The sequence below is a fragment of the Ornithorhynchus anatinus genome, chromosome 15, assembly GCF_004115215.2.
Source record: "Ornithorhynchus anatinus isolate Pmale09 chromosome 15, mOrnAna1.pri.v4, whole genome shotgun sequence".
NCBI classification, from domain to species: Eukaryota; Metazoa; Chordata; class Mammalia; order Monotremata; family Ornithorhynchidae; genus Ornithorhynchus; species Ornithorhynchus anatinus.
In genome coordinates, this window is record NC_041742.1 from 2,516,341 (window position 1) to 2,587,419 (window position 71,079).

Consider the following 71,079-nt stretch of genomic DNA (forward strand, 5'->3'; position numbering starts at 1 on the left):
GGATCAGTACCCAGGTCCTCTGACTCCCAGACCAATGTTCTCTCCACTGAGCCACGCTGCTTCAGTGCTTGGCAACAGGCCGCTCAGCCACTTCACGCAACGGGCAGCTCCAGAGCAAAGAGACTGAGAGGTTTCTGACCTGTTCTTAGTGGGTTCTTTGTCTTTCAATCGTTCATCCATTCCGTCGCTTATTTATTGAGCACATACTGTGTTCAGACCACTGTACTGGACGCTCGGGAGAATACAACACAACAGGAAGCAGACACATTCCCTGGCCTAAAAACGAGTTAATGGCCCCGCTGTGTGCCCCGTAGGAAGAGCATCGTTCCGGGAATCAGTACTCCGGTCTTAATCCTGGTTTTGCCAGTGGCTGGCTTGACCCCCTCCGGCCACCTCGCTTATCCCGCTGGCGGGATCACAACCGGCAGGGATGAGAGAGCAAGCCGCTGGCGCTGGGCCCAACTCCTCCGGGCGGCTTCTCGGTCTCGTAGTCTCGGGCCCAAGGCCCGACTTTCGTTCCCGACGGGAGATGCCGTCACCGCCTTGACCGAAGAAATCCTTCTGGGAAATCCCAGACCGGGTGTAGGGGTCCCGACCGCCCTATCTAAGGGGTCGGAAAGAGATCGGGGACTCTCTCCTTGGTGCTGAGAGAAATCTCCTGGCTTGCAACTACTTGATCACATGGTCTTTGCGCTGGATGGATCTACCATGGGAGCAACTCTCAGATGACGGACTTTCGCTCAAGTGGCCAGGCCTTCCCCAAGCTATTCTGACCTGAGATGTGGCCTGGCCTGTGGACGGGGAGTGGATTTCAAAACTAAATCCCGCAGAGGAAGAACTTAGAGATGTGTAAATTCCTCCCATCTACCGTAAGCTCCTTGCAGCCACCATCCATTCTTTCGGTCATATTTATCGAGCGCTTACTGTGTGAGAGAACTGTACTGCGCGCTTGGGTGAGTCCAATATATAACAATAAATAGACACATTCCCTGTCATGACAAATTTACAGTCTAGCTGCTGGTGGGCCGGGATTATCTATATTCTTATAGACAGGCTAGTCTACACGAATGCTATCTACCCACTCTACGATTCTTTTCCGCGCACTCAGCATAGTGCTCTGCACCCAGTAAGTGCTCAGTAAATACCACGGGACTGATTGATTAAGTGACAGAAGGAAGATCGCGCAGCTTTTCTCGGTAGGCTGATTCTGTGTTTCATCCCCCGGAAGGTTAAGTAACAGAAGACGCTCCTACCTATCTGCGCACCATTAGAAATACATAGTAGGGACCAGAGGAGACAAAACTCTTTATTTCGGTCCACAATTAAGCTACAAAAGAGTTTTATATCCCTAGGGGGTCATTTTCCCGTAACGGAGGTGAGGCTCTGAAGCCCAGTCGATCTTTCTTGCTGCAAGGTGCTCGCGTTGGCCGAGCGACCTATCCGGGAGACGTTTTCCATCCCTGTCTCTCCGCCCCACAGGAGAGCGACCTGAGGACTCGGTTCAGTTCATATTGGCAGGGCTGGTCCCGAAAGAGGCAGGGCGAGAGCAAGGCAGAGTGAGGGGGATGGACAGTTATTGGGTCTGGAAAAGAGCAAGCCCTCTAGGCTGTTTAAATACCCTCCAGGAGCCCCACCTCGGCGAGGCCGTGGCCACGGCTCTCCGATGCGATTGGACGCCGGCGATCTCCCGTCCAACCGGCGTGGGGTCCTCGGGGCGCCCCCCGCCCCGTTGCTGTTGACAACCTCATTATTTCCGGGAGAGTCGGCAGGGTAATTGGTTTCGGGAGAGCGGCAATCGTGTTCTGATGGGTCTAATGGGGTCAGGGTAATTTTGCGAGCTTTTGAAGATGACTACGTCCCCTCATCGGGCCCTCCGCTCTTCCCTCTCTGGAGGAACAATGATCGCTCCGTTAGGAAGCAACTCTAGAACTCTGGACCCTCAGCGGGAGGCCGGGCTCCCCAGGTACAAAAGCAGGAAGCATTAGCGCAGGGCTTGATAAACGGGGTCACCGGTAGCCTTGGCGACTGCTTTTCGATTCTGCAATTAACCTCTGAAAGACCACAAGCACGCCCAGCTTCAAGAAGGCAGCGAGACCTTCGGGAAAAAGCACAGCCTTGGAAGGTAGGAAACCTGGGTACAGACCCCAGCGCTGCTCCTACCCACCTGGGCAAGGAACCTGATGATGATATTAGTAATGATAATAACTGTAGCATTTGTCAAACACTTACTATAGGCCACGCACTGTACTAGTCACATTACACGTGATCGACCGGGGTAGGTACCTGTCAACCCGGCCCCATATTGGAGTTCGCATTCTAAATAAGAGGGAGAACGGGTATCGAATCCCCATTTTACAGATGAGGTAACTGAGGCGCAGACAAGTTCAGTCACTTGCCCAGCGTCACGCAGCAGGTAAGTGGCGGAACCAGGGTTAGAATCCAGGCCCTCTGATTCCCAAGCCCTATCTGAGCCTCAGCTTCCTCCTCTGCCAAATGATGATGATATCTGTTATCCCTCTTAAACTGTGAGTCCCTGGCTGTGTCCACTCTGACGCTCTTATATCCGACCCAGAGCTCAGTACGATGCCTGGCACATGGAAAGCACCGAACCAGTTCTACAGTTATTATGATCGTCGTCATCATCATCATGATTGATATCATCCCGCTTCTACCCCTGCCCTGAACACAGTGCTTGCCACCTAGTCAGTGCTGGGTAGATATCTTTATTTAGGAAGCATGGCGATGGCGGGGAGGTTCGCTCGCTCCCGGATGGCCGTGGCCGGTCTGTGAACTGGAAGGCCAAGATCGGATCGTAGGAGCATTGGCGGGATCCCCACGTGTCGCCCGGCCCCAAGATTAAACCTTTCTGAAGAGGCCAAGGAGAGGGGCGAAGAGAACCGGACCCTTCTCCATCTCGTCTTGCACATCCCCATCCCTCGAAGTCCTGGCGCCCGACTTACAGAGGGAGAAGCGAAGATCAGCGGGAGCGCTGATCCAACACCTACTGGGAGCAGAGGAGCACACGGGCGCTCGGGAGAGGACCGCAGGATGAGAGATCAGGATCCCCGCCTTCGAGGAGCTTACGGTCCGAGTGGGGAGGCCGACGCTAAAACAGCGCAGGGACGGGAGGAAGGAGAGAGTGGGAAGGTGGATGGCCGAGAGCAGGTGGGGAGGGAGGGAGGGGGGCCCAGCCTGCGGAGAGCTGAGCGGATGCTGCCACCTATTGCTTGACGGTTGGCATCGATCGGAGCACGGACCATCGACTCCGAGGAATAGAGAGCGGGGAGCTCCAACGAGGCCCAGCCCAACGCCACGCGCCCCTCGCCGCCCCTTGTCTCTGTACGGAAAAGAATCCTCCCAGGGAGCTGCCGCCCCAGGCCCCGCCACCTGTCCGCAGAGGCGACGAGGGAAATCGGAACGGCGCAAGCGAGACGTACGACCTCGTCCGGCGGCCCGTCTGATTGGAAATCGTGACCAAGATAATGATGACAATTACGACATTTAGTAGGTTTTTACTCCGTGCCAAGAGGGCTGGGGGAGGTGACACGGTCCCTGCCCCGACAGGAGATTTACAATCCATCTTATCTCCATTTTACAGATGAGGAGACAAAGCCTGGGGACGGTGAGGGTCTTGACCGAGGTCACCCAAAAAGCCTTTGGTGGAGCTGAGGCTCAAACCCCGGCCTCCTAGCCCCGGGCTCTTTCCTCGTGGGGAATGAGGGTAACTCCCTGTCAAACTGCCCCGACCTTCTTAAGGGGGAGAGCAAGTCGAGGCAGGTACCGAGCTGCGATCCCACCTCGGACCTGGCTTGAATCCAAGGAACGGGATAAAGTGGATGTTCCTATGGGGCCGACTCTGTGGGGGGCTGAAGAGGCGAGGGCAGACTCCGAGGTGGGCGGGGAGAGAAGGCACGGCTGCTTAAGTTGGTCTCTGAAGAAGGTCTCTGAGAACCTCCCATGATAACGATAATCCTAATGGCATTTACTGAGCACCCACCGGCTGCAACGTCCTGCACTAAACGCCCGGGAGAGTAGAGACTGTAAGCCCATTACGGGCAGGGAACGTGTCCACTAATTCTGTTGTATTCTCCTGATCTCTTAGTACAGTGTCCTGCACATAGTAAGCGCTCAATAGATACCCGACTGGTTGAGACGACAGGCCTGGGTGTCGAAAGGACCTGGGTTCTAATCCTGACTCTCCCAATCGCTTGCTGTGTGACCTTGGGCAGGTCATTTAACTTGTTTCTGACCCAGTTTCCTCTACTGTAAAATGGGGACACTCCCCATTTCCCCTCCTACTTATTCATTCATTCACTAGTATTTATTGAGCTCTTACTATGTGCAGAGCACTGTACTAAGCGCTTGGAATGTATAATTCAGCAACAGATAGAGACAATCCCTGCCCAATGACGGGCTCGCGGCCTAATCAGGGGAGACGGACAGACAAAAACAAGACGACATACGACGAATAGAATCGAGGGGTTACTACGAGCCCCATTCAGGACAGGGACTGGGTCGACCTAATTAACTTGGACCTACCCCGGCATTTAGAGCAGCGTTTGACACATAGGAAGCGCTTAACGGATGCCATTTTGAAAAAATACCAGTAGGAGTAATGGTATTTATTAAGCACCCACCGAATGTACTGTACTGTACTAAGCATTCGGGAGTGAACCGTTAACCGAAGGAGTGGAACCGTTTTCCAGTGTGCGTTGGGCACCTTGAGACAAGGTCCTAGCTGGGCCACAGAGTCTTTGTTTGGGTTATATTTTGGGTGGGGGAAGAGGAGGGAGAGAGAGGGAGCTATTGGGCACTGCTCACAATTTCACCCAGAGTTAATAAACAGGGCGGCATTCCCGGTTCCACCCTGGGGTGGGGGCCTTCTTTTCCGACTCTTGTTATCCCTCCGTACCAGGGTTCAACAGCTAGCACATTTTATCTGAAAAAGGAACCGGAGGGTGAGGGCAGTGGGGGTGGAAGGGAGGGTTGGCGGCCTGCCTCTCCGGGCTAAGGAAGGGCGGGGAGAATGGGGGCCAGCGACTCTCAGACGGAGAAGGACCACAGTTCCGAGCCTCTCCTGCCTCCCTGCCCCCCACCACTGATTTCTGATGGAAAGCGCCCGGGAAAAAAAAAAATCCCCGCTGAAAAGAAACAGAAAAATTGTTAGAAAATAACCATAAAATGGTGATAAATTCAAATTTACTTCTTGCGAAACCGCACGAGACTGACCGCAATCAGAGGCATTCCTCCTGATGTATGGATTCGTGGGAAAACGTGGGGCGGACGTTCCAGGGGGGAATGTCCCACCGGACGATGCTCTGCTCCCTGCTGTTTCAGTTCGAACCTGACAGGCCCCCCCCCGGAAGTCTGACCGAACCCCCAGCTGCCAGGGTGAACCCCCTTGCCGCAGGAGGGATTTCAGTCAATCAATCAGTTGTATTTATTGAGCACTTACTATGTGCAGAACACTGTTCTAAGTGCTTGGGAGAGTCCAGGGCGGGAGAATAAGCAGGCACGTTCCCCGCCCATAATGAGTTTACAGTCCTGGCCATCCCGCTCTCCCTCGCAATGCCCAGTACCGTTAATCCCAGGGGAGACAGCCAAGCCTTCCCGTATCGGGGCCAGTCAACCGCCCGGAACTGGGGTCAGTAGCGGTAATCATATAAACTGCCCTTCCGGTGTGCCCAGCACTGCACTAAACGCTGGGGCGGGTGAGAGATGATCAGATCAGACATGAGCTCGTTCCACGGGGGCCCACGGTCTAGGTGAGGCAGAGATGGACACAGAGAAAGCAGGAATAAGTCACAGACAAGAAAATAAGTCACAGAGGAAGAAAAATACCGGAGAAGCCGCTTATCTTACTGACAGGAACCCAGAGGACCTGGGTTCTAATTCCGGCCCCGTCACTCGCCTGCCGTGTGACCTTGAGCAAGTCGCTTCTCTTCTCTGGGCCTCTTTTACTCTGTAAAATGGGGATTCAATACCTGCTCTCTCCCACACCTCAGAATGCGAGACCCAGGTGGGACACGGAGCCGTGTCCACCCTCATTATCGTGTAGTTAGTCCGGCGCTTGACAATCATAAGCACCTGACAAATACCACAATTACTACGACTATTGTCATTTGCATTAAAAGAAAAACTTCCGGGCAAAATATGGGTGGCTACACAGAAGAAGAGGGAGGTGAGGTGAGTGGTAAAGCGAGGAAGAAACGAGGGGAAGAGAGTAACAGGAAATGACGCCTCCCCACGCTGGAGTTCCTCTGCCCTTTCACCGCCCCTCCGGCCAAAGTCCGGCGGGTGTCCTCGGGAGTGGGGTATTTTAGCTTGGGGATTCTCTGCCAGCCAAACTGAAGCACCTCCCGTGGAACCGGCTTGGCCAGACCCGTCCCACTCAACCCGGCGGCCCAAGCCCGGAAGCCCGGGCCCAAGACTCCCGTCGACCCGAGACCGTTAGCTCGACGCGGGCAGGGACGTGCCCAGTAAAATGCCCCTGATGATCATGATTAGCAGCTCGGCCCAGGGGATAGTTCACGGCCTGGGAGGAGGCAGGAGGACCTGGGTTCTGACCCCGGCTCGGTCACTTGTCACCTGTATGACCTCGGGCAAATCACTTCACTTCTCTGGGCCTCGGTTACCTCTTCTGTAAAATGCGGACGAAGACTGCGAGCCCCGTGTAGGACAGGGACGGTTTCTGACCCGATTATCGTGTGTCTATCCCAGCACTTAGTAACAGTGCCTGGCACACCGGAAGGGCTTAACAGATTCCACAGTTATTATTATGATGATGATCGCCCGTTCTGTGGGCAGCTGGGCGATCTGGTTGGCTGTGAGGCAAACGGACCCGGGAGAAGCTCTGATAAAGGCGAGTCGAGGGAGCCCAGACCCCATCAGCCCGACCCTCCATAGCCCACCCCTGACCACCCTGCAATCTGCAGAACTTGCCTCTAGACTGTAAGATCCTTCTGGGGAGGGAACACGTTTAACACATCTTGTACTCTCCCAAGTGCTTCGTCCAGCGCTCAGCACGCAGTAAGGGCTCAATGAATACCATTGATTAATTGAGTCAGAGACAGCATGCCTCATTCTGCACCCGGCCCGCCTCGGCCCCCCCCCAGAAGGCATGTGATGAGCTCTCCACCCGCCCGGGCTGAGCATATGGGGGGTCTCCGCCTCCCCCACAGAATAGGCAGGACGTTCACCTGCTTCGCCCGGAGGCTGAACAAGAAGAGCAAGCCGAGCGGAGGCGGCCTGCCGGATGAAGACGCCGGATTTGAACCCACCACCTGCGCCTGCTCCACCTCATATCCCCTCAACTGGTGAGTCCCCTTTTGCGGCCCCCGCCTCTGATCCAACGTGGGGCCGACAGCGCGGCGATGCCCGTCGTGTGGCGGTGGGAAAGTGGGCATGTTCCCCAGTCAGCCTCCCAGGCTGACACTCATACCCTCACATCCGTTTCGGGGGGGTGACGGGGTAGGACGTGGATCCCTGCTTTTTGTGCTTCTTCAGATCTTGCCCCGCGGATGGCCAGGGGAGTCGGTCGATCGGTGGTATTTACTGAGCACTGCCGGTGTGCGGAGCACTGGTCTGGTATGACGCGCGCCCTGGGCTAACGGATAGAACGGGGCAGTGATGCTTTTCCCCGCAGGCTCCCTCCCTCCCAGCCATCGGCCCCTCGGGGGGTTTCTTGGGGGCTCCTGAGGGATGGTCTGTCGGGGTTCTGGGCTCCCCCCGGGATGGGAGGGCTGGTCCCGGGGCCAGGAGCACAGAGGAGATTCACCCAGGCCTGGGCGGGGCCGGCTTCCCAGCCCATCTGCCCCCGGTGTAGTTTGGAGGGTGGATTTCCTCTGGGGCCTTTCGTGGCCCTCCCTGCATCTGGGCATGGGATGGGCAGCGTGGGATGGCGGGACAAAGCATGACTTCACGTGGTCACCCCCACCAGGAACCACCCCGAGACCATGAGCCATCAGACCCAGGGACTGCTGCCATCCCAGGCGCGGAGAAACCACACCCCGTCTTCACCCAACGCCGCCAAGAGACTCTATCGGAACCTCTCCGAGAAGCTCAAGGGAAGCCACGCCTCCTTCGACGAGACCTACTTCCGGGCCAGGACGGAGCGGCTCAGTCTCAGAAAGACCTCCGTGGTGGGTACCGCTCTCCTGGGGCCGTGACCGTGGAGGGCGGCGGGGGCGCCGGGCCATCTCAGTAGAGGGGTGGGCGTCGTGTTCATCGGTGAGCTGACACTCAGGACAGGATCGGTTCCTTCAAGCGGCGTCTCAAGTCAGAGCATCGCAAATCGGAAACCCTCTTCCCAGAGGAGCGACGCGGTCGATGCGGACGTAGGGATGGATGCCCGGTTCCTTCCCATTTTGCCGAGGATCGTTTACCCCATCAGTGACAGATAAATAAGAGACCTATATGAATAGATGTATCCCGAATCAGAGCATTTCCACCCTGGGGTAGCCAGCTCTTCCTCCTTCGGAAATAAAATGGACACACCACCCTAACGATTGTAGGAATATGGTATTCGTTTAGCGCGCACTCTATGCCACGCACTGTACTAAGTGCTGGGGTAGATATAAGATAATCAGATCGGATAGAGTCCTTGGGCCACGTGGAGTTCACGGTCTAAGGGAGCGGGAGAGCAGGTGTCTTATCCCCTTTTTGCAGATGAAGAAACCAAAGCCAAGAGAAATGAAATGACTTGCCCACTGTCACACAGTACTTATGTGGTCGAGCCAGGATTAGAAGTCAGGTCTTTCCGCTAGGCCTGGCTGCTCCCCCAAGTTGAAACTCCATTCCGCTTCCCTCGGGCAGGAGCAAAATTCGCCTTGAGTTTTCTTCCTTGGCAGAACCCAAAAAATAGGACTCAAAAACTGCTTTGGGTTTTGTAAACAGACTCCCTGGACTAGCCCATTCTCCCTCATTAGAAACAGCTCGACCTTAAAACAAAGTGACGGCACTTCGGGAGATTCCTCTTCCATCTTTCCATTGTCCTCTTCCTCGAACCTGGAATTACCTAGTGTCTGCCCCCTGCTCTGGACTGTAAGCTCCTTGAGGACAGACAGTGATCGTGTCTCCTAATTCTACTGTACTCTCCCAACCCCGTAGCACAAGGCTCTGCACACAGTGGGCACCCAGGACATAACTATCGATTCACCGAGATGGTTAGAGTGAGATTTTCCTTCTACGGTCGAGATGGGGATAGCGTGGGATTTGTCGACTCACTTTGTTTCGAACGGCAGAGTCGCCTCGCTCAGAAAACCTTCACCGCGGCTCATCTGTGACAGAACCTTCGGTGAATTTCCAGTTTGGCGTCGGCCACCGAGTTTCCGGTTTGGCGTCGGCCACCCGGGCCCTATCGTTCCATCCGGCAGACTGTCCCGGGGCGAGAGCGTCTGCGTCCCCGGGCGCTTCCTTCCCGAGATCCTGGCTGTCAAAACGAGCATTCGCATAATCGTTTTGTGTTTCCAAGCCCAGGTTGGGCCAACTGGAGCCGATTACGGGAGAGGGAGGAGGGCCGAGTTTGAAACGAAGCTGCAAATGGGAGCTTCCTGTCGGTTCTTCATCTGGGTCCTACGGCCTGTTATTGCCAAATCTGAGCATGGCCCGGAGCCCGCGGAACGACTCGGCTGGAGTTCCTTGGGGAGCAGTCGATGTTTCCCTCCAATCAGCCGAAAGAATCTGTTGAGCACTGTAATGAGTGCCCATTTTGTGTAAGGCACTGAACTGAGTGACTATTATATGGAGACCGCTGAACCGGGCACCTACTTTGTGCAGAGCTCTGTAGTCGGCTCCTAATAATAACTGTGGTGTTTGTTAAGCGCTAAGCACTGGGGTAGAGACAAAGTAATGGCGTTGGACACAGTCCCTGTCCCGCATAGGGCTCTCCGTCTTAATCCCCATTTTACAGGCGAGGGAACTGAGGCCCAGAGAAGTGAAGTGACTTGCCCAAGGTCACACAGCAGACAAGTGGCAGGTCGGTGATTAGAACCCAGGTCCTTCTGAGTCCCAGGCCTTTGCTCTCTCCACTAGGCCACACTGGTTCCTCCTGCGTGCGGTGTAGCGTACTGGACACCGACTGTGTTCAGAGAGCTGAACTGAGCTCCTGTCGTGTGCAGAGCACTGTGCTAAGTGCCTGGGAGAGCGGAGTAGGGGCAAGCGACACGACCCCCGCTCACAACCGATCACGGAGTCAATCAAGGGTATTTACTGAATGCTTTCTACGTGCAGAGCATTGCACTAACTGGGAGAGTAAAATAGGTGCAGCTGACACAATCTCTGTCCACAACCAATCATTCAATCAATCAAGGCTATTTACTGAACGCTTTCTGTATTCAGAGAGAAGTTTTCATTTTTTCTGGTGTTTTTTTTTTTTTTTTAATGCTATCTGTCACGAGCTTACTACTAGAGAAAGAGCGTGGCTTAGCGGATAAGAGCCCGGGCCTGGGAGTCAGAAGGACCTGGGTTCTAATCCCGGTTCTATCACCCGCCCGTTGTGTGACCTTGGGCAAGTTATTTCACTTCCTTGGGCCTCAGTTTCAGCTCCGAATGGGACAGGGACCGTGTCCCACCCAATTGCTAGTATCCACCCCAGTGCTTAGTACAGTGCCTGGCACACAGTAAGCGCTTAAAAAATACCATAATAATAATAATGAAAGTAATATTTTGAGCCCCATGTGGGGCGGGGACCGTGTCCAACCCAATTAACTCGTATCTTCCCCGGGGTTTTGAACAGGGTTTGGCACCTAGTAAGGGCTTAACATGTACCATCATTATTATTACGTGCCAGATACTGTACTAAGCACTGGGGTAGATACAAGCTCATCGGGCTGTGGGGCTCTCAGTCTTGATCCACATTTTACAGACGAGGTAGCTAAGGCACCAAGAAGTTAACTAACTTGCCCAAGGTCACTGAGCAGGCAAGCGGCGGAGCCGGGATTAGAACCCAGGTCCCTCTGACCCCCAGCTCCGTGCTTTCTCCACTAGGCCTCGCTGCCTCTCCGTGATCCGATTAAAATAGGGCTCTGAAGATGGGGAGAGTGGTGGTCTGTTGGCTGTGAATGGGAAGGAGTTCCAAGCCAGCTCCCTCGAAGTCTCGGTTCACCGGTTTGTCTCTCTTCCCCGTTCAGAACCTCCAGGGCAACGAAGCGATGTTCGAGGCTGTGGAGCGGCAGGATTTGGATGCAGTGCAGGGCCTCCTGGACCACTACACGGTGGAAGAGCTGGACCTGAATACGCCGAACAGCGAGGGCCTGACCCCCCTGGACATTGCTGTCATGACCAACAACGTGCCCATCGCCAAGACGCTGCTGCGGAGCCAGGCCAGGGAGAGTCCTCACTGTGAGCAAAGCGGGATCCGGAAAGGGAGAGGGGAGAGAGAGAAAAAGAGAGAGAGAGAGAGAGAGAGAGGCAGAGTGCTTGCCTGCCCACGAGCATTCACGCGTACCTATTCCCGCGAGTGCTAGTGTTTGCGTACCTGGAATCCAAACTCTCCCACCCGTGCCGCGGTCACCAAAACGGCCACCGCCTCGGTGGGCCGTACCAGCGTTCTATCGGTCTGGAGACGGGGAAAGGTCGTGCCGAGATAACACCGCCAAGGAGGGCCCGGCCGCCCGAAGAGGGAAGGATGACCTGATTTGGGGAGGGGAGCAGTGGAGGATGACTGATGGGAGAGAGGGAGAGAGGGCGGGGAGGGGAAGAGAGAGAAAGAGAGAGGGAGAGTGATGTCTTTTGGATTTGGAGGTGTTGAAGTGTACCGACGGGCGCGTGCGTGACGCGAGAGGCCCCTGCCAGACCCGCAGCCCCGGCGGCAGGGGGCAACCACAGAGACCGCCCCCCGCCGGCCGGCCGGGTTTGCCCTCCCCTGGGTTGGGACAGTCGGTGGCCACAAAGACTGCCATCCACCTTTCTTCCAAAAGGGCGGGAGCGGGGTAGGGGAATCTCCTACGCACAGGCCGCCGCTCTCCCAATCCGAAACGCCCCTCCCCAAGAAGGCCGGGAGTGAGAATCCCAAACGAGGTCGGCGTCTGGAAGAAAACAATCTCCCTCTCTGGCTCTCTCCGTCTGCCCCGCTCCGCGGCAGACGTCCACCCTCAGACGAGAGCGTCTCGGGGAGAGGGAGGCCGCTGGGGCTGACGAGGGTCTGTAGAGAGACGGGTTTACAAGGGAGAAATAAAACCAAAAGGGCATTTTGCTGCTCTGAGATTTATTCAGCAATAATGTCGGGCCCGGCGAGGCAGCGAGGGAGGGAAGCCGTGGGTCTGAATTCTCTAAGTGCAGACTGAGTGGCATTCTGTGAGCAGAAACAAGGGTGCCATTCATCTGGGCCGGCCCCTGCCTCCCCGCCTCCCCGCAGCGGCCTGGAAGAAGCATTGGTTGTGTTTCACCTGGACGCCGTAAAGAGTTGTGCACTTCTCATGAAAAGAGCGAGAGCCCGCCCGCCCGCTCTCCCTCCCCACCGGTGGACACTGAAACCGCCTGGGCCACCCGAGTCCTAGAAACGCCAATTAAACCAGAGCTGACGCTCGGGGGAGACGGGCCCCCGGCGCGTAATAATAACAATGATAATAATAATTGCGGTGTGTGTGTGTTAAGCACTTACTGTGTGCCAGACGCCGTACTAAGTGCTGGGGGGGATACGAGCAAATAGTATCACAGTCCCTGTCCCACACGGGGCTCGGAGTCTCAATCCCCATTTTACAGATGAAACAACTGAGGCAGAGATTAGGAAAGCGGCGTGCACGAGGTTGCACAGCGGACAAGTAGTGGAGCCGGGAATAGAACCCATAATAATGATAATAATAACGTTGGTATCTGTTAAGCGCTTACTATGCGCAGAGCTCTGTTCTAAGCGCTGGGGGAGACACAGGGGAATCAGGTCGTCCCACGTGGGGCTCACAGTCTTAATCCCCATTTTACAGATGAGGTAACTGAGGCACAGAGAAGCGAAGTGACTTGCCCACAGTCACCCAGCTGCCAAGTGGCCGAGCCGGGATTCGAACTCATGACCTCTGACTCCAAAGCCCATGCTCTTTCCACTGAGCCACGCTGTTGATCTTCTGACTCCCAGACCCATGCTCTATCCACCATAAGCGCTTAACAAATGCCATCATCATTATGATTATTATTACTATTAACTACCCCCGATCCTCCCCCAACCCTCCCCGGGCCCAGTAGCACCATCCCTTCCGCAAAGACATCAGAGCGCCGCGGGAGAATCCGCGAATGCCAACCGACAGTTTACCTCCAAGAGGATGGGGCACTGAGGGGACGGAGCCCGAGCCCTGATGGGCAGGGATTGTCTCTGTTGCCCAACTGTACATTCCAAGCGCTTAGCACAGTGCTCTGGGCACAGTAAGTGCTCAATAAATACGACGATGAATGAATGCTCACCCCTTCAATCCATCAGGACCCCTTAGGCAATACTTCCAGAGCAAATGGAAAACTACAGGAGTTTGGAGACGCGATTCCTACCCTCAGGCACCGTACTGAGCACTTGAGAAAAGGCAGTAGAGGGGGTGGACACAACCCCTGCCCTCAGGGAACTGACAGTCTGTTACGTCTGCAGTCTGACGGTATAATCCCTTTTTTTTTTTCTTCGAACGGTATTTATAAAGCGCTTACTTCGCGTCAGGGGCTGCACCGAGGGCTGGAATAGACGTGAGCTAATCAGGTCGGACACGGTTCATGTCCCACGTGGGGCTCGAGGTCTTGATTCGCATTTTACACTTGAGGTAACAGACACAGAGAAATTAAATGCTCAGCCAAGGCCACTCCACAGACATGGCGGAGCCAGGATTAGAACCCACGTCCTTCTGACTCCCAGGCCCACGCTCTATCCGGTAGGCCCCGCCGAAGTTTGCGGGCCTATGCCGCCATCTGCTTTAATAAGAATGACATTTGTTAAGCGCTTACTATGTGCCAGGCACTGTACTAAGTGCGGGGGTGGATGCAAGCAAATTGGATGGGACAGGTCGCCGCCCCACGTGGGGCTCACAGTCTCCATCCCCATTTTACAGATGAGGTAACAGAGGCACAGAGAAGTTAAGCGACTTGCCCAAGGTCACACAGCAGAGACGTGGTGGGGTCCACGACCAATCCAAAGTGCCCTGGACGCCGGTCATAACCCACGGTTGGTTGAGAGCTACCGACCTCCCGCCTGACCAAGGGAGGGACGACTGGCGAAGGAGGTCCAGCCTCCAGAGCAGGCAGATCTCCTTCCTCGCGCAGTGGGGACAAGAGGAGGGAGAAAGGAGCAGCACTGGGAGGCCGGGGGCGGGCAGGGGTCCCAGGAGCACGGGATCCACCCCCCAAGGGCAGGGCAGAAGAGACAGCCAGGGGGTGAGGATGATAATAATAATAATAATAATGTTGGTATTTGTTAAGCGCCTACTATGTGTCGAGCACTGTTCTAAGCGCTGGGGGAGATACAGGGTCATGAGGCCGTCCCGCGGATGGGAAGCGTCTAATTATGGCGTGTTACTCCTCGGGCTTCAACCTCATTGTCCACGGAGAGGGAGTCAGACCACTGACACCCACGTAAACAACTGGGCCACCAAAGCACAGCCGTCGTCTAGAGCTATTTAGAATTCATGCTGTTAACAGTAATTAATACTCATAACGATAACGGTAACACTCATGAAGAGCTTCCTAGGAGCCAAGCACGGTGCTAAGTGGCGCGGCTGACGCCATCGGTCGGAACAGAGTCCCTGTCCCACAGGGCACATTCCGCCAACATCATCTTCGTCCCGCCCTCCTCCTGACTCCCCTGCGCCGAGAGAAAACGTGCGTCTGCCAGGCGAAAGGCGTTTTGCCTTTCGCTCTCCGAGACTTTCCGGGCTTTTCCCAAGTGACATCCGGGGCCCGATCCCGACTGATCGAGAACAAGGCAACCGGAGCTGGTGAGCCGCCCCCTCCCCAACTCCCCCCTCCCCGGAACCGGGCCCGGGTCCTCAAGAAATCCATTCATTCATCGCCGCTTCTTTATCTCCACTCACACGGTAACCGTGCGTCCTCTAAAGCCGACGTCTCCCCGGCAGTTAATTAGCCGGTCGCGTATCTTACATCCAGTGCCGGCAAGCTGACCCGGGGTGGCAGGAATTCTGGCGATAATTAAGCACCACAATAGCGCTAATTCTAGTCTAGGAACAGGAGAGAGTGAGAAAGTCCGCACACGCGCACACACATACGCACACACACTCTCCTTTCTCTCTCTCTCACAGACCCTCCATTGTGTGGCTGCAGGCGACACAAGGACGGTACCCCTGAAGCGAGAGCCCAGCAGGAATGAGGCGGAGACCCCCAGATGAGAATTCCCAATCCTACTGGAGAAGGAAAGACACCCAGGGGCGCAGAGGTGTGAGAGGGGACAGGAGAAGGCGGAAAGGAGAGAGCGGAAGAGTCAGTGGAAGCAAAGGCGGTCACAACTTCCCTACAATTTCAAGGGCCACGAGGCCTAGCGGAGAAAGCACAGGTCGGGGAGTCAGGAGAGCCGGCTCGGAGTCCCGGCTGCACCGGCGGACTGCTGCGAGTGACCCTGGCCAAGTCATTGAATCACAACTGTATAATGGGGATGAGATAGATTATAGACCCTTGCGGGACAGAGACTTTGTCCGATCACGCAGTGCTTCGCACGCAGGAGATGCTCCATCGATGCCATACCGTTAAAGCTGGTACGAATGACTGCTCGGTTCCCTACCATCTGCGTTAAAGCTCGTGGGTCTTTTTCCCCCTCCAATTTCTCCCGGGATGAGTCTCTTCTCCCCGGAGTCAAGGGCGGTTTTTAAGGAGGAGGCAAAGCTGACTTTGGGGACTTCGAATAGACCATCGGAAGTCAAGGGGAAAACGCCAATTTAATTCTAGTTCCATTGGAAAGACTTCACGGCCTCCCTCTAGACCGTAAGCTAGTCTCTCTAGACGGTAAGCTCGTTGTGGGCAGGGAACGTGTCTACCGACTCTGTTATATTGCGCTTTCCCAAGCTCTAGGGACAGTGGGACATCGAGCCCTCAGTCCATTTCACACCCATTTCAAGGGGATAGAGTGTTTCCCCGTCCATCTGCCCTAGAACCCGCGACTGAGGAGGAGCACGAGATAGCATTTTCCGTAGGAAAATGCAGGCGACCTTCGAACCCGTAACAGTGACCCGAATGGACGCGGGTGTGACAAACCGGGGTGGCCAAATGGAAAGAGCCTGAGCCTGGAGACCTGGGTTCTAATTCTGACCCCACCGCTTACCCGCTGGGCGACGTAGGACAACTCACTCAGCTTCTCTGGGCCTCAGTCTCCTCTTCTGTAAAATGGGGACTCAATCTCCTCCTTGCCCTCCTACTTAGACCGTCAGCCCCTGCGTGGTTCGGGGACCGTGTCCGACCTGGCCGTCTCCGTATAACCCAGCGCTCAGCGTGACTACTTGGCCCAGAGTAAGAATTTAACAAAATTCCGCGATGATTATTATTAGGGTGAAAAGTTTCTGGGACTTTGGAGAGTGAGACCCCGAGAGACTGAAACCGTGCCAACGAAAAACAAACTTGGAATAAAGCCCTAGCCCAGCCGGGGGAATAGAATAACCCAGGTCCCGGGGGTGGGGCAGATAGGTGTGGGCGAGGTTACTTTCAGAGTCTCCATATCAGAACTTTTATCGATGGTCCCGTCACCGAGCTGTCAGGTGCAAACACGCAATGCGTAATAATAAGCCCACGCGGAAAATGGTCGATAACAATGACGATTCCTCCTCACCCCACGCCAATTCCTACATAATCTGGGGAGGAAGGGGAGAATGAAGGGGGCAGTTACTGGGTCGATTAATCAACTTGAAAACCCTGACACCTAGTCTGACGCCCAGCCCGAGTCTAAAAATATGCGAATGGATACGAATTTGTTTTAAACTGTCAATGGCTATATTTAGTCCATTCCCAGCAAGGCTATAATGAGACTGTGTTTGAGGGCGTCAGTCCTAGCAGACGATGCCATTAATTTGAAGTTAGTTAAATTAACAACATTTAGGACTGACTTGTCGATCTCACCGAGCCAGGAAATTGCACCTTGAGGCAACTAATATTGCCAATTTTTCCACTGGCGTGCGCGTGTGTATGTGTGCGTGCAGGCGAGCGAGCGTGCGTGTGTGAGGGCGAGGGAGAGAGTGGGTCTGTGTGCACGCGGCTGGGGTTTTTTTCCTTCTCTGCAGAACCACACATTTGTCCACCTTTATTGCTTTTCTATGTCCACAGCACTTATATTATCATTTATTCTGCCTCCGTTAGCCTCCCCAGGAGACTTAGCGCAGTGGGGCTGCCCAGTGAAAGAGTTTTTTAGCCTGGTATTTATTTGTTTATTTTTCTGTCATGGCTCATGAGTGAGGCTTTTAAAAAAAAGTTTGACAGTGTTTCGAGGGCATGATTGACTGCTGCAGCAACATTCGTTAACTGTGACAAATCTTCGGGAAAACACAGTTCGGAGTGTTCTAAACAGCAGTTAAAAAAAAATAAAAAGACTCAGCTAATTTTTCATTGACCTCATCTGTAAATAAATCCAGTCTGATGGTGAGCAGGGGCAATCATAAATTAGTATTCATTTCCTGTAATTAATGCAAACATGCCTATGAACACAGGGAATATGAATATATAACCACCTCATTTCCATTTCAAAATACACCTAGCCAATTTCCACTTGGGTCGTCTTCATCATTTTTCCTCCCCGCCGCCGCCGAAATAATGGGATGGCCCTTTTTTCAGCCGACGGGGTGGTCGTTTTAGAACCGGAGGGTCCGAGTGGCCGCTCGGGGAAGGCGCAGACTGCCCCCGAGACCAAGTTTCCGTAGGAATGACTCGCTTTCGTCGCTATCCGAACGAGCCTTTCCTTAATCTCCCTCCAAATACTTCGCGTCCTCACCCCTGCCTTCCCCCTCCTTGCCCAAGTGGTCACCGCGTCCTTCTTCCCACAGTTGTGAGCCTGGAGAGCAGGTCGCTGCTCCTCAACACGCTGGTGCAAGAAACCCAGCAGAGAGTGGCCGAGCTGGCCTCGCAGGTGGAGCACAAGGGCTCGGGCCCGGACGGGGCTGGGAAGGAGAAGCAGCTGAAAGCCTGGGAGTGGAGATACCGACTGTACAAGCGCATGAAAGCGGGCTATGAGCACGCCAGTAAGTGTCATAGTAATAATAATTACGGTATCCGTTAAATGCTTACTGTTTGCCGGGCACTGTACTAAGTGCTGGGGTGGATTCATTCATTCATTCAATAGTATTTATTGAGCGCTTACTATGTGCAGAGCACTGTACTAAGCGTTTGGAATGTACAGATCGATAACAGATAGAGACAGTCCCTGCCCTGTGACGGGCTCACAGTCTAATCGGGGCAGACCGACAAAAACAATAGCAATAAAGAGAATCAAGGGGGATGGATGAACATCTCATTAAAACAACAGCGCAAATCGGGTTCATTCAATAGTATTTCAATAGTATTTATTGAGCGCTTACTATGTGCAGAGCACTGTACTAAGCGCTTGGGATGAACAAGTCGGCAACAGATAGAGACAGTCCCTGCCGTTTGACGGGCTTACAGTCTAATCGGGGTTGGACCAAGTCCCTGTCCCATGCGAGGCTCCCTATTTTACAGATGAGATAACTGAGGCCCAGTGAAGTAAAGTGACCCGTCCCGGTTCACACAGCAGATAAGTGGCGGAGCCGGGATTAGAACCCATGTCCTACTGACTCCCAGGCCCGTGCTCTATCCGCTACGCCATGCTGCTTCTCCACGCTGTATCGCACCGGCACTGGAGTCTGCCTCTACACAAAGCCTTTAGGTCCAAAGCTACCGGGGAGAAATATCTGTGAGGGGGACGGATCGTGTGCCCGGGGGGTTGCCTGAGGAGGCTTCTAAGAGGCCTCCGTTCCGGGAAGTCCCCCATCGCGGGCTCCTCTGCCCAGCTCCCTTTCCGGTCTTCCGCCCTAGACTGCCAGCTCCTCGAGGGCAGGGAAGCTTGCCTATCAACTCTACTGTACTCTCCCGAAGGTTTAGTACAGTGCCCTCCCACAGTTCTGTTGTCTTGAAACCGATTAAGGGCATCAACCAGGGTAGAGCAGGAAGCCCTGAAGGATCAAGTCAGAATCTGCTTCAAAATACTGGACTCAGTTTCGCCTTCCAGCAAGGGCGAGTCCGCACAGTTCCGATCAGCGTTTTCAATCCTGAAACCCTACGCGAAAGCATTAGATCTAGGTCGGAAAAGAGGCTCAGCCAACGGGCTGGGCCCCTTCCCTCGAGCCAAATGTGCGTGGAAACACTACTCTCTATTCCCGAAACGATACTAAAAATAATTGTGGTATTTATTAATCCTTTACTACGTGCCAAGCCCTGTGTTAAATACTGGGACAGATACAAGATAGGTCAGAATCCAGTCCCTCTCCCACACGGGACTCACACGGGAGGGAGAAGAGGCATTAAGTCCCCATTTTACAGATTAAAAAAAACGAAGCACAGATTAGGCAGGTGACTTGGCCAAAGTCACACAGCAGGAGCGTGGCAGAGCCGGGATGAGAATCCAAGTCCTCTGACTCCCGAACTCAGGCTATTTCTACTAGGCCATGTAGTGTCTCTAAGAGAGTCTAAGAGGGAGAGACAGCAGGTATTGAATCCCCACCTTACAGATGAGGACACTGAGGCCCAGGGAGGTCAAAAGACTTGTCCAAGGTCACACAGCAGGCCAGTGACAGAGTCAGGCCTGTGGCTCTAAAAGCAAAGGGATATTTTAGATTGCGCTCCCCACGCCAAGAATGTGTCACCCAAGCTTCAGGGACGATCTGAAGTGGCCCCTTGTCCCTCAGAGACAGGTCCCCGTCTCTGTTGCCGACTTGTTCATTCCAAGCGCTTAGTACAGTGCTCTGCACATAGTAAGCGCTCAATAAATACTATTGAATGAATGTCCCAAGAGGATCAACACACACCCCATTTCCCGCATCCGCGCCTCTCCCCAGTTCCTCCTCCTCCAGCCATCCGGGAAGACCCCAATCCTCATCATCGATTGAGTCTTCAAATCAAACTTCTGGCGTGGCGGCCAATGGGGAGGATCGGCGGGGGTTGGGGGGGGTTCTGAAGAGTCGGACGCGTCACGTCCGCGAGGGTGAGCCTGGCTGAAGTCCTCTCGTTTCCTCTCCCGCCCCAGGAGCCCCTGAGGCCCCGACCTGCGTCTGCCTCACGGTGACCGGAAGCACATCGCTCACCGTCACCTTCCAGGAGCCGCTTAGCGTCAACGCAGCCGTGGTGACCAAGTACAGAGGTACCAATCGCCGACAGTCTTCTTCAGCCACGCTTAAGGAGGCTGGGGCTTTGGGGGAGGGCGGGGGCCAGAAGACCGTCTATTCTGTCCTGTGGCTTTTTTCCGGCCGATAGGCTCTTTTTTCGTGTGTGATATTCTTTTAGCCCTTTTTATGTGCCCGGCGCTGTACTAAGTGCTCGGGTAGATACAAGGTTGTCAGGTTGGAGACAATCCTAATTGTAATTACAGATGAAGTAACTGAGGCACAGAGAAGGGAAACAACTCGCCCGAGGTCACATAGTAGATAAGTGGCAGAGCCGGGATTAGAACTCAGGTCCTTCTGAGTCCCGGGCCCATGCTTTATCCATGGGGCCATGCTCTTTCCCTAACACTTTCACCCTTCCACTACTAAGGGTTCTTCAGCTTCGAAATATTTCCAGCCAGCCCCGGTGGTAGAATGAGCCGCTTCACCAGCGTCACGGGGGCTGGGGAGGGAGAGTCGAACAAGTCTCCTCAGTTTCTTTTTCCACTGGTATTTGTTAAGCGCTCTCGGTGTGCCAGGCACTGTTCTAAGCAGCGTGGTAGATACAAGGTAATCAGATCGGCTACAGTCCACGTCCCTCACGGTCTTAATCCTGATTTTACAGACGAGGCGACGGAGGTCCAGAGAAGCCAAGTGACTTGCTCAAGCTCACACAACAAACTAGGATTAGAACCCAGGTCCTTCTGACTCCCAGGCCCATGCTCTAACAACTAGGCCACACTACTTCCCATCAGGTCTCGACTCCGCCGAGGAAAATAGGCCACGTATTCCCCTGCCCAAAAAACCAGTTGGCCCAACTCTCCCAGCCCACAGGCCCATCCAGAAAGATTCAGTCAGGAGTACGGGATGAAGGGATTCTCACCTCCATTTTGCAGATGGAAAAACTGAGGCTAGTAACTGAAATGGTATTTACTGAGCATCCACGAAGGGCAATGTCCTGAACAACGGAGAAAGTACAGCAGAAGCACAAGATATCCCCTGCCCTCAGGGGGCTTCCGGTCTAGAATGTTGTTTTGGGGCGATTTTTTTTTTAATGGTATCTGTTAAGTACTTTACTATATGCCAGGCACTGCACTGGGATTGATACCAACTAATCAGGTTGGACACAATCCACGCCCCATATGGGGTTCACAGTCTTAATCCCCATTTTTGCGGATGAGTAACAGAGGCAAGAGAAGTGAAATGACTTTCCCGAGGTCACAGCACACAAGTGACAGAGTCAGGATTACAGCCTAGGTCGTTCTGATTCCCAGGCCGCTTCGCTACCCATCTGTCCACGCTGCTTCTCTTTTCCCGGACGACACGTCAAGGTTCAGTTAATCCGACTGTTTCTTAGCGTCCTCCATTACTGGAAGTTTCCTAGCAGTAATAGTTTTAGTTTTGGTAGTAATAGCGACATTTATTGAGCACCCACTTGGGACGGTTCACTGTTCTAGACACTTGGGAAGTACGGAATAACAAAGTGACACATTCCCGGTTCACAGGGAGCTTATACTCTAACAGGAGAGCCAAACGTCAGCTATTTACGATACGGTCCAAAGAAATAAATTGAATGGTCACCATATAAATGAGGGGAGTAGAGCTTTCTCCTGCTCCTCCTTCTCCCTCTGGAATTTCCTGGGAGTTGGGGGGCAGGGGGCTGGGGACTAGTTCGTTCACATATAATCCCCCCGCCATCCACCTCCGCCCACCCTTCTCCTCTTCACGTTTTCCCACGACCGCTACCGCCCCTCTCGCTGCCGCTTCCCGTGGGGGGACCCCCAGCCTGGCGGGCGGCTCCCGTTTCCATTCCTGACCACGAGGCCAGCCTGCCGCCTCGGCGCTGACCTCTGACCCGGGCTCCACGGGGGAGACCCAGGCCTGAGGCAAGGGGTTGGAAGGAGAGGACCCGGTCTGGCCCGTGAGGGGCTTGCGGGGATTAATTAGGCATTAGGAATAGAATTGTCTCTTGCATTATGGAGTGCGTTTCCTTGCATTAATTTACAAGGCCATAAATCGGGCCCTTACCCTGGCCACTCACGGGGCTATTAAAAACAGATGACAGGAGGCACCGGACCTCCGAGGAGCCCCCTCGGCTCTGAGATGGAGGCACGATTTGCTCCCGGTCTGAGGAAGGCAGCGACCGTGGCACCAGAATTAGACGAGTTCTTTTCTCTATTTCCTAAAAACAGCGGCCCACCGGTCCTCAGGGGGAGGCAGCGGGTCCCCAGGCAGGGAGCAAGGAAGCCTCCGGTGGGCCAGTTTGGGGTTGGGCCAGACAGAATATCGCATTCTGGCCTCCGGGGAGTCCCCTACCACTTCCCCACCAGCCGCCCGTCCCCGGCTTGGGGGTCTTCTGAATCCCAAGGACTCCGGGGTCCTGCCACATGGAACCTCCGACCCCAGACTTGGTCGGGGGGTTCAAACCCAACCACATATTCCCCAACGAATCGCCTCCCCATCTCCCCTCTGGCAGATTCTCCAGCAGAATTACCCAGACAGTCATTACTCCGATCCCTCTATCAGAAAACATTCCCATCTCTGTCTTTCCCATTAGAGGAAACTCCATAAGGATGAGGAAAGTAGCTCTAGCCTCTGACATACTCTCCCAAGGGCTTCTTAATAATAACAATACGAATAATGGTGGGATTTGTTGAGCGCTTACTCTTTGCCAAGCTCTGGGTAAGATACAAGAAAATCAGATAGGAAGAGCCCCGTTCCCAACGGGGGTTCACAATCTAAGTAGGAAGGAGAACAGGAATTTAATCCCCCTTTTAGAGAGGAGGAAACTGAAGCCTAAAGAGGGGAAGCGACTTGCCCAAGATTACAAAACAAGCCAGCAGCAGAACTGGGATTAGAACCCAGGTCTCCGTCAATGTCAGAGCTATTTATTGTGCACCTTTTGTGCGCACAGCACTACGTCCTGACTCTCTCTAGGCCGCATCACCATGGCAGGTACCAAAACTCTCTTAACTCTACTATGTTAATCAATCAATTGTACTTACTGAGCACTTATTATACACAGAGCACTGTGCTAAGCGCTTGGGAGAGTACAACAGAGTTGGTAGACACATTCCCTGCCTACAAGGGACTCACCATCCCCCTCTAGACTGTAAACTCCTTAAGCGTATGCGATGTGTCTGTTATATTGTTGTGTTGTACTCTCCCAAGCGCTTAGTACAGTGCTCTGCACTCAGTAAGTGCTCAATTGATTGACCGAACGATAGAGGGGGAGACAGACAATAAAATACGTGATAGATACAGACATCAGTGCTGTGGGGCTGAGGGTGGGGTGAATTAGGAGTAGAAACTCAAGTGCATTGGTGACACAGGAGGGAGAGGAAGAAATGTTACTACAGAAGGGGGAGTGACACAGTTATCCATATAAAGCTTGTCCCTCCTCCCCCAGGACACGTTCTGAACGGTTTTCAACCATCTGTACCATCAGGGAGTGTTTCACCGTGAACGATCCCGATCTTGGGCTACCCTTTAAATCCATTTCCTCTGGTTCTGTACTCTTTAGCCCGCTTTAATTAGCCGGGGGAGGGTGGGCGGAAGGTGGGAGACGATATACGCAATTTGATCCGGGTGCCTGGGGACGTCAGATGAGGAAACGTGATGCAGGTAATAGATAAACCTCATCATCCTGACCCTCCGCTCTGGAGGACTGGAAATAGGTGAGCCTGCAGAGACGGGTCACGGGAATTCAACTTGCTTCTGGCTGCTGGTGTCCTTGCAATCCTGCCTGCCGCTTGTTTTCCTAAGCTTTGTTCGGGTTGAATCCAGATGTCTTAACTCGTAATATCGGGAGGGGATGAGGAGAGGAGCAGCAAAGAATGCAGTCATAATAATAATAATAATGTCTTGGCTTTACAGGAAACTGCTTTTCCAAAGCAGGGCCTACTGCCTAGAGCACAGGCTGGGAGTCAGAAGGATCTGGGTTCTAATCCTGGCTCTTCCACTTGTCTGCTGTGTGGCCTTGGGCAAGTCATTTGAAGGCTTTCCCTGTGCCTCAGTTACCTCATTTGTAAAAAAGAGATTAAGACTCTAAGCCCTATGTGGGATATGAACTGTGTCCAACTTTTCTTCTAACTCCCCCAGCGCTTAGAACAATGCCTGGCTCCCAGAAATATCAATGCCTCCCCCTCTAGAATGTAAGCTCATTGTGGACAGGGAATATGTCTGCTATACTGTTGTGTGGGTTTCTCCCAAGTGACTATGGCAGTGTCCTGCACACAATAAGTACTCAATAAATACAATCGATTGATATCAAGTGCTTAACAAATACCATAAAACACAAAACCGTAAAACACAAACATCATTTTCTCACTTGCTCCTCACAACATCCCTACTTCAGGTGAGGAAACCGAGGCCCAGAGAGGTTAAGTGACTTGCCCAAGTTCACCCGGCAGGCCAGTAATGGAGCTGGGATTGGACTCCCAGCTAGACTCCCAGAGCCATGTTCATTCCACCAGGTCTCACGAAGCTTTAAGCAGAGGCTACGGGACACTCAGAGACTGTGAGCGGGAAGGGGAAAGACGGAAAAAAAGCCGAGAGGATAAAAAAATAATTAAAAATACCTCCCGGAGCTGTCAGAAGAATGGGCCCCGATCCTACTGGCTTGTTTCTAACCAAAGCCCACAGTAAAAATGGGACGAGGCAGAACTGAGAACAGCAGGGAAGAGAGAAAGAGTCAGCCTCCAAACAGAGGAATCGTTAGATCTGTGTCTGTCGCACCTGGTGGAGAGAGGAACAGGGGGGAAAATAATACTTGGGGTTTTCATAAAGTGTTGTCTATTTGCTAAGCACTGCAGTAAGCACAGGGGGTAGATACAAGATGATCAGGCCAGAAACAGCCCCATCACACATGGGGCTCACAGTCTAAGGGGGAGGGAGAACTAATGAGGAAATTGAGGAGTATAGAAATGACGTGACTTGCCCAAGGTCACACAGCAGACAACTAGAGGAGCTGGGTTCGGAACCCAGGTCCTCTGACTCACAGGCCCATTCTGATTCTACTAGGGTGGAGACAGAGACAGAGGGAGAGAGGAGGCAGGGGAGAAAGTGACAGAGACAGATTCAGATAGGCAGAAAGAGAGAGACAAAGACAAGACACTTGAAAGCACAGAGAAAGAGAACAGTGATGAATCCTGAAGTTTTCTACCAAATTGTTCTCCCTTTATACCAATAGGCCAGATTGTCCCTTGGTGGACCAGACTAGTGGATTTTAGTCTTCTAGAAGGAAATTTTAGGGAGCTGATGTTGCACCCAGGACAGGCCCCCAAGAACCCAAAAATCCCCCAGAGAACTCTCCCTCATCTCTCTTCTGTTTGCTCCGAGCACCCACCTTGCGTCTACCAACTCAGTTATATCGGACGATTTGCAGAGTACAGGGCTCCGCTCACAGTAAACTTTCAGAAAATGCAACTGATTGGTAGACTATGAACCCCCTGCAGGACAGGGACTCTGTCCAATCCGTTTAGGTATCTACCCCGGTGATTAGTGCAAGGTTTAGCACATAGCATTTAACAAATATCACAATTACCGCATTTAGATAGCCGCCCCCAGATAAGTGCTCTAATCTCCCAATTGACCCCTCAACTGCACCTCGAGCCCTTTCATGTCACCTAAGTACTTAACTCTTCACAACTTCCCTTAATACTTATGCACATATTTATACATCCTCACTAACTTGTATCCATAGCCCCTTTCTCTTCTTCCTCCTATCTGTAACTTATTTGAGTGCCTGTCTCCCCAACTAGATCATAAACTTGAAGGCAGGAATCACGTCTACTGACTCTTATTGTATTGTCCATTCCCAAGTGCTTAATACAGTGCTCTGCACACAGAAAATTGTAAGCTCCTTGAAGGCAGAGATCCAACAACTAATTCTGTATCCTTCCAGGATAATGCTCTCTTTGAGTTTATTTATTGCTATTGCTCTTGTCCGTCCGACTCCCCCGATTAGACCGTAAGCTCGTCAAAGGGCAGGGACTGTCTCTATCTGTTACCGATTTGTACATTCCAAGCGCTTAACACAGTGCTCTGCACATAGTAAGCGCTCAATAAACACTATTGAATGAATGAATGAGTAGACACTCGGTAGTTACCATCGATTATTGCAGCCTGCTAAAAACCCCCTCTCTGGGGATCCACCCACCCCACCCCCATCACGCGCTGACGAGGCAGTCTCCGGACCGCGTTAAGCCTTCCCCATGACCGTTTCCCCATATTATTATTAATATCAATATTATTCATGGTATTTATTAAGCGCTTTTTAGGTGCCAGGCACTGTTCTAAATGCTGAGATTATTACTGATACACAATAATCGGGTTGGACACAGTCCCTGTCCCACATGGGGCTCACAGTCTAAAGGGGAGGGGAAACATGTTTCTCAGCCTCCATTTTACAGTTGAGGAAACTGAGGCACAGAAAAGTGAACTGATTTGCCCAAAGTCACAGAGCAGACAAGTGGTAAAGGTGGGATTAGAACTCAGGTCTTCCTGACTCCCAAGCCTGTGCTCTATCCACTAGGCCTCGCTGCTTTTAACAAGGAACGCCTTTCACCTGGCCAGGGGTCCCTGTTCCCAGATCTCACCCTCACCGTAATGGGACTTTCTAGACATTTTAGTGTGTGACCAAAGATCCAGAGGGAGGAGGCGGGGGCGGGGAGGCAGGAAGAAACCGTCTGGGCAGCGACAGACAGACAGTCAGCCCAGTGACCTAATGGCGCCCATTGATAAAATGCAGAAAACGTAGGTTTACAATGGAAAAAGTGACAGACCGTCAGAGGAGTGGAATTGTGAGCAAGAGGGCTTAATTACCAGACGTGCAAAGAATGCCACAGGGCTTTATAGTTTGGGGAACCTCTAGCAGTCGGGGGTGGGGGAGAGGGGTGTGTGGCGGGGGGGGGGAGACTCACTGCAGGACCCTCAATAAAGTTGCCGGTTTATACAGCTCCAACTCCACCGCAGTTCCGAGAATTTGCCTGGATAGTCACAGATGCTGGAATTCCTCCCTCCCTGCGGTTTCCCGGGTTATCAATCAAATCCGTGGATCAATCGTATTTATTGAGCACCTATGGCGTCCGGAGCACCGTCCTATGATCATCTTGTGGAAATACGGCTCAGGGTCCGCGGCCATCTCGGACACTCCGGCGTTAACTTAAAACACATCCTTGGTCCTAGGTGTATTGACGGGTACTATATTGTGCATTCAGTGATTTGTTCTGATTCCACTATCGATAAGCTCTGCTAAGTCCGCCTACCCCGTTGGAGGGGAAACTCCTCGCGGGCAGGGAACGTGTCGTGTATTGCCCAGTTGTTCTTCCCTAAGCATTTAGCGCAGGGTTCTGCACCTAGTAAATATCATTTATTGCTGCTACTGTGTCCAGGCAGCACACTCTGTGTACAAACTGATAGCGGGCCATTTTGGGAGAGGGGGTTTTCTCCATGTGCTGGACTTTATTTTCAATGCTTTGGGATTTGGAAAAGAAAGAGAAAGTCCTTTCAAGTCCCCCCCAAACTTTTTTTCTCTTTATTTAAATCATTGTTTTTCTAGGGAAATTTAATTTGAAAAAAAAAATGTTTTTCTAATTAGAAGGAAGGCCGTGCTATGCAAACAATAAAGATTCTTGTGTGAAAGCAGTGCATTCCCTGCTTCGAGGACTACCAGGGGAATCAAATAAAAAAAATTAAAAAAAGCTCGTGTTTGCTCCGGGCCCGTGCCTTGCCAGAGTCAGACAGGACACCCCGCGTCAAAGTTTTGGCTTTCTACCCACAAATTCTGAGCGAGTTCAGACGCCAGCACTCCCTCATCTCTCAAAATTGCCCTATTTGATCTCTCTCTTTCTGGTTTTTTTTTTTTTTTCCGACTTGGGCTCCTCTCCCCCTGTCTCTCCGGCTCCTATTATGTTTGGTCTGGAGAGTCGGAGAGAGGCACCAGTGATGTTGGTAGCGGAGGGAGGTGGGGAAGGGCAGGGTGCATATTCTCTTCCAGAATGCTGAGGGGCCACCGGAGCCCTCTCACTGGCTAACACTTGTGGGCGGGAGGGGCCAAGGGATGTCACCCTTGGGCCCAGCATGCAGCCGTGCTGATGGGCAGAAAATAATAATAATAATGTCGGTATCTGTTAAGTTCTTACTATGTGCCAAGCATTGTTTTAAGCGCTGGGGTAGATACAAGGCAGTCGGGTTGTCCCACGTGGGGCTCACAGTCTTCATCCCCATTTACCAGTTGAGGTCACTGAGGCGCAGAGAAGTTAAGTGACTTGCCCGAGGTCAAGCAGCCAAGTGGCAGAGTTAAGATTTAACACCCTCCTGACTCCTGAGAGGAAGCAAAGATTGGGGCGAGGGAACCGGCGGGAGGTCTGGGGTCCCGGCCTCTCGATCCTCCCCGCCGCTGACCGTGTGGCCTCTTACAACCTAGCTGAGCCTCCTGTAGAAATAAAGACTCCTAACCGATGGCTTCGAGGCACTTCATCAGCTCTCTCGCCCAGCCTCAACCTCGCTCCTCTCCCATTACGCTCCAGCTCACACTCTTCTTGCCCTTCAAGTTCGCCTTCTCACTGTAGCGCACTCTTGACCTCCCCTCTTCTGACCTCTTGCTACCTCCCTCTTTATATGTGGCAGACCACCCATCTCCCAATCTTCTAAGCCCTTCTGAAAGCCCATCTCCTCCAGGAAGCCTTCCCCGATTCATCTCCCATCTCCCCCACTGACTACCACCTCCACCAATTTCCAGTTTAACACTGCCACCTAAACCAAGACCCGAGTACTCGCCACCCGCCACTTACGTACATTTCTTTATACTCCATTGTTTCGTCCCGCCTGTCACGTACCTCGCTGGTCTGTCTCAATGCTAGAGTGGAAGCTCCTCGTGGGCAGAGAGCACGTCTCGGGTTCCTTTTGTTCCCTCCCAAGAGCTTAGTCCAAAAGGGGTTCGATAAATACCTTCTTACTAACACACAAGTCCTGCCCAAGCATGAAATACACCAACCGTGCTTTCAGGATCGCTTCGGAGCAGATTTCGATTCCCAAGCCCCAGATGGGACGGCCTCTCGATGCTTGCTCTTTTTCTTTTCTTTCTGCCAAGAGTAAAATCTGTGCCTTGCCACCGGAGGCAAAAATAAGGCAGCTGAGGAAGGGAAAAGGGAGGAAGGGGTAAGGAGCACCCAATTTTTTGCAGATGAAATTTAACTTGCCCTTTCCCCTTGCTTTGCAGTGGAGTGGAGCTGCTCTAGAGACTTCTCCCCCGTGGCTGGGGAAATCATCGTGGATCAAGTGCAGGCTCTGCGGTGTTCCATAACTGGGCTCACCACGGTAGGCAGCAAATCGTCCTATCACAGCTGGCATCCCGATGCCCACTGGGTGGATGGGGAAGCCGGGGGGGAGTGGGAATTGTGAAGGGTGGAGGAGATGGGGATCGGGGAGACGCCTTTGCCCCAAAATTGGGGCCGCAAGCAGTCCAACCACCACCCCCTCCTGCCCGTCACTAGGTTTCTTCTGTTTGGAGGCGGCACTCAAGTGCCTCCCAGAGGCCCGTGGGGCAGTGTGAACCATGATAGCAGTTGACAAGTCTAGAGGGATCAGAAAGGACAGATCTCACGCACACCTCGAGAGCTGCTCCCTCTTCACACCCAGCCTCACCTGCCCAGGGTTCCCAGGTTTTTGATCAATCAGTGGTATTTACTGAGCGCTTACTGTGTGCAAAGCACTACACCAAGCGCTTGGGAGAGTACAACAGACTTGGTAGCCGCGTTCGTTGGATCAAACCAAATCACACCCCACCCGGATGGTTAAAACAAGTCCCGTAACCATAGGTTAGGGCCTCGTCCGCTGTCCGTCCCCATGTTTCCCTCCGGGAATCTGTCTTCGTACCCCCCACCACATTTTCTAAAGTCTCTCTCCGTCTGTCTCTGTCTCCCTCCCGCCACAGGGGCAGATCTACTTCATCCGAGTGTCGGCTCACAACATGAAGGGATGGGGGCCGGCTCAGACGGCGACTCCAGCTTCCGCCGCTCCTTCCAGTAGGTGACTGGGGGAGACAACCCCCCCTTAGCCCCAAAGCGCGGCACCCCCTCGACCGGCCCCAACTCCCCGAAGCGCTGGGACCCGTAGCGCCTGGTACCGGCACAGACCCTTCAGGGCCAGTAACCCTGCCGGGAGTGATGTGATGAACCGTCCTCACTGAGATGAACACCTCCTCGGTGACCTCGGGCAATTCAGTCAGTCGTCAATCGTATTTACTGAGCGCTTACTGTGTGTAGAGCACTGTACTAAGCGTTTGGGAGAGTACAATAGAACAGTATTGTCTCTGTGCCCAACGAGATGAGGTTCTCCATCTCGCTGAGGGGCCGCAACGGGTTTTACATGAGGAAAAAGCGTGACACTATTTTTCATAAAAAATATTAATCGACATTACATGCCCTTCATGGAAAAGTGAGCATCGCTGCATGTTTAATTTAGAAAGAACATTTAAACCCAGGTCAAGTTATCCAAGGAAACAACAAGGTCATTATCCCAGAACTTTTAATAAAATTATAAACTACTAGCTAGGATTATTATCATGGTAATCATTAAGAGCATATTACATGGGAAGCATTAAGGTAGTTGGAAGAAAATCCTACTGGCCTGCTGTGGGATTTGGGAGAACCACTTAACCTCTCGGGGCCTCAGTTTCCTCCTCTGACAAGGGGACATATCTGCTCTCTCTCCCTTCCTCAGATTGTAAATCCCCTGTACAACAGGGACTGGGAATCTTTTATCTACCCCAATGCTCAGCATAAAAACCACCTTTTTTACAAGAAGGAATATATGCCGGGAGAATCAACTAATTCTGAACAAAGTCACGAGGAGATGGATTTTTCCATCATCCTTGCAGGAACTCTAAACCACCCTCCAGAGTGGGGACAGTAATCCAAACAAAGCCTATCCAGCCGATAAAATAGGCCATCCATAGAAATGTCTCCTTCGGATTGGACCCTCTCCCAGCTTCTCATCTCATTCAGAAGAAACGACATAAAAGCGTTCTGGTTCCATTTAAAAACATTCCATGACATTGGCATGTAGCATTCAAGATTCTAATATTTACCAGGGCGGGGTGGGGAGGGGGGGACCCTGCATTCTCACAGAGGAGAGTGACTGGGGGGGACTATAATAAGTTCCAGTTAGACATAAAATGGGGGCTGAATGGGAAAAAACTTTGTAGCGGCTTTATAGATTTCTGTCGGATGGTGTAGAACGTAACAGAAGACCCAGGAGGATGCGTCTGAGGTCAAGATCAATATCTTGATCAACGGCCAATGGGAGGATCGTGTGGGGGAGACAGTGATCTCGTGAACGGGTCCCTGAGCGCCACGGACCATCATTATGGATCCCAACACAGCCGATCCAGGCACCGCTTCGACTTTTCTTTCCATGTCACTGATTTACTTATGGTTTTTCTCTTTTTTCCCTCATCTTCAGAATCCACTCCTTCATGGAGGTGCTCAGATCTCCCAAGCATCTCTCAGGAAAAAAAAAATCTCATGGGCTAATGGCCCTGACACTGACTGAGCTGCCACGTTGCGTTTGCATTTTCTAAAGGAGTCCCTTGAGAAATCAGAATAGTTATCCGCAGCAGACACTTAAACCCCTTCTGTTTAGTTCAGAGGCATCTTGGCCTAGAGGAGACAGTGCTAGGAGACCCAGGTTCTAGTCCCAGCTGTGCCCCTGGACTCCAGGATGACTTTGAGGGAGTCATCGAACCTCTCTGCGCCTCAGATTAGAGGATTACAGGCACCTCAGGCTGACAGGTCAACAAGCCCAGATGTATTTTCCGAGCGGCCCCAGGGCCTTGCATTTCCTGGGGACGCAAAAGGGACCAGATTGAGTGAAAGTGGTTCTCCCACAATGTCCTGGGCAGGTTTGAGATATCGGGGCATGTTCTATGATCCATCAGATCCATCAGAACCAGATGGTTTTTTGTTTGTTTTCTTTCTATTTTATTTGTTAAGCACTTACTATGTCCCAATCACTGTACTAAACTCTAGGAAAGATACAAACTAATCAGGTTGGACACAGTCCATGTCTCACATGGGGCACAAAATCCCATTTTACAGATAACAAAGAGAAATAAAGTGACTTCCCCAAGGTCACATAACAGACAAGTGGCAGAACTGGGATTAGAACCCATGTCCTTCTGACTCCCAGGCCCACGTTCTATCCACTAGGCCACACTGCTTCTCACCCCAGAGTTCACCTTATCCTGGGCCAGGATCAAGACCTTTCCCTCAAAAATAACCTGACAGCCGCCTCAGCACTGAGCAACAGAGAACCCACATCTGGGCCACAACTGGTTAATTTCAGGGGTCAGGAACCTTAGCACTGTCGCCCAACTGCCAGCTGCCTCTTTCCTATGCCCTTAATTGACTGGAATGTGTCCGATTAATTAAATAATCGTTTAATAATAATAATGATAGTATTTCTTAAGCACTTACTATTTGCCAAGCACTGTTCTAAGCACTGGGGTAGATTGCTTGTCACGTAGTAAGCGCTTAACAAATACTGTCATTATTATTACTACAAGGTAATCAGGTTGTCCCACTTGGGTCTCACAGTCTTAATCCCCATTTTACAGATGAGGTCACTGAGGCACAGATAAATTAAGTGACTCGCCCAAAGTCACACAGCTGGTAAGTGACAAAGCCGGGATTAGAACCCACGACCTCTGACTCCCAAGTCCGGGCTCTTTCCACTAAGCCAAGCTGCTTCCCTGCAATGGCACACGGTATTGGAGAGTACAGTAGAGTTATTAGATATGATTCCTGCCTTCGAGGAGTTGCCAATCTGGAGAGGGAGAGAGAGGAGAGAAGAAAATAAGAGTAGAGAGATATCAACTTTAGGAACCTCATTCAAACCCAGCAAGAAGGGCGCCAGGGTGGAAGGAGGGGGTCTTCAGATGCCGAGATTAGCGGTAGAATGAAAACGGGGAAAGTCACCCTTATTCTTCGGGACGTGGGATCCTCAGAAAGGCGGTCGGTCCCTGGGGAGACTGATGCCACGTGCTCGGAGAACAAGCAGCCGGTCGACTCCGGGCTCTTGCCTAACAGCAGACAGTCATGCGAGTTAAATGTCAATTTCCATTTCTTGGCACTAGGCCTGAGTTCTTTCCTTGTGAAGAAATTTTTACTTGGCAAAAAGGATGAGACTGTATAAGGATAATGATGGAGGTTTATTGAACACATACTCTGTGCTAAACATTAGGGTAGATACAAGGTAATCCAACTGGACCAGCCCCACCCGGAACTCCCCGTGCGGGGGGAAGGGGTGGAAGAGGTGGGGCAGGTGTTTTATTCTCATTGAATAAATGAGGATAATGAGGCCCAGGGAGATTAAGGGACCTGTCCCTGATCACAGCGCAGTTCAGCAGCAGAGCTGGACTAGATGATCCCGGGGTATGTTCTTTCCACTAGACCACACCACCTTCTCCCATCACCGTCCCATCACTACATCAGAGCCTCTGTCCCGTCACCCGCTTCCTTTCCTTAAGGCCATCTGGGCCAGCATTAAGGGAAAGAAAGGGCAGAGAAGATAGAGCTTGAGGTGGGGTTGGCTCCCAAACCCATCTCCTGCCTTGCACCAAGCAGCCAATCACAAGCGCCAGATGACACGCAGCGGGTGCTGGGACAGGGAAGTCGTGTGGGGGGGGAGGCGAAAAATACGCTTCGGGGAGTCTGCAGGGGTGGAATGGAGTGCCTTCGCTCCTGGCCATTGCCTTCTCTCTGTTTCCTCTTCCCGCTAGACTGGAAGGATTGCGACGGCGGAGAGTCCCGGCCTCGGGGCCGGATAGAGGCCCTGGAAGCCCTGCTGCAGGAGGTCCAGGCCGTCCACCGGCCGCCCAGCTGCCGGGGTGAGGACGGCTGCCCGTTCCCGACTGCCCCTGGATAGGGTCACAGAGATGCTTGGAATCCTGCCCTTTCCCAGATGGGCCAGACCCGCTCCCGCGTCAGGGAGAGGCAGATATCGATATGGAGATGCCCGGTGGCCAACCTTAAAAAGGAGCTTTCCCTTAGTTTTCTCACTCTCTCCCCACTGGCACAACCGACCACCAGGTCCACCCAGCTCCCTTGGCCGGCGGAGATGGGGTGGGCACGGAGTAGGGAGGGTGTTCTCACGGAGCCCCGAGGCCAGGGAGGTTCACCCATGACGCTGCCCGCATGCGGACGACCGGCTCTTCCCAATCTGCGGCCCCCGCGTCCGGATAGACCAGGCAGACGTTCCCCAGATGCCACCCACTCAGGCGTCGAGCCAGAGCATGGGGCGAATGCAAGCTTTAAGCCAAAACTAAGTCCGACCTGATTTGCTCGTATCCACCCCAGCACTTAGTACAGTGCCTGGTACATAGTAAGCACTTAACAAATACCACAAACTATTAATATTATTACCAAAAATGAGAGTGCAGAGAAGTTACCATGGGCTCTGGTTCCATTGCTCTCAAATGGCCTCACCCTGAAATCTCCAAGGTTGAAAAAGGTCTTGGGTCTGAAAAGTCAGTCAAGCGCTCAAGGATATTTATTAAGCTCTTACTCTGTGCACGGCACTGTACTTAGCACTCGGGGGATTACAGTACAACAGAGCAGAGAGATGAGTTCCCTGCCCACGATGAGATCACAGTCTAGAGGACTCTCCCAAGCTCTTAATTCAGTGCTCTGAACCGAGAAGGAGTTCAAGCAATTCCAGTGATTGATCGGTTGACGGAGTGGCAAGGAATCTGAGGAGAAGGGTCTCGTCCTCTCTGTTTCTCATAGACGCACACTGATATATGCATTCCGTCATTCAGTTGAGCCCCCACTGAGCGGAGAGCACTGTAATAAACCCCGGGAAAGAGTACGAGAGAACCAGTAAGGCCCAGTCCCCGGCCTCTCGAAGGGCTTAATCTAAAAGAGAGATGACTTTGCCGATCTGTTGCCGATTTGTACATTCCAAGCGCTTAGTACAGTGCTCTGCACGTAGTAAGCGCTCAATAAATACTGTTGAATAAATGAATGACTTGGAAGTTGGCACTGGGGGTCTGTGGGGAAAGAAGCAAAGAATTAAGACCTAAACTCCCACCATCCCGACTGTACCGGAATTAACGCAGAGAGCCGAGCCCATCGTGCATCCACCCCACGGGGCCCACACCATAGAATGAGCTGTGTACTGCCTGCTGGGTGCAGAGCACTGTACTGGACGCAGACTGGGAGAGGAGCGTGGTACTGAGGGTCTCCTGGATGTAGAGCAGGGTACTAGAGGTCTACGGGGCAAAGAGCACTGTAATCAATCCATCGTACTTATTGAGCGCTTCCTGTGTGCGGTAAGTGTGATATAATAGCGTTGGTAGATAGAGTCCCTGCCCACAACAAGCTTACAGTCTAGAGAAGGAGGCAGACTTGAATAAAATGCACTTTACCTGATACTTACTAGGTACGGGGCACTTTACTGACCAGAGTAAACTCTCTCTAGACTGTAAGCTCGTTGTGGGAAGCGAATGTGTGTGTTTAGTGTTATACTGTACTCTCCCAATCGATTAATACAGTGCTCTGCACACACCCAGCACTCAGTACATGCGACTGAATAAACGAATGCACCTACTGGGTGTAGAGCACTGAACTAGGCACCTACTGGATGGAGAGCACTGTCCTGGGTGCAAAACACTGTCCCAAATGCTTGAGAGAGTATAATAGAAGTATCAGACAAACGGTCCCTCCTCTCAAGGAGCCAACGATGCAGCTCCTGCAGTTTCCAAGCCACCTGTTAGCGGGGGGACGACTGGGGCGTCTTCGGGGAGGTTGGGGTGGACCGGTCCCTCTATAGAGCAGAGCTGAGGTGTCCCTGCTGGTCCCTCTTTACTCATCCTCCCTCGGTCCCACGTTGCAGAAAACTCCAAGTTGCCAACTCCGGGCCGCAAGCAGTCGGTTTCCAGGAGCCTGAAGCACCTTTTCCACTCTTCCAATAAATTCGTGAAGACCCTGAAACGGTATGTTTTGCCGGGAACCGCGAGCCCCTTCAACGCGTCCCCCAGAGGAGGAGCAGTGTGGCTTAGTGGAAAGAGCACAGGCTTAGGAGTAAAAGGACCTGATTCCTAATCTTGGCTTTTCCACTTGCCTGCTGTGTGACCTTGGGCAAGTCACTTAACTTCTTGGGGCCTCAGTTTTCTCATCTATAAAATGGGGATTCAATTCCTGCTCTCCTTCCTACTTAAACTGGGACCCCATGCGGGCCAGGCACTGTGCCCAATCTGGATATCTTGGATGTTCCCCCAGTGCTTAGTACGGTGCTTGACATATAGTACTTAATACCACAGTTATTATTATTATTAATATGAGCACTTTTCACTGAGCCCTTCCCAGAGGGCTGAAAATTTGACAGGAATATCAAAAGCATGCCATTACAGGAGAAAATATATATCCCGGGCAAAAAGATTTGCCAAGGGTGGAGGCTGGTGAAGCATCAAAAGAAGGGTAGATTTTTGTTGGGCTCTTTCTTTACAGGGGACTCTACATCGCCGTTATATTTTATTACAAAGACAATATGTTAGTCACCAATGAAGATCAAATACCAATTGTGGAAATAGACGATTCTCACACCAGCAACATCACCCAAGATTTTCTGTGGTTCACAAAGGTACTGGGGTTGTGTTCTGTACTTCTTTCTCACTTTTTTTCTCCCCTTTTCCATTTGAGGGCATATGTCGCTCAAGCCCCAGAAAATTGAAGCAGTGAGTTCTACTGGAAGGAGCCAGATTCTCCTTCTGGCTCTGCCCCGAGATCTCGTGTGACCTTGGTCAATCTATTACCCTATCTGATCCCTAGCTTCCTCTTCTGAATAATAATGATAATAATAATGACTGTGGTATTTGTTAAGTGCTTACAAAGTGCCAGGCACTGTACAAAGCACTGGGGTTAAGATACAAGAAAATCGGGTTGGACTCGGTCCCTCTCCCTCTTGGGGCTCACAGTCTCAATCCCTATTTTCCAGATGAGTTAACTGAGGCGCTGAGAGTGAAGGGACTTACCCAAGGTCACACAGCAGACAAGTGGCAGAGCCCGGATTAGAACCTAAATCCTTCTGACTCCCAGGCCTGGGTTCTATCCACTGGCCCATGCTGAGTAAAAAATCCCTGCCCATCTCCCCGATTCATTCCTCTGTCCCTTCCCGGGTGGGTTCCAGGGCACTGGGGAGGCAAATTCAACCGCCTGTGCTATTATCGCCATCAAGAAGGCAGGCTCTGGGCCTCACTCTTCCGAATTCCCTCTGCAAGCAGTGCAGTGTGCCAAGCATTTGGAAAGTACAAGACCAGCACAGGGCAGGTTCCCTGCCCTCACCGACCGAGGGTCCGATGGAGAAGACGGCTTTCAAGCGGTGTGGCTGGGGGGGCGGGCAGGAGGGGAGGACGGGAAATAGGGAGGCGAGAATCTGACCCGTGCTCCACCTTGTAGCTCTCTTGCATGTGGGAAGACATCCGGTGGCTGAGACAGAGCATGCCCAACTCCATGTCTTCGTCTACCGCCCTGCAGGCCCGACAGAAGATGCTTGCCGCCACGGCCCAGCTACAGGTGAGGGCCTGCGTCCGCCCCCGGGTTGGATCACAAAGATGGAGTGGCAGCAGGGGGTTGGCGGGTGATCGAAGAGGGCCGTCTCCTTCCCGTCATCTGGCTGCTCGACAGTATTGATTGGGCACCTACTGTATGCAGGGAACTGTGCTGAACGCTTGAGAGAGCACAGTAGTCAGTAGACACAGTCTCTGACCTCAAGAAGCTAAGTGTCTGCTGGATGCGGAGTACATTACCAAGCTCCGGGGAGAGCACAAGAAAATTAGTAGACCTAGACCCTGGCAGGAGTTTACAATCTATAGAGAATTAACCCATCAACCCACGATCTTCACCAATGAAGATCAAATACCAATTGTGGAAATAGACGATTCTCACACCAGCAACATCACCCAAGATTTTCTCGGCCTGGGTCCTTTCCCCATTAATAAGTAAAATAACCCTGGGCCTCCTCTTCCATTCGTCCGTCACTGTGACCTCTGAAATATCAGTGATATTTATTGAGCATTTACTGTGGGGAAAGCACTGTACTAAGCACGTGGGAGAGTATATACAACAGAGTTGGTAGACAAGTTCCCCACTTTCAGTGAGCTTTCAATCTAGAGGGGGAGTCGGACATGAATATAAATAAATTACATATATATCAATGCCGTGAGGCTGAGGGTGGAGTTAATGCCGGATCACCAAAGCATAGAGATCCAAAATGCGTAGGCAATGCAGAAGGGAGAGGGAGCTGGGGAAATCAGGGAAGGCCTCTTGGAGGAGGAGAAAAATGGAACACTTGCATCACAAATGTGCTCGTAGTTCTGTGATGATCGCACAGCCCCCTTAATCCTCTAAACTGCGGCGCGGTCATTTAAGAAATCTTGAACTTAAATTTTCTGTAGGCTTGCTGCCTTCTCCTGATAACTGCTTCTCCCAGTAGTCGGAGGGCAGTTGACCTAGTTTAAAATCAATAAAAACTCATTCTGTGGCCAGAGGGTCAAGGCAGATGAAGTCCACTGGAGGCGAAATCTCTCCATCCAAATGTCATTAGGCAAAGGCAGCCACTATCAGATCCATACAATGGGCTGCTTTGTCCATTCACCTCTTCATCTGAAACAACTCACCTCAGACTGGCTCACTGTAGTTCCCTTGAAAACTCTACAAGTAATAAGCGTATTTGAAATGTTAGGCATTTTTCTTCAAAAAACATCTGGGGATCTCTTCAGGAATTGGTAACTGTGGTCTGTGTGCTCGTATTAGTATGTGGGAGAGAGATATTTACAGATACTGAGTTGGCTCTTTTTCATAATTTTCGCTCCTACACTCAGAGCGTGCTTTTGGCCAGAAGGCCCAGCGCTTCCAGGGATTCGTGTCAAGCCATCTGTAAACACCCCATCTTCTGGGGTGAAAGCTTTCATCTAATTCCCCAGAAATGCCCCAGAATCACTCCCCCAAAGCAAAAAGATCAACGTGTCGGTGGATGTGAGGAAAGGGTGCAAAGAAATCAGCGTGTTCTATGTACTGCACGCAGAGATGGATGGGTTCGGCGCTTGGCATCAAATGCGTAAAGGTGGACGTGCCCATTGCTGTATGCGCTTTTCCTCCTTCGCCTTCTGCTCATTTCCAGAACCTACTTGGAACCCACAACCTAGGAAAAGTTTACTACGAGCCCATCAAGGACCGCCATGGAAACATGCTCATTGTCACCATAAGGGAGATGGAGTCGCTCTATTCCTTCTTTAACGGCAAATGGATGCCCATAGCCAAGCTCCAAAGCCAGAGAAAATCCCTCTCTACTCCCGAGGAGCCGACGGCCCTGGACATTTTATTCATCACTATCCAGGTAGTGTCCTGCTGTCTCATTTCTTTTTTTTTTTTTTTGGTATGCTGGTTGTTAAGCACTTTCTCTGTGTCAAGACCCATTCTGACCCCTGGGTTAGCTATCAATTTTTCAGGTTGGACACCGGCCCCGTCTCACGTGGGGCTCACAATCTAAGTTGGAGGGAGGAGGAATTAGCCCCCATTTTACAGATGAGGTAACTGAGGCACAGGGAAGTCAAGCGACTTGCCTAATGTCACACAGCAAGCAATTGGCAGAGCCGGGATTAAAACCTAGGTCCTCAGATTCCTAGGCCCATGCTGTTTCCACTAGGCCATGCTGCTTCTCTAATAATCACAATAACGATAATAATAGGAGGAGGAGGAGGAGGAGGAGTTGTTAACTGCTTACTGTGTGCCAAGCATCATACTAAATGCTGGGGTAGGTACAAGATCATTAGATCAGACACAGTTCCTGTCCCACGTAAGGCTCCCAATCTAAGTAGAAGGGAGGACAAGTAATGAATCCCCATTTTGCAGATGAGGAAACTGAGGCACAGAGAAGCGAAAAGACCCACCCGAGGTCATAGAGTGAGCAAGTGGCAGAGCTGGAATCAGAACCCAGTTTCCTCTATCTCCCAGGCCTGTGCTCTTTCCACTAGGCTACCCTGCCTCTCCGCACTTACTCCAGGTGCGTGACTGGAGAGCAGTTAATCCATCTAGCCACCCTTGATTTAGCAAACCACAGAAAGCTGAGTACTCTAGTAGGCCAGGACAGTGAAGTGATGTTGCAGAAGCCACAGTTCCTGTCTTTATGGAGCTTATAGTCTACGAGGGAGACCGGGCCCAGGGAAAACCTGAACTGACGAAAAGATTAGGGGGCTAAATTACATTCGGAGTACAAAAAACAAGCGCAGAATACCACCCTGCCCAGGGAAAACTATCGATAGATGGTATATATCGAGTACAGACCACTGCACTAAAAGCTCGTGAATGCACATCACAGTCGAGTCGGCACATACGGTCCCTGCCCTCTTTTTTTTCTTAATGGTATTTGTTTAGCACTTACCATGTGCCAAGCACTGCACTAAGCACTGAGGGAGATACAAGTTAATCAGGTTGTACACCGTCAATTTCCCACGTGGGGCTCACAGTCTTACTCCCCACTTTATAGATGAGGTAACTGAGGCACAGAGAAGCTAAGTGTCTTGCCCAAGATCACACAGCAGACGAGTGGCAGAGCTGGAATTAGAACCCAGGGCCTTCTGACTCTCAGCCCCGTGTTTTAGGCCATACTGCTTCTCTGAAGCTTTCATTCTAGTGCCTCCTTACGAGGAACCTAACACAATCACTGGCTGGATCTGGATGTAGCCACCACCAAATTCTGTTACCACGATAGCCCAGGGATGCAAAGTTGGATCAGGAAAGAGAAAATCAAATCTAGGAGGCCAGCCCTTCTTGGAGGAGCCGGTGGGTCAGACAGGTAGCAGGGATTGCAGCGAAGAGGACTTCAGACCAAACAGCCAGATGTAAATAATGAACCGAGAAGAGCAGGCGAAAGGCTCAGGACAAAACTGGTTCTTATTCCACTATAACCCAGAATGGCTAAGGGGGAACTGAGCTGGGGATTGGATTTTGTACTAAGAGCTTGGAAAAGAACAACAGAAGACGACACAAGTTCTCTGCCATTTGGCCCCGGGCCCCGCTCGGACTATTTCAGCAGATGGGCAAGCGCTGCAAGGAGATGGAACCATACACAGTTCTCAACCCCAAACCCAAAGGAAAAGGCAGGAATCCTGTCAGTCTGTCAATCGCATTTTTTGAGCACTTACTGTGTGTAGAGCACTGTACTAAGCACTTGGGAGAGTTCGGTATAGCAATAAAAGAGGCACATTCTCTGCCCGCCACAAGCTTACAGTCTAGAGGGGGAGACAGACATTAAAATAAATAAATTACAGATATGTACATAAGTGCTGAGGGGCCGGGAAGGGGGGTGAATATAGGGAGCGCGTCAGGGCAACACAAAAGGGAGTGGAAGAGGAAAGAAGCTCTTAGTCAGGGAAGGTCTCTTGGAGGAACTGTGCCTTCAGTAAGGCTTGAAATAGAGGAGAGTAAGCGTCTGCCGGATACGAGGAGGGAGGGCGTTTCAGGCCGGAGGAAGGATGCGGGCAAGGGGCAGGCGGGGAGATAGATGAGGTCAAGATACAGCGAGAAGGTTAACATTAGAGGAGCAAAGAGCGCACTCTGGGTTGTAGGAGGAGAATAATAAGGTGCGGTAGGAGGGGACAAGGTGACTGACCGCTTTAAAGCCAATGTTGAGTGGTTTCTGTTTGATGTGGAGGTAGATGGGAAACCACAGGAGGTTGTCCATCCCAAGAAAGGGAGCCTTCAGACTCAGGGTTCCAGGGGCCTGGTTTCTGATTCCAGCTCCTCCCCTACCTCACCCTCTGAATGGGAGATACTTAGAGCTTCTGCTGGTGAAATGGAAATAACAACACAGCAGCAGCCCCCTAGGTACTCTGTGGAACACTACCAGTATTAAACGATATGTTCGTATAAAGATGCTTTGGAAAATCTCAGAAATGCAATCTGGCACACAGAGAGAAAGAGATTCTTCCCCATAATAAGACTCAACTCACCTCCCCATTATTCTCTGTGCTCTTTAAACTCTCAATCCAACTACAATCCATGAGGTATTCTATAAACGCAGGGTTAAAGGTAAAACACCCAGAGGAAGTTCAAGGTTATCACAGTGATCATAAAACAGTGCCAGCAGTCTTAGAAATAGCCGTTTCATTGTCAACGTTCAAGGAGGAAAATGGGGAAGGACACACCAGAAACAAATGCTTACGTTTCCCTAATTAAACAAGTTTCAGTAAATACACAGACATCCAAAAACACCCCCAGTACCCTTCCATGAGGATCCAACAATCTATAAACATTCAAGCTTTCTTGGGCCTCAGCAGGTGTCCAGAGTAACTCTAAAAGAAAGAGAAGCCTCACCTCAGTCAGCCACGGGAGTCAGGGTGGAAAGCCAGGCAGAAGAGAAGCAGCTGCAGCCTCTTCCCACTCCTGATTTTAAAAGTTGTGGTGTTGGCTGATCGGCTCTCATTTCCTCCTCTAGACTGTTAGCTCGTTGTGGGCAGAGAATGTGTCTGATATAATATTGTACTCTCTCGAGCACTTAGTACAGTGCTTTGCACACAGAAAGGGCTCAATAAATGCGATTATTAGTACTACTAATAATAATATGAACTACCTGTATCCCTCAAAGGAAATATTGCCTGAATAGGTTCCTGCTCATCTTTCCAGTTCCCTTTGACTTCAGGTCCATCTCCAGGTGGGGCTTGAACATCTCCACCCCCAAGATCAGCCATCGGGCCAAGAGGAAAAAGAGAGTGCAAAGTTGTTGGGTTTTTATTATGGCATTTGTTAAGTGCTTACTAAGTGTCAGTTACTGTTCTAAGCCTTAGGATAGATACAAGCTACTCAGTTCGGACACAGTCCTTGTCTCACATGGGGCTCATAGTCTTAATCCCTACTTTGCAGATGAGGGTACTGAGGCACAGAGAAGTTAAGTGACTCGTCCAAGATCACACAGCAGACAAATGGTGGAGCCAGGATTAGAACCCAGGTCCTCTGACTCCCAGGTCCACGCTCATTCCACTAGGCTATGCTGCCTGGGCAGTTATTTTCATAAGCCTCTCCTATCCCTCCAGGATATCCTGGCCTATCAGAAGAGGAGCCAGCAGCGTCTCGCCGCCGGACTGTACCTCGGTTACCTGAAGCTGAGCAGTTCGGTGGACCAGATCAAAGTTCTGGTCACTCAGAAACTTCCCAACATCCTCTGCCATGTCAAGATCCGCGAGAACAGCAACGTGTCCAAGTAAGTTGGTCGTCCTCCTCCTGCCGAGCTCCTGGTTCACGGGTGTCATTAGATCTGACGAGGGTGAAGTTCTGGACAGAAACCGCCCCCCCGAGAGTGGTGGGGGCAAGAGAGAATGAATGAAATTCGCTCAGCAAGAAACATGCGCTTGGCAAATGCTGACCAGCGGGAAAATACGCTCAGAGAGATTGGGATGACGCGGGCAGAAGGAGAAGGAAGAGGTAGGTTTTTCCCTTAGGGTCAGCACCCTGCGGTTTAGAACGGTAACCCCCTCCATTAGACTGTAACTTCTCTGAGGACGGGGATCGTGTCTACCAACTCTGTTGTATTATACTCTCCCGAGAATGCTGCTTTGCTCGCAGTGAACACTCGATAAATTCTATTGATCGAGTGATCGATCTGGGCAGCAGCATTAACCCTTCCAGGCCGTGGATCAGCTTTCCATGCGTTGGTCCGAGAATGCAATAGTTACATCAGCCTCCCCGCTAAACAGAAGCCTCCTGAGGGCAGGGACCCTGGGTCGGTTGGTTTTATATACAGCTTCATCCTTTCATTCATTCAGTCGTATTTATTGACTGCCTACGCTGTGCAGAGCACTGTACTGAGCCCTTGGGAGAGTACAATATAACCATAAACAGACACATTCCCTGCCCACAACAAGTTTATAGTCTAGAGGGTTTGACTCCCCACTGAGGACCCTTCAGAATCTGTCAGTTACTGAGCACCTGCTGTGTGTGGAACACTGTACTAAGCACTTGAGAGAGTAGAGTACAGTTAGAAGGTTCGATCCAATCAACGGTACGCGGAGTATTGTACCAACTTGCTTGGGAGAGTCTGATAGAGTTAATAGACATGGTCCCTGACCTCAAGGAGCGTAAAGTCTAGGAGGGAAGATAGACAGGAGTAAGAAACAAGGAGGAAGGCCTTCCCTGATTAAGCCCTCTTTTTGCCCTACTGACTCGCCCTCCTGCGTCACTGATGACCTTGGATACGCGCCCCTTAAGCACTTGATATTCACCCGACCTGCAGCCCCAAAACACTGATGTTGTACATATCCAAGATTTATTTATATTAATTAATGTCCATCTCCCCCTGTAAGCTCCTTGTGGGCAGGGAGTGTGTCTATCAGCTCTTTTGTAGTCTCCCAAGTGCCTTGTACAGTGCTCTGCACACAGTAAGTGCTCAGTAAATACCACTGATCAACTGATAGGTTACCTGAATAAGTATTACAGTGAATTTCTGGGGAGGCTGAGGGTCCAAAGGCTGACGGATGCTGATGCCAGAGTCGGGGGGAATGTGAGGTGGGGATTTGAGAGGCGAGAATCGAGGAAGGCTTTCTGGGGGAGATGGGATTTCAGAAGGATTAGAAGAGAGGAAGAAACCCAAAGTGAGTTTTGAAGAGCAGAGAGACATATTTCCCCAGCCCCCCAAGGGGGAAATGGTAATCAGCCATGCATTTCTGAAAGGATTAAGGCAGAGATCCCACTGGGAACGATACCACTGTCCTGAGACGGGGTCAGTCTGCACCCAGGGGGCTGAGACCCTCCCAATTGCCCAAAGTTATTCCCCCACCCTCAGCCCCCCGCCCCCAACCATTCGGAACCTCCTGCTGAACTCATGCCGCTTCTCATTTAACCTGCCTGGTCCACCCAGGGAGGAGTGGGACTGGCTGCAGAAACACTGTGGTTCCGAAGCTGCGGAGAGTTTGGCTCAGGCTGCAGAGTCCCCTTCGCCATCGTTCTTCAAGGAGCTCGGGGTGGCAGTGAGAGCGCTGCTCAGGCAGACCAGCCTGCCTCTTCAACAGGTAAGGGTCACGCTCTGCTCATCTCCTTCTCCGGCTCCCGGACCTCACTCCACTGGCCCGGGCCAAAACGTGCCCGAGCCACCAACTCTAGACTCAGGCCGACTTGCGTGTTGTTTTGCATGACATTTGCATGGAAGTGACCTGACGGTGTAAGGCCTAGAAGCTTAGACGTCTCCATTCCTTCCATCCCCTTCTGCTTCTCCGGCCCAATCTGTTTTCTCCTTAAAATCCCCCGACCGTGACTGAGTCTGATTGGGCCGAGTAAAGCGCAGACCCTCGCCCAGCTTTGATCACCACCTTGCCAATCCCACCCCACCCCCCGCCCAACCCAGTGTGGAAGTGGAAGCAAAATGGCGGGTTTGAAGCATTAACTTCGGCCCCGAAGCAAAAGTGTGTTTATGTGTAGATGATACCTCCAGGAGATTTCTCAGCAAAACAGTTAGTATTATTACTAGTAATAGTAATATAACTATTCATTCATTCATTCATAGTAGAATGAATGTAATAATATTCCTAGTATTCGTAATAATAATAGCAGTATTTGCTAAGTGCTAAGTACGTGCCTAGCCCTCTACTAAATACTGAAGTAGATATAGGAAAATCGGGTTGGAACAGTCCCTGTCCCCAATGGAGCTCCCAGTCTCAGGACTCTCTCCTGAGAGAAGGTCCCGTGGACACGTTAGACTCTATGGCAAAAAACAGTTTGTGTTTTCCTGGTACTGTGTTCCAAAAGGGCCAGGCTAAGAGCACAAAATGGTTGCAAAACCAGGCTTGAAATGAGCTATATTCATTTGTCACCTCCAGCCCCCCAGCCCTCAGAGGAGGGATCAGTGGTTTCTGAGTGAATGCCGGACACTGGAATGAGCACCACCTTTTGCCTACATCGGCCTTAAAGACCCCTTGGGGAATAGGGTCTCTCCATCTCCAGGAAGGGCAGAATGGAGGGAACAGAAGCCCAAAACAAAAGACTTATTAAAATTTATTAGTAATATTAATACTATTTATTGAGCACCCTCTAGGCATGGTGCACTGTACTAGGCACTTGGGAAGTACAGAATGAAGACGTCACCCGTTCCCTGCCCACAGGGAGCCTACATTCTAAAAACGCTCATTAAATCTTTGGTATTTGTTAAAGTGCTTACTATGTGCAACTAAGCCCTGGGGTAGATACAGGATAATTAGGTCAGACACAGTCCCTGTCCCACACAGGACTCAATGTCTAAGTAGGAGGAAGAACAGGGATTGAATCCCCATTTTATAGATGAGGAAACCGAGGTACAGAGAAGTGAAGCGTGTTGCCCCGAGCCACACAGCAGGCAAGTGACAGAGGCAGGATCAGGACACAAGTCTTCCAACTCCCAGGTCCAGGCTTTTTCCGGGAAAAGTTACAGTGAGATCTCCTGTTCTAAACATCTTAAAGAATCAGGGAAGGGTGAGGGGCTGACTTGCCCTGGGGTAGGTGGATGGCCCTAATGACCTCTCGGGACCCCTTCAGCCCCACTGAGGAGGCTGTGATTCCCAGCCCCGATAACCGTCCAGCCTAGCGCCCTGCATGGCAGAGCGACCCGGCACCAGAGAGGACAATCACTTGACTGTGGTTCCTGGGGATGAATCTACTCGGTCACTTGACGGAGCATGAAGCGACCTCGGCGGCTCACTCCTCCCCATCAGTTCCCTCTGCCTCTCTGCCAGCGGAGGATTGCCGGAAGAAGGTTCCCTCCTGGGCCCGGCAACAATTTTTCTCTCTTCTCTCAGTTTTCATAAAATCCTCCCCACAATCGCCCAGAAATGCCATTTTTCCCTCTAATCAGCCTGAACCGAGAGTGGCAGATTTGAGATTTGGGTCTTACTCCTTTAATTCATCCCCACTCCCAGCCCCGCGTCACTTATGTACATAGATGTAATTTTAATTATTTCTATTAATGTCTGTCTTCCCCTCTAGACGGTGAACTTGTTGTGGGCAGGGAATGTGTCTGTTATACTGTCATAGTGTGTTCTCCCAAACATTTAATACAGTGCTCTGCACACAGTAAGCACTCAATAAATGCGATCGATTTATTATTTATCATTATTATCGATTTATCTCTCAGTAAGCACGACTGACTCACCGGGTCATTTTTGTTTCTCTTCATCATCCTCATCGTTTTTCAGAGCCTCCCGAAGGCACTCATTTTCTGCTTTTTGAAGCGGGATAGATGTTGTTTTCAGAGTTTATACGGAACATTGCTACCTTAAATGGTGATCTCATGTAGCACGATTAAATGGGTCGAGCCCCTATACTGACAAGGTATAAACATTTCCAGCCTGAAGTTGTTTCATTTATGGGACGAGCAGTGTTGTTTAAGTAACTGCCGCATTATAAATCTCCTCCTCTTTCTGTCCACGCGTGTCTTTCTGCAGGCGAAGCACTTCCGTCTGTACACACAGGAGGTGTTGGAACTGGGCCACAATGTTTCCTTTCTTCTCCTGCTCCCTCCCTCTGACGAAGTCTGCACGGCCCCGGGACAGACTAACCCTTACCCCCCCCATTCTGGATTTCTGCACCTCCCTCTTCAGATGTTTGAACTGGGTATACTGGTTTGTTTCACCTAGAAACTCTCGCCTGGGCTCCCGATGATAAAGTCACAAGGTGGTATCTGTTTCCCCGGGCCCCAGAGGCAAGTCAGTAAACCAGCAAGGCCTGGGGGAACAGTCCTCCCCCGGCTAGAGCAGAGCTCTGGGCCTCTGGGTGGGACCGATAATTGCTGAAATGTTGACCAAGCCAGAAAGGTGCCTTGTGGACTCCAGACTGAGGGTTAGCTCACTCCAAAGCACTTAGATAAATATCCTTCTACTCTAATCTTCCCCCTATCAGTCATTTCGTTTAATATCTGTCTCCCACTCTGGATCGTACGCTCCCTGGAGGCAGGGATCGCTTCTACCGACTATATTATATAGTATTTTCCAAGTGCTCGGTCCAGTGCTCTGCTTAGTAAACACTCAATAGATTCCATTGATCGAGTGAGGAGAGTTAGGTGTTCATTGATTTTAAAGAGACGAAGCAGTGTGGTCTAGTGGATAGAGCACAGGCCTGGGAGTCAGAAGGACCTGGACCCTGATGCCGGTTCCACCGCTAGTCTGCTGTGTGAACTTGGGCAAGTCGCTTAACTTCTCTATGTCTCAGTCGCCTCACCTGTAAAACGGGGATTGATGCGAGCCCCATGGGGGGACAGGGACTGAGTCCAACCTAATGATCTTGTATCCACCCTAGCACTTAATTCAGTGCCTGGTACCCAGCAGCACTTAACCAATGCCATTTAAAAAAATAAAGAAGGAAAAAGGAGGGGTAACACAAGTTTGTTTTGTTTTTCCCCAGTTGGGAAAATCATACAACTCTGCAGGGAAGCAGCGTGGTCTTTTGGAAAGAGTTTGGGTCTGGGAGCCAGCAGACCTGTCTTCTAATTCTGGGTCCACCAGTTGCCCTCTGTGTGACCTTGGGACAAGTCATCTAACTTCTCAGGCCTGTTTTTTCACCTGTAAAATGGGGATCCAGTAACTGGTCTCCCTCCTACTTAGATTGTGGGACAGGGCCTGTGTCTGACCTAATGATAATAATAATGATAACAATAATAATAATAATAGCTTGTTAAGCTCCTATTATGTATCAGACACTATTCTAAGCACTGGGGAAGATACGAGATAATCGGGTCAAACCTGGTCCCTGTCCCACACAGGGCTCACAGTCTGACGGAGAACAGGTTTTGAATCCCCATTTTACAGATGAGTTAACTGAGGCTCAGTGAAGTGAAGTGACTTGCCCAAGGGCACCCAACAGGCATGTTGTGGAGGTGGGATTAGAACCCAAGCCTTCTCTCTTGCAGGCCCAGGCTCTTTCCTCTAGGCCAGGCTGCTGTTCAAGTCCTGATTATCTTGTATCTGTACGGCGCTTAGTACAGTACTTGGCAAATAGTAAACGTTTAACAGATATCTCCATCATCATTACACCAGCACGCAAGGCACGTCCTATGCCCAAGGCAATAATAATAATAATGATGGTATTTGCTAACTGCTTACTATGTGCAGGGCACTCTACTAAGCATTGGCATCAATACAAGCAAATCAGGTCGGACACAGTCGCTGTCCCACGTGGGGGTCCCAGTCTTAATCCCCATTTGGCAGATGAGGTAACTGAGGCACAGAGAAATGAGGTGACTTGTCCAAGGTCACAAAGCCCGACAAGTGGCAGAGCCAGGATTAGAACCCAGTTCCTTCTGACTCCCAGACCCTTGCCGGATCCACTAGGCCGTGCTGCTTCTCGCAGGAACCGTATCCGCGGGTGGAGTCCGAGAGCAGGAGCGGGGAGTCCAAGACGTGGCCCGGCAAAGCCAGAGAAGCTAAGGTGGCAGAGCGATGCTTCTTCTGGGAGATTGTGGGGGTGGGGGTGGGGGGAGGGAGGGAGCAGTCAGCCGGACAAGGGGCAGAAGGGGCCCACCGGAACTGGACCTTCTCTTCCCTGCGAACGTTAGAGCCGGGCTTCCAGTCCCTTGCTCTTGACCACACTGCTTCCAAGGAGTTTGCAGTCTAACAGGGAGGCAGACAAACACAGATTATTTCACAAAGCACAGAGGTATGACTGGATATAACCAGGGATGGGAACAGTGGATAATCCACACGTTCGTAGAAGCGGTGTGGCTCGGGGAAAGAGGCTGCGGACTCGAGTTCTACTCCCAGCTCCGCCACTTGCCTGCTGTCTGACCTTGGGCAGGTCACTTCTTTGTGCTTCAGTTCCCTCATCCGCAAAATGAGGTTTCAAAACCTGTTCCCCCTTCTACGTAGACGGTGAGCCTCGTATGGGATCTGATTATCTTGCATCTACCCCAATCGATTGTGATTCGTTGCACTTAGCACGGTGTTTGGCACCTAGTAACTACTTCACAAATCCCACAGATATTATTATTATGAACAGATCTCATTAGAATCTATTCAATCAATCCATCCACCCAAATACTTGCAGTGAATGTGTTAGGACTTACTATGTCCCAAGCACTCAACTGGGTCCTTGGACATAAACAATACCAACAGATCGGACTCAAGTTTGTGTTGTGGGACTCACGCTTTTTGCTTTTTGCACGAAGCACTTGAGAAAGAGTAGTAGAAGAAGCCACGATCCCTGCTCTCTAGGTGTTTACAATCTAGCAGGATCAGAAAGGCCTTTGCAGAAACCCTGTGTCAGCTCAGTTGTGTTCAGAAAAGAATCCAAGATTTGGCTCCTTATCTGGGCCCCGAGCCGGGGCGTGGAGGGAGCGGAAATCCGACCGGGTCCCCACATCGGGCGCGTCTGCTCCCGGGACCTTCTCCGGTCCTGCCCCGTCTCACCCAGCAGAGCCAAAGCGGGAGGCGGGGGAATGAGGGTCAGATCTGCCAAAACAGGCAGGCTGGAGGGAGACTCCAGCCAGGCTGAGAACTGTTCGCCAGCAGCCTTGCTTGCTTCTATTTCGGTGCCTCTGGTCCTGGGCAGAATCACAAAGTTCAGCAAAATCAGACACAGAAATCAAAACCAGGTTAGCAGTTTCTGCTGGGCTTTTTCTTTTTTTAAAGCCGTAAGCAACTTCTTTTTTCACCGATTTTCGGCCTCTGGTCCCCTGTTGAGGGATAAGACCCTTCCAAACCTTAGCCTTTCTTTGACCTGATCTGCTCTGTCCCCATGATGATGATAATGGTGTTTTGTGAACTGTTTATTATGTGCCAAGCAGTGTACTAAGCGCTAGGATAGATAGAAGCTAACCAGGTAGGGCACAGTCCCTGACCCATCTGGGTTTCACAGTCTAAAGGGAAGTGGAGACAGGTTTTCCGTCTCCATTTTACAGTTGAGAAAACTGAGGCACGGAGAAGCGAAGAGGCTGATCCAAGGCCATGCAGCAGAGCCAGGATTAGGACCCAGGTCCTCTGACTCCCAGGCCCGGACTCTTTCCACTAGGGTATGCTGCTTTCTCCCACGGAGAAAAGCCACCTGCCTAAACCCCAACAAGTGGTTCCTTAAGAGCACGTTAATGACTTATTAATGGCTAAGGATTTTCCACCGATAGGATTAATAAGTCGTGTTTTCATTCTGTGGGTTTTCTCTGAGTGAAGGCTTTCTCGGTTTTGATCCCAGATCTTCACACGTGGGGTTTTGCTTGTCCATTTTCCAGTTCACTTCTGCACTTACAAGGAGAAATTCATCAGCCTGTATTGCCGCCTCTCTGCTGTCGTGGACCTGGACGCTCTGAGCACCCAGCAGTCACTGAGGGAAGCCATCTCAGACGGTGAACTTTCGGCAGCCAAACAGAGACACCAGCAGGTTTTGGATTACACACAGGTACCGTGCCTGGCCTGGGGGGTCGGGGCCGAGGAGCTAGAGCCGTTGGGTGGGGACGGGGTAGTGCGAGGCCCTGAGGAAATGCCAGGATGGTGAGTGAAGCCAAAAATGTGGCGGATAAAAGGGCCAGTTGGTTCTGAACAACCCAGACCTTCAAGCCAGGTTGTCCTGAAGCCAAAGCGGTTAGCGATGGGGTGGAGAGTGGCTGAGATCTTGAAATGCCCCAGCAACCTGCATCAGCTAGCGGGGCAGAAGAACAGCTTGCCCCAGTGAAGTGGAAACCATCGCCCCACGAGTGAGTGGAAATGTATTCCCGTTTCTGTCCCAGGAAAGAAAACTCCAGGAAAAGAATGTCACCCAGGCTGCTCACCCAGAAAAGAAAACTCTGGAATACAAATGTTGCCCGGGAAGCTCAGCCAGGAAAGAAAATGATAGAAAAGATGGGTCCACTAGGGGAGGAAATAATTCTAGAAAGGGAATGTCAACCAAAAAAGGAACTCTGGAATTGGATTTTGCCCAGGGGGCTCACTCAGTCAATCAGTCAATCACATTTATTGAGTTCTTAATGTGTGCAGAGTACTGTACTAAGTACTTGGGAGAGTACAATATAACAGAGTTGGAAGACACGTTCCCTGCCCACTACAGGCTAGCAGTCTAGAGAGGGAGACAGACATTAATATAAATCAATAAATTAAAGATATGTACATAAGTGCTGTGGGTCTGAGGGAGGTGGTGTCAAAAATCAGGGTGACACAGAGGGAGTGGGAGAAAAGGAAATGAGAACTTAGGGAAGACCTCTTGGAGAAGATGTGCCTCCGATAAGGCTTTGAAAATGGGGAAAGTAATTATCTATCAGACATGAAGAGGGAGGGCGATTCAGGCCAGAGGCAAGGCATGAGTGAGAGAGGTCACGGCGAGATAGACAAGATTAAGGGACAGTGAGTAGGTCGGCATTAGAGGAGTGAAGTCTGTGGGCTGGGTTGTAGCAGGAGAGCAGTGAGAAGAAAGTTCTAGAAGACACTCGGAAAAGGAAACTAGAAAAGGAGAACTGTGCATTAGGAAAACTTTGCCCTTAGGTTGCTCTGGATTGAGTGAACCTAAATCCAGACACGGTTAGAATACGTGGCATGGCATCCAGTCAAACAATCAAAAGTATTGACTGAGCGCCAGCTGTGAGCTGAGCACTGTGCTGAGTCCTTGGGAGTGTGCAGTAGAAGGAAAAGGCACTATCCTTGCCCTCAAGGAGTTTACCATCTAAAGGGAGAGACAGACAAAAAAGAATTTATAGATAGGAGGAAGAAGTGAATGAAAAGAGGGACCGGAGAAGAAATAAGCTGTTAAATAGCAGAGTACATAAATGGATACGTACCTGAGAGCTACATGATTCTGCATGGATTGGAGATGAAGGAAACAGATGAGGGAAGACTTCCTGGAGGAAGAGGAACGGAGTCAGGGAAGGCTTCTTGAAAAAGATGAGGTTGCAGGTGGCCTCGGAGATGGGGAGGGCCGTAGGGTCCCAGGCAGAAGGAAGGTCCTGAAGTCAGGGGTGGGGCTGGGAGAGTCCAAAGTGAGACGTCTGGAGAATCGGTCGGTCAGTCAGTTGTATTTATTGAGTGCTTACTGTGTGCAGAACACTGCACTAAACGCTGGGGAGAGTAGAATGTAAGAATAAACACAGACACTCCCTACCCACAAGGAACTCACGGTCGAGGTGGGGGAAGACAGACATTAATATAAATGAATTAATTAAAGATGTGGATAAAAGTGGCTTGGGGCTGGGAGGGGGGAGAGGTAAAGGCAGCAAGTCAGGGCGATGCAGAAAGGAGTGGGAGGAGAGGAAAGGAGGGTTTAGTCAGGGAAGGCCTCTTGGAGGAGATGTGCCTTCAATAAAGCTTTAAATGGGGGAGGAATAAGTGCCTGTCGGATTTGAGGAGGGAGGGCATTCCAGGCCAGAGGCAGGACGTGGGCGAGAGGTGGCGGCGAGACGGACGAGATCAGGGTACGGTGAGAAGGCTGTCATTAGAAGAGTTGTAGTAGGGAGAGGTGATCTTGGCTAGAGTGGGGAGGTCCAGCTGGACTCTGCATCACTGCCGTCACCGCCCCCGGAAGGTGCCCCAGCTCAGGCCCGGCTGTGGTTCCGAGCCGGTGGACAACCGTGCCTTGGCCCCGGGGGAAGCACTGGGCTGCCGGTCCCCGTGGCCAGTGAGGAGCCCAACCGGGACCAGCCTCCCCCACGGCCTCTCTCTGGCCTCTGCCTTCAGGGGTGCTGAGAAACAGGAGGGCCCCGGGCAAAGAGCGCTGGCCTAGGAGTCAGAGCACCTGCCAACTGCCTGCCTGATGACCTCGGGAAAGCCACTTGACTTCTCCGGATCCTGGTCTCCTCACCTGTTAAATGGAGATTGAATATCCGTTGTCCCCCCTACTTAGACTGTGAGCCCTTGAGGGACAGGGATTGGGTCTGATCTGATGATGGCCAGGTCCCTGCCCAATTGGAAACCCTCCGCAGGCTCTGATCGCGGGCTGCGATCCCGACTCTTAGTACAGTGCTTTGCACACAATAAGAACTCAATAAATACAGTTGAATGAATGAATAAGCCCCCCATAGGCCACGATCCCTAGAAGCAGCCACCCGTCGCTTCCCTGCATCCAGATCTGAGACGGCTCAAAAGACGCCACAGAAACCAAACAGGGTGGAAGCGGCGTGACGTAGTGGATAGAGCACGGGCCTGGGAGACAGAAGCCCATGGCTTCTACTCCCGGCTGTCGCTTGCCTGCCGTGCATCCTTGGACAAGTCACTTCACTTATTTGTGCCTCAGTTACCTCATCTGTAAAATGGGGACTGAGACCGTGCCCCCCATGTGGGACAAGGACTGTGTCCAACCCGATCTGCTTGTATCCACATCAGTGCTTAGTAGAGTGCCTGGCACAGAATAAGTGCTTAACAAAACCATCAATATTATTACCATTATTATTATTGTTATTTTAGTGCAAAGAGCAAAGACATCGAGGTCAGAACGGTGAAGGAAGCCAAGTCAGAGAGAACAGAGACAAGCAGTGAGGCAGGGAAGGAGTTGGAGATAAGGCGTAGAGATTCCAGAGAACAACAAGAGCAGCTGTTTGAAAGCTTCCAGTTCCAGGGAGTTGCCACAGAACCTCAGTTGCAATTAAGCCATAATTTATGTACCTGAGTGTCAAAGCCCCCTAAGCTGTGTTAGAAACTCCCCTTCATTAAATGCAACTAGCCCATTATCCCCAGAGGCCCACGTAACCACAGTGGTGAGAAAACTGATTGGCTTTGCGTTTTCATAAAAATATTATCTTGCCTGCACACAGAGGGGGAATAATTTAAGGGACGAAAACTGCCATTTCTGAAAGGGAAAGAAAATCAGTAGCTAACTGATCTCTAAAGATTGCATTCTCGCATTTTTGAATGTGCCAGCGAGTCTCTGGCAGCTGGGGTTTTTTGTTTGTTTGGTTTATTATGATTCTTATTATGTTCTTACTCTATGCCAGGCACTGTACTATGTGCTGAGGTAGATGCAAGGTAATCAAGTTGGAAACGGTCCCTGCCCCACACGGGGCTCACGGTCTAAGTCAGAGAGAGGAGGTTTTTAATTCCTCTTTCATAGCTGTGGTAAGTGAGGCACAAAGAAGTTAAATGATCTGCCCAAGATCACACGGAAGACAAGTGGCAGAGCTGAGATTAGAACCCAGGTCTTCTGACTGCCAGGCCCGTGCTCTTTCCACTGAGCCACACTGTTTGAAACCAGATGGGACTCTCAGAGCCACAGTTTAAAGCTAAAATGGGTAAGAAGGGTACGTTTTGGGAACCCCTCAGCTAAATTTGGGGTCTCTCCTGAACCCTTGACTTCTTGAGTCAGGCAAGAGATTTTCACTTTCCCACCTTGCATTTTCCAAGTTCCAAGAGGCTCTGGGACCATAAACTCGGTTCACCAAATAGGACTCGAGAGTTAAAAATAAGTGGATTATTCTGATCTGGTTTCAAGCATTTGTCACTCAAAACTAGAATTAAGATTATAGTAAATTTCATTCATCATTTCAATCTATTCGTCGGTGATATTCAATAATGCCTACTGTGCGCAGAGCACTGTTCTATGCACTTGAGAGAGTACAGTAGAGTTAGTAGACATGATCCCTGCCTTCAAGGAGCTGACAAATCGTGTGAGCAGGAAGAAGGATGTGGTAGCGAGGAGTACACGCATCCCTGGATGAACTAGCTGAGTAAACCAATAAATATTTAATATACAAGTAAAGACACATGTCCCTCCCTCACTAGACTGTGAACTCCTCGAGGGCAAGAATCTTTTCAACTCTATTCTACTATACTCTCCCAAGCACCTTATTAGGTTCAACGCACACAGTAAGCATTCAGTAAATACCATCGATGGTTGGATTAAAGTGTGCTCGATATATATTGTGCTTTCCCAAGTGCTTAGGAAAGTTCAGTGCTCTGCACACAGTATACACTCAGTAAATACCATCAGTGGATGCAAGAAGTTCTGCTTGATAATAATATTTGTGGTGTTAAGAGCTTACTATATGCCCAGCCCTGTACTAAGCACTGGGGTAGATACAAAGTAATTGGGTTGACCACAGTCCCTGTCCCACGCTGGGCTCACAGTCTTAATCCCCATTTTACAGATGAGGTAACTGAGGCACAGAGAAGTTTAGGGACTTGCCCGAGGTCACACAGCAGACAAGGGGCGGAGCCAGGCATAGAGCCCAGATCCTTCTGACTCCCAGGCCCATGCTCTATCCATTAGGCTGTGTTACTTCCCTATCGATCAGTTGATCGATCAATCGGTGGTATTTCTTGAGCGTTTAGTATGTGTAGAACACTGGACTAAGCACCTGTGAGTGTACAGTGTAACGATAACTTGGTTATCTCCCTCTGCGCTCTCTAGCAAATCGACGAAACCTGGCGTGAGATGCGGTGGATCATGGAAGCCCTCCAATACGCCAGGTTCAAGCAGCCCGCGGCCGGCCTGCCCATCTCGAGGCTCATCGACCTCTCCGAGGAGCCGAACCACAACAAGGGGAACTCCTCCTCCTCTCAGATAGACCGTCTCCCCTCCCCGCCCCCGTCGCCCTCGCCCGAGACCCGAAGAAGGAAGGCCGTGAGTGGTAAGCGATAGCGGCCGTGGGCGGCACGGGAGGATGACCAGGCACCTTATAGTAATAGCGATATTTGTTAAGCGCTGACTCTGTGCCAAACACTGTACTAAGCACTGGGGTCGATAGAAGAGAATCAAATGGGACACAATCCCTGTCCTCACAGGGCTTAAGTAGGTATTGAATCTCCACTTTACAGATAAGGTAACGGAGGCACAGAGAAGTAAAGTGACTTGCCCGAGGTGGCACAGCAGACAAGTGGAGGAGTGAGGATTAGAACCCAGATCCTTCTGACAGCCAGGCCTGTGCATCTACTAGGTCACACTGCTTCTCAGAGAGAAGCCCAGAGAAGTTAAGTAGCTGACCTAAAGTTACACAGCAGGCAAGCGGAGGAGCCAGCCTAGAACCCCAGTCTCTGGATTCCCAGGCCCGTGCTTTTTCACCTGGGTCACTTTTCAGAATGCATCAAGAGATGGTATTCACTGGGGCTGGTCAATCAATATTAATTATCCTAGTAGGACAAGGTGAAAGCCGTCCCCCTTTTACCCGTGTTACATAAGCAAAGATGAATCAGTCAGTGGTGTTTATTAAGTGTCTACTGTGGCCAGAGGACCTTATTAAGCATGTGCAAGAATATAATGGAGACCAGAAGACAAGATTCCTGCCCTCAAAGAGCTTTCAGTCTAGACTCTGGACGATGTTGTTTCCCCACCTTGCTCTTTTAGCTCACCGGAATTTTGGAAGGGAGAGCTCATTGTCTCTCTTGGAGCACCACTTTCCGTCCAAGTAGAAGCTCCATGGGGGCAGGGAACACGCCTTGTGCTTCCGCTCTGGGTTGCCAATTGCTTAATACAACGCATTGCGTTCAATCAACCTATAGTTCTGATTGAGCGCCTGTTGTGTATCGAGCACTTGGGAGAGTCCAGCAGAAGCAAGAACCCAGACCCTGCCCATAAGAAGAACAGAATCTAACTGGGTGCCTGGTGTAGGTGATGGAGGCAGAGGGAGTGGGAGAATGCGGTCTGTAGCATGTGGGATCCTCAGTCCGGAGAGTTGAGCTCAAGATCCCCACCGACATCAGAGTCGGAGGCCGGGATGGGGGTGGGAAAAGCCAGGGTCGGGGAGGTCCCTGGTGTAGTCAGTCCCCCGGCCTAACCCGCCTCTGTCGACCCAGATTCCCAGCCCTGCTCAGACGAAGAAGGTTGCTCGGAAGTCTTCCTGCCCACGGACAGCGACTACGATTCCAGTGATGCCCTGAGCCCACGGGAGCTGGATCTGGTGTACCGGTCCTCCCATGACATCGCCCAGCAGGCCCTGCACGGGCTGAGCGGCAGCGCCCCCGACGTCCTCCAGGTCCCCGACGCCAAGGCCCCGCCGGCCCCGAGGGCCGCCGAGCCCCGCACCGACTCCCCGAACGACCTCGGCTCTGCGGGGCTCGGGGCCCAGGCTCCGGACGGGGTGGCCGCCGGCTCCCGGCCGCCCCCGCCGAGCCTGCTGGGACCAAGGAAGCTGGCCAGGCACCAGCGCTGTGGCTACTTCAGCCGCCACCACCGGTGGCTACAAGGGCGCAACGAGACACAGTCCCTCTCGCTCTCGGAGGGCGTGTACACCCAACGCCTCTCCCGAGCCGCCCCGCCGGGGGAACAGACCCGGGCACAGGGTGACGAGGAGCGCACCCTGTACCTGCCCCACACCACTTGCCTCCCCGAAGACGCCCAGTACCAGGCTGGAAGGCCCACCGTGCGGCAGATCTACAGGGAACCTTCCCCCACGGCCCTCGTGTGCAGCGGGGGTGAGCCGTGGGGGCCGGACCCGCCCGCCGGGGGACGGGGCCACCTGCCCAGCCCCCCTGGCTCAGAAACAAGCCCAGAAAGCCGGGTGGCAGCTCGGAGGGCAGCTAGGGGAACGGTTCAGGGAGCAGCTCAAGGAGCAGAGGTGTTCAACAGTGTGCTCTAGGGCTCGGCGTCGGACCCTCCCCATCCCGCCCTCAACCTCCCTGTCCTTCCCCGCCTCTCAGCATAAAACAAAACCCCAAGAACTTTCCCCATTCTATCCTTCCCAAGCTTCAGTCCATTGTCTTTGAGCATCATTTAGGGTGGCTGGTATCCACGGCCTTACCCCGATTCATCTCGAGACCTCGTGTGTCTGGAGAATTTGGGCCCCGTTGGAGGTTTAGGCCTCAGTTACCTGGATCTCTTGGCGTGCGCCGGCAGACCCAGGTGAAAGGTGAATGTGAAACCTGGAGGGGCTGGTGGCACGAGGCGGAGGGGGCATCTCGGGGGACTCCATGTCCAGACCCTGAGGGGGCAGCCAGGGCCCACGGGTAGGAGTGGCGGGAAGCGCTGAAGCAGGAGGTGGAGACCCAGTGGAGACTCTCCCTCTCGGGTAGCATGGCAGGCCCCTGCACTCCCTCAGACCCTGCCTTCCCTCCGCCTCCTTTTCTCCCTTCCTCCAGCCCACCTGAGCCTTCCTTGGGGGTGGATCTCTCCAGCACAGAGGGATGAGGAGACCAACCGTGTCTAGGAAGGCACACCCAGATCCCCCTAGATGGGGAGGTCCATTCTGGAGGCCCCAGGGAGATCGGCTGGTTCGTTCAGCCACTGTACTCCCTGCGTGTCCCAGACGGCCATCTGTGTCCGTGCCATCCCATTTTCCAAACACTCAACTGCAGTGTGTTGACTCCAAAAATTCCCTCACAGCAACAGGGGGTTCAGCTCTCTCTGCTGAAAAGGCCGCTTTGACCAGGAGGGCCACCAGGGCTCAGGGCCAGGGGCCAGTTTGATCCCTCGAGCTCCTTTCTCTGATGAAACAGAGCTTCCCGAAAAGCAAGGGTTACATTCCTGCAAAGCCCCGTGTAAAAATAAACTGGCGTCGTATTCTCCCTGCTCAATGCCACGTACATGCTCACATAGCATACACATGCAGACCCACATATATACAGGTGCATGTTTTCACGTACACGCTCAGATGCATGCACTCATACGCTCTCAAGCTGTTTCTTCCAACACCGTGGCACGATGTATCCGGAGCAGGCTCTGTTGTCAGAAGGAAGTTTCCTAATTCCTTAATCGTGCCCTAGCCAAAACACGCCCTGAGACGAAGGAGGGTAGCAGAACTGGGTTTACCTACGTATGCAACCTGCTGAGAAATGAAATGCCAGTATTATCAGGAAAGGAAACATTTCACAATTGAAGGAACCCCAAAATTGACATGAGGGGAAGTTTGTCATCCCTATCTCTGCAGCGAGGGCCAAGCTGACTGGTTTCTAGTCCTCCAGCCCACGTCCCCGCACTTTTCAGCAGAGTCTGACCATAGTGGAACCCCCTGGTTTATTAAGTTCACAGATGCTCGAACTTCCCTCGGGTCTGGGGTGATAGGGTAAGATGTGAGAACTCACCCACGAGGTGGCTCCAGCCTGAAATCATGGGCTGGGAGGTGCCCGGTGGGGAACCCAGGTCCCCAGATGTGTCCTCCGCATCTGACCATTCTGGTCTGTCAGGTGGACAAAGAAAAAATTAGAAAGAAATGGGTGGCTTTTAAATTGCCAGAGTAAGGTATGGTACAGAGGTAGATGGCTCTTGACACATCTCCCCTCTATTCCCACTCTCCCAATACCACCTCCTGAGGCTGTCTAATCCCAAAGCACTTTATGAACAATAATGACCAAAGCCTAGGGGGCTCTTTAGCCCCTCTTTAGCCATCCCCCAAGACATGAACTCGGAGTCGTTTTACAGATAGCTACTCTCCCTCTGTCAATGGTGAATGCAGGGAGAGAGGAAAAGAGCAAGGATGACATTATTATAATTTCTTACGTAAGTCCAGGTGCCCAGTCAGTTGGCATTTGGGAGCCTCACCCTGACTTTTAACATCTCACTTAACATCTAAAAGCCCCTTCCCCCAATATTGTTCCTTTGAGAAAAGCCCACTGGGCTGAAGGCGTATGGGTTGACATTATCATGAGAACAAAATTAACCTGCATCTAAGAATTTATCCATGCCGATATCTGAGGTACGAGCTGGAATCTACTTTACACTCTCATTTGCACATAAAACCCCATCACCACCCCACTCTTATACGTACGTTTTATACGTCGGAAGATAGAAACGAAAAACAGAACCCACTCGACAGATGCAAATGTTATTCTCTCTTCTAAAGAGTAGATATTTTCAGATAAATATTTTACCTCAAAATGTACCTTTGGGCTTGGTAAAAGGTAGCATTTTGAGACCGATGACACCTCTTTACAGGTAACACAGTAAGCTATAAAGAAATTCACTGTGTTGCCGGCCAACTCTTTAAGGTATTCATGCATGTGGCTTTAGACTGTTAGGTAAAACTTCAGTGCAGCTCGGTCGGAACGACAAGGGTAATGTGTATGGAAGCATAACATCTGGCTTGGTAACTTAGTCCAAAATATAATTCAGAGTCTTTTTGGAGTCACTGAGCTTGGCCATTTACAAATTGTCATTTTGAAAAGGCCAGTGAATTCTCAAAAAATACAGATTTCTCCCACCACAGCTACACCGAGTAGCTAGAATCACTTCTTTTTTATCATTATAAACTATAAAACACTACTTTAGCTTCCACCAGGGAAGCTTGAGCTGGTCATTCAGGAAGCCCGTGAGATGCTGGCTTTTGATTCTAATAACTATATTTCTGTTATTAGTGGACACAGTTATTTATCAGCCAGTACTAAGAAGTTTGCCGTGGCTATATTCTACTCTTCCTTCAAAGTGTGAGAAACTAGTTTGAACACACACCACTGAATTTATTTCCTTCTGGGACACCTTGCTCCATAGCAAAAGTCATATCCTTGACTCTGATTTTTATTGCCACTCCACATTGCTGGACTGGGGCTGCTGTGGGAGAAAGAGCTCATTGTGGGCAGGGAATGTGTCTTTTTCTTGTTGTATTGTACTATCCCAAACGCTTAGTTCAGTGCTTTGCATACGGTAAGCACTCATTAAGTTCGATGGAAGGAATGAATGAATGAACAGGTGCACCTCAGAGTTTCACACATGAAGTTCCAAGCGAAGTTTAAGGTTTGAGATGGAAAAAGAGAATTCAGGAGTGTTTTTTGTTGGTTTTTTGGTCACGGAATTCAAGTGACATCCTATAAGGTGGTGTTTAACTGTTGACTGCCTTATGTGTACATAATCATTTAGCTGTTTGCTGTTCGTTTCAGTTTGGATTTTGTTGTATCTTGTTGCTATATATGCAACTGAGTGTATGTTAAAGTTTAAACTTTGGTACTTATACGCACAATTTTGTGTGCTTTAAAAATCTGTAAATGTACAGATGAACCTTGTATGGTACGTGAACTGTGATTTCCCAACCTGGTACAATAATATTCTGTGGTATGCTCCTTTGCAAACTATTTAAAAATTTTAAATGGACATGACCAATAGCCAGTAACATGGGTCAGACACATGACCTTTCCTGGTTTCCAAGGAGAGGTGTGGGTATTTAGGGTAAAAAAAAAAGAAAAAGTAATTTGCCTGATGGCAAATATTTTTGATAATTTCTTATATGTTCCATTTGTATTTGCAAGAAAAAAGGAGTTAGAGTAAGAAGCAATCTCCCTATTAGAGTAAATGAGTTGGTTTCCTAAACAATAAATAACACTGATCCATTTTACGTCTAATCAGATAGTATAGAGGCCTTGAGAAGTCACAGTGTGTTTCTGAATTCCAGGGCAATTTTTTTTTAATTCTTAGAAATTTACGTTTTTAGTCCCTTTGTCCTCAGTGGGAACAAACAACAGCTGACCTGTCAAGGGCAAAACCAGCCCCCATTTTCCCCAGAAATCCCAAACTCCCAAATTTTGAAAGGGTCAAACTCCCTTTTCTTTCAAAAAGGAAGGGGCATGACAAGCAGTAGCTACTGTGGTAACGTTTCGGGTTCAAGCAGAAAGCTGGCTTTGATTTTTGGCCCCTGGTTGGCTTCCTCCTCCCCCATCCCCTGACTGGCCCAGATTTAGCCCAATTGGAGGCAATGTTCTAAGCGGGCTAGTAGTTTCACCCCTCCGGCTTGGTCTGATAGGTGCCCAGTTGTCTTCTGAGTGGGCTGGGAGCTCAGCTCCCCTCTCCCTGGGTGGCATGGAGACTTCTGGGAGCTGGGTGGGGGGAAGGGAGAGGTGTAGCAGAGCAGCAGGACTGAGGGTGCCCAGCGGGGGCTGAAAACTCACTCTGGCTAAAAGCAGACTACCAGGACGGCCCCGGATAGGACAGCGGTCAAGGGATGGCAAGTCTCACTTGCAGCAAACAAGCCTCTCCCTGGGCCCTCTTCCCCACCTGCTCCCGTGTTCATCCACGTCTCCATCATGTGGCTTCCAGAATCCCCCGTGCCCCATCCCCAGCCTCTCCAAAACTGGGCTAGCCCAAGACCCCCCAGGAGAATGGGCCTAGTTCCAGGCACACAGTTCCCGAGCCCATCTCTCCAACTCTCCAGGGACCATCTCTAGACTGTAAACTCACCTCCAGACCGCAAGCTCATTATGGACAGGGAATGTGACTGCTAATTCTGCTGCACTGTACTCTCCCAAAAGCTCAATACAGTGCTCTGCACATATTAAGCACTCCATAAATGCCACTGATGGATTTCTCCACCACCACCGTCACTTGACTCTTTCCCCTCTGGCTTATTTCCCCAGATTAGTCTTCCCTAGGGAAATTCAGACCGTCGGAGCTTTCCACCCAGAGAACCCTTCCCTGAAGCAACTCTTAGCCCTCTGCAGCCCTGCACGGCCTGATTCACTAATCAATCAGTAGTATGTATTGAGTGCTTACTGTGCGTGGAGCATTGAATGAAGCACCTGGGGGAGTTCAGTACAACAGAATTGGAAGTCCCTGCCCACAGCAAGCTTTCAGTCTAGAGGGTGTGCCAATTTTAGTCCTTGACAGTCGCCAGGTACCTTGTGAGCTGGGTCACTCCTCCATCTGTGCTGTCTCTAATTCCTGAGGTTTTGGCATTGTGTGAGTGAGGAGACCGGCGGCAGAAATGAACCCAGCTTAAATACAATAAAGAGATCTTAGGGCCATTTCTCTTCCACACTTCATCCCACCTGAAGGTTAGAAATCCATCTCTCAGGCTATGATGGACAAGGGCAATAGAATGATAACTGTTATTTGCTAAGTGCTTACTATGTGCTAAGCTCCGGGGTAGATACAAACTAACAGATCAGACACAGTCCCTGTCCCACATGGGAATCCCAAGCTAAGGGGGAAAGCGGAAAGGTGCTTAGTGCCCATTTTACAGATGAGGCAATAGACACAGAGAAGTGAAGTGACTTGCCCAAGGTCTCACAGCAGGCAAGTGGCAGAACAGGGCTTAAGAACCTAGGCCCTCTGACTCCAGGTCCCTGAGCTTTCCACTTGGCCGTGCTGCTTCCCAATTCTGGGTAACTCTGTTGCCCGAGGAGATTTTTGGTAAGAACACAAAGACGTCCAGCCTAGCCTGCATGTTTCAGTGTCTTTCTGCATGTGCCTTCATGCCTTTTCGAGGTGTGAATTTTTACTCCCCGAGGTTTAGGGTTTCTTCTCCACCCAGGACACCATTAAGAGACCACGACAATTTCGAGACAGAGTGGAGCACCGCTCAGCGAGAAGGGGGAGGCTGCTCAAGAGCGTGGATTTGTTGTGCATTGTTTTCTGGAAATCTTTGAGTCGAAATCAAAAGGCGTTTCCCCTCCTACTGGCATGTTTGAGGCCACTTTTCTGAAACGGGTTTCTCTGTTCAGCCCGAAGGTCTTGTTTTTCCTATGTAAAGTGTCGTCTTTCTAAGCCAACTATTGCTTTTTCTAATTCAGTCTTCAAATAAAAGTCTCCATTTTTGGAACACCAACTGATGACACTGGTCATTAATTCCGACTGTCGTCTCTTCGCAGTCTTCTGGAAGGGGAGGATTCTTTCATATTTTCATTGATGAATAAATGCTTTCATCTTGTTGGTCTTTCTTTCTTGTCTGTCAATGCATTAGTCTGTGCCTGTAGGCCTCTCTGGATCATAAGGTCCTTGAGGGCCGGGATTATGTCTGTTTACTCGGTTGTACTCTTCCAAGTGCTTAATCCAGTGCTCTGCACAAAGTAATAATAATGTTGGTATTTGTTAAGCGCTTACTATGTGCAGAGCATTGTCCTAAGCGCTGGGGGAGATACAGGGTAATCAGGTCGTCCCACGTGAGGCTCACAGTTAATCCCCATTTTACAGATGAGGGAACTGAGGCACAGAGAAGTTAAGTGACTTGCCCACAGTCACACAGTTGACCAGTGGCAGAGCCGGGAGTCGAACTCATGACCTCTGACTCCGAAGCCCAGGGTCTTTCCACTGAGCCACGCTGCTTAGTAGGCATTCAATCAGTACTATTGATGGATGGAAATGTCCCCAGTAGACTGGGGTACAGAGTAGAAGTAATAGTATTTATTAAGTGCTTACTATCTACAGAGCACACTGGGAAGAAATACCCAGATGGGAATTGGACACAGTCCCTGCCCCTTGAGGGGTACGCAATCTAACAGGGAGTCCAGGAAGACATTGGTTGGAAGCTTGACTTTAAGCTTCAAGGAGAGCTCTGTCTGAAAAAGGCATTCGGTAAATTCTTGTCTTATGCCGTCCAGTCGTTTCCGACCCATAGGGACACCACGGACACATCTCTCCCAGAACGTCCCGCTCTCCATCTGCGATCGTTCCGGTAGTGGATCCATTGGGTTTTCTCGGTAAAACTACGGAAGTGGTTCACCGTTGCCGCCTTCCACGCGGTAAACTCGAGTTTTTCGCCCTCGATTCTCTCCCATGCCGCTGCTGCCCAGCACGGGTGAGTTTTGACTTGTAGCAGATGGCCTTCCACTCGCTAGTCATTGCCCAAGCAAGGAATGGAATGGGTAGGCCTCTGCTTGACTCTCCCTCCCCATAGCTGAGACTGGTAGACTAGTGGAAACTCTCCAGATGCCACCCTGAGAGGGGGACATTCAGTAAACACTACCGATCAATTGATTGATTGGTTGATTACCATCACCCTTCATCTTTTTTTTGATGGTATTTGTTAATAATAATAATAATGACGATGACGGTATTTGTTGAGCACTGACTATATGCCAGGTACTGTTCTAAGCGTTGGGGAAGGTCCAAACTAAACAGGTTGAACAAGTCCATATCCCACAAGGGACTTGGACCTTAATCCCCATTTGACAGATGAGGTAACCGAGGCACCGAGATGTGAAGCGGCTTGCCGAATGTCACACACAGCGAGCAAGTGGCAGAGCGGGGACCAGACCTCAGATCCTTCTGACTCCAGGCCCGTCCTCTATCGACTAGGCCACGCTGCCTCTCTTCTCTCTTTCATCGTGGAGGAGGGGGTAAAGGGAGGGATCTCCAAGTTGCTCTGGTTCTGATTCTTCTGTTTTCTCAGCACCAACACCACCACGTTCTGGACAGGCTCCTTCCAGGATGGCTGCAGGTCCTTACTACCCAAGTTCCTCCGAGAGCCCCCGGGCAAGGAAGGTCAATAGAATACCATTCCTTCCAACTTCTGGCCTGGGGAAGCCAGGTCTGCCTCTTTCTATGGTGATTTTCCAGCTCGCTTGGGTCTACAATCCCTCTAGACTGTAAGCTCACTGTGGGCAGGGAGCATGTCTACCAATTCCGTTATATCGTACTCTCCCAAGCGCTTGATACAGTGCTCTGCACACAGAAGTGCTCAATAAATATCACTGGTCGACCGGATCGGTCTCCCGCTCCCCAGAAGCCGCCTCGGCTCGAATGGCAGTCGGCTCCCCCCAGAACCACCCTTGTACCCACCGGCGCTAAGCCCGAGCCCAGACCATTGTTCAAACACTGAATTCTCTCACAAGGCTGGACACCACTCCGTTCTGAAAACATTTAGCCCACTGATCCATGTCCCTGGAGACATTTATGTTGAAATGTTTTCCTCCCCATTTAATAAACCGCATAGTTAGATTTTCCTTGGTTGAAAAGTTTTGTTTTGGAAGTTAGTTGCTACCCTGTCAAGGTAATGACTCAGTATGGGAGGCCGGCATAGAGGGAAAATATGCACATCAGCCGAGGGGACTGGGAGGCCGGTGGGAAGAGCTAGGGAGGAGAACTTGGGGTGGGGAGACCAGGAGCGAGAGCCTAAGGTGGGGAGAGAAGGGAGAGAGTTTGGAGTGGGGAGAGGAGGAGGAGAACTTTGGGCTGGGGGGTGGGGGGAGTTTGAGGTGGGGAGAGAAAGAGGAGAGCTGGGGGTTGGGAGACCTTGGGATGGGGACAGAGTGAAGAGAACTTGAGGTGGTGGGAGGGGAGAAGCTTGGGATGGGGAAAGAGGGAAAGAATTTGGGGTGGGGAGAGCATGGAATGGAGAGGAGAGCTTGAGCGGAAAGAGTGGAAGAGCTTAGGGTGGGGAGAGGGGGCAAGAAATTGAGGTGGGGAGGCTTGAGATGGGGAGACAGTGGGGAGCTTGGGGTAGGGAGAGAGTGGATAAGTTTGGGGTGAAAAGAGAGGGGAAGACCTTGGGGTGGGGAAACTGGGAGAGCTTAGGATAGGGAGAGAGGGGGAGATTTGGAGATGGGGAGAGACTAGAGGAGCTTAGAGTTGGGAGAGAGGGGAAGGTCTTGGGTGAGGAGAGAGAAAGCAAGCGCAGGCTCAGACCCCGTCCCCACGGGCGAGAATTCTCGACTGGGCTCTCACTAGCGTGCGAAGGCACAGTGGCTGGGCAAGAGATGCCGCTCCTCTGTCTCTCTGCTTCTCTGTCTCTCTCTGAGTGTCCATTTCTGGACCAGGAGGGAGCCACTCTGCTGGAAAGATCTCCTGGACGGAGAGAAGAGCCCCAGATGTCCCCACCTCCCCAGCCCCCCATCTAGTGCATTTTCCCGCAACAAGGCCCGCACACATCTGGAGGGAAGTCGAGCAGGACTGAAGGGCTGGCGCCGTGCCAGAGCCCGAGCCCCCGGTAGCCCAAGGAGGGTCCGGCTAGGCCTCCCGATAGAGGTCAGAGCCAATGAGAGAGCCCTGGGAGTCTACGAGTGAACACCGGCACCTCTCATACTGGGAGGTCAGAGAACCAAGTGGGGGTGGGGCGGGGCGGGGAGGGGGGTGCTCGCTCGTGTGCTGGCAGCTGAGTCTCTGCTCTGGCACCACTCCAAAAGATTAAAAATAGAGCTCTTAGAGTGTCCTTCGGACGCCCGCCTGGCCAGCCAGAGAGTTGACAATTCTTGGCCTGTGCTCAAACACCAGTCTCCAGAGAGACCGGGCTCCGACTCGGACAGCTGGTTAGAGGCCGGCCTCCCTGCCCAGAGTCTCCACGCCCGGCGCGGTGCCCGGCCCGCGGGCTGAGCTCGGGGCCGGGAGACAGGAGACCCGGGCTCCAGTTCCAGCTCTGCCCCTGGCCTGCTGTGTGACCCTGGCCTAGTTGCCTAATCTTCCCAGGCCTCGGTTTCCTCCTCTGCCTAATATCGAAGGCAATTTATATCGAGGAAGGGGAGTCACATGGGTGGCCCCCCTAGAGCACCCCAAGTATGTTACCACCATCTGTTACTCTTTTAGGGCCCCAGGAGACACAGAAAGGTTCAGGAATCCTGCCCCTTAAGGACAGGCTACTGAGGTCCAGGGAGATGAGCAGTACCCACCCATCACTGTGGCAGCTAATTTTCAGTATTGCTAGTTCCTCTTATGTATGCATACACACACACACACACACAGTCACACACTCTTCTGCAGATAACCAGGGTTCACTTAAGGACTGCAGCAGTAATCGGAGTTATCCAGAAGAAGCAGAATCTTCACTGAGAGCTAGGAATAGCCTCCTCTCCCTCATCTGGACCTTGAACCAAACTTAATAATAATAATAATAATTGTGGCATTTGTTAAGTGCTTACTACGTGCCAGGCACTGAACTATGTGCTGGGGTGGGTACAGATGGGGTTGGACACAGTCCCTCTCCCAAATGGGGTTCACAGTCTCAATCCTCATTTTGCAGATGAGGAAACCGAGGCCCAGAGAAGCGAAGCGACTCGCCCAAGGTCACACAGCAGACATGTGGCGGAGCTCCAGGGGACACTGCTCCCCCTCCACCAAACCACTTTCCTTAGCAACTCCCCTGAGGTCAGGCCACCCTCCCCAGTCACTCACCACAGCGATCAGTGGGGTGGCCAACCCTCCTGGAAAATCCTTCTGGGCACCTCAAATGGATTCCACTCCTCGTAGCAACCCCGCCTCCCCCCTAATTCTTCCTCTGCCATCGGTTGTGCTCTGGCTGATCTCACCAGGTGAGCTAATGACAGCCCTCTTGGAGGGGTCCCAAGGAGAGAACACTTCCTCTGCTCTTTAAATCTCCGACCTTTTCCCCTCATTTCTCCACGTGAGGCCAACCTGTTTGACCATCTGCGCTCCAGGGGCCGGAGAAAACGGAAGCTTCCTCTTGAATGGTTAAAAAGAGAACAAGTCCCGCCAGATGGTAAGATCCCGCTTTTCCAAACTCGTGGGGATTGGCCATCAGGGATGCCAATTATCCAAGTCTCGATTGCTTCTACAGTCCCCATGTGGGAACGGTCTGGAAGAAGTGAGGGCAGGGGGAGCCAGGGGAGGCAGGGAAGCTGCCCACGCTGGGGCCAGTGAACTCCCTGAGGGGGACCCACATGACTAAATCAACAGGGAGGGAGCAGGGAACTACCCAGCATGACCCACACAAAATTTGGCCCGGAAATGAAGGGGGAGGGATGGTTCTGAATGGACTCTCCAGATGGGTGGCATTAACAGAAGGCACATCCGCCTCCCCAGTGACCTCAGAAAAGGCCCCCTGAGGAAGGACTCGGAGGGAATTCTCTTCCCTCGCCCCATTAATAATATTAATAACCATAATAATAACGTGAGATTTGCTAAGTGCTCACTATATCCCAAGCACCGAACTAAGTGCTGGGGAAGAAAAACGATAACTAGATCAGACACAATCCCTGCCCCCCATGTGGGTGTAGAGGAGAAAGAGGATAAACAGTGAGTTCCCGTCTTACAAATGAGGAAACCGAGGCACAGAGAAGTTAAGTGACTTGCCCAAGGTCACACCACAAGCATGGGGTGGAGCTGGGACTAGAATCCAGGCCTTCTGACTCCCAAGGTTCTGCTCTTTTCTTAGGCTATGCTACTTCTCATCAAGGGTGAAGATCTGGAGAGCTGGGCCGGTACCAGCCAGGAACCAACAAACTCGCTAGCCTCCTTGGGAAGTGGCTTGCCCCAACAGGCTACACCAGAGTTTGTCATGGCCAACGGGACCCAGTCTCCCAGAGGTAACAGCAACCAACACCGAACACAGACCCGCTCCATGCTGCTGAGATTCCACAAACTTTCTTTGCAAGGCAGAAGGTTTGGGTTCTCCCCTGGTCCTGCAAGCTGGGCATTGGGTCTCCTCCTTCCTCTTTAACTGCCTTGGGGGCTTAGACTAGTGTGTTCAAAATAGTGGACTCGGTAGAGGGCGGAGAGGAGGGGAAGGGGAGAAGGGGAGGAGGAGAGAAGAGGTGGGAGGGGAGAATAGATGGAAGCGTCGGGGAGAATAGAGCAGTGGGGAGGGGAGAAGAGATGGAAGAGGAGAGGAGGTTGGAAGAGGAGAGGAAATGAAAGAGGAGAAGAGACGGGGGGAGACGTGGAGGGCAGAGAAGACGAAAGAGAAGGGGAGGTGGGAGAGGAGAGAAGATGGAAGGGGAGAGGAAAGGGGAAGAAGAAAATGAAGATACCTTTCAGGAAGCACATGAGTCTTTGAAGGTTTCTAGCCTCCTGTACTTCTCCATGTGCCGAACGCACAAGTGTGCGAGAGATTCTCTCTCGGCGACTGGCTCGCCCTCCCTCGGGTTCAGTTCACCATTGGCAGTGCCATCTTGCATTGGAAGCACAACTCTACTACGACCCTTCCCGCTCTCACTTGACTCTATTCCTAGCTTCCCCCATCCCCGGTTGGCAGAGGTGGGACGAGAACCCAGGTCCCACGATTCCCAGAGCCGGCTCTCTCTTCTGGGCCTGCGTCAGGGCTCTGTCTAATGACACTGGTCAGAAGGAGGCCACGGCCTGAGCAGAGTCCTTGGCATCTTCCATGGCACGGGGATCACTGCCGGAGAAGAGGAGCTCTTTGAAGATAAGGGATAGTGGGTTGGAAGTGGATTTCTCAGTGCTTTTTAATGGTGGCGTTGGGTGGTCCAGACAAGGAGACCACATGCCCATCTCCTTCCCACAGTCTCTCCTCCTTCATCCCTAAGACATATCCCAAGAAAACAAGGCCAAGAGTCTTCTCCCCATTGGCTCAT

General features: G+C 51.4%; 1 protein-coding gene across 1 annotated transcript; it reads left to right on the plus strand.

Annotated features, from left to right (window-relative positions):
* The first annotated feature begins 7,185 nt into the window (after window positions 1-7,185).
* On the plus strand, window positions 7,186-58,869 carry ANKFN1 (ankyrin repeat and fibronectin type III domain containing 1). Its single transcript, XM_029079606.2, has 18 exons — window positions 7,186-7,316; window positions 7,940-8,141; window positions 11,130-11,340; window positions 17,940-18,134; window positions 20,153-20,266; window positions 29,491-29,588; window positions 30,205-30,295; window positions 34,051-34,158; window positions 36,165-36,264; window positions 36,779-36,911; window positions 37,727-37,843; window positions 39,450-39,665; window positions 43,360-43,526; window positions 45,180-45,330; window positions 47,731-47,899; window positions 51,501-51,667; window positions 56,594-56,813; window positions 57,976-58,869. The coding sequence occupies exons 2-18, from the start codon at window positions 7,956-7,958 to the stop codon at window positions 58,755-58,757; spliced, it is 3,225 nt and encodes a 1,074-aa protein (XP_028935439.1). The 5' UTR covers window positions 7,186-7,316; window positions 7,940-7,955; the 3' UTR covers window positions 58,758-58,869.
* Window positions 58,870-71,079: the final 12,210 nt, after the last annotated feature.

What these genes read in the sequence shown, in the direction of transcription:
- ANKFN1 (XM_029079606.2), top strand. Translation starts at nt 7,956, where the DNA reads ATGAGCCATCAGACCCAGGGACTGCTGCCATCCCAGGCGCGGAGAAAC. An exon ending in CGTGGTGACCAAGTACAGAG is followed by an intron (nt 20,267 to 29,490) that starts GTACCAATCGCC and finishes CTTGCTTTGCAG; the next exon opens with TGGAGTGGAGCTGCTCTAGA. An exon ending in CCGGCCGCCCAGCTGCCGGG is followed by an intron (nt 34,159 to 36,164) that starts GTGAGGACGGCT and finishes CCCACGTTGCAG; the next exon opens with AAAACTCCAAGTTGCCAACT.